At 48.1% G+C, this 66,525-nt stretch overlaps 15 protein-coding genes across 15 annotated transcripts; 7 read left to right on the forward strand and 8 right to left on the reverse strand.

Moving 5' to 3' along the window:
- Nucleotides 1–15,758: 15,758 nt before the first annotated feature.
- Nucleotides 15,759–16,676, forward strand: SETTUDRAFT_75612 (uncharacterized protein; the record flags this gene model as incomplete). The annotated part of the gene is made up of 2 exons (XM_008028243.1): nt 15,759–15,935; nt 16,095–16,676. Coding segments are annotated over 2 exons (759 nt in total), but the record flags the coding sequence as incomplete, so codon positions are not given.
- A 5,647-nt stretch (nt 16,677–22,323) lies between these two features.
- SETTUDRAFT_110863 (uncharacterized protein) lies at nt 22,324–23,682 on the forward strand (the record flags this gene model as incomplete). The annotated part of the gene is made up of 2 exons (XM_008028293.1): nt 22,324–22,736; nt 22,791–23,682. 2 exons carry the CDS (start codon nt 22,324–22,326, stop codon nt 23,680–23,682), a joined length of 1,305 nt encoding a protein of 434 aa, XP_008026484.1.
- A 1,276-nt stretch (nt 23,683–24,958) lies between these two features.
- On the reverse strand, nt 24,959–26,422 carry SETTUDRAFT_39941 (uncharacterized protein; the record flags this gene model as incomplete). The annotated part of the gene is made up of 1 exon (XM_008028219.1): nt 24,959–26,422. One exon carries the CDS (start codon nt 26,420–26,422, stop codon nt 24,959–24,961), a length of 1,464 nt encoding a protein of 487 aa, XP_008026410.1.
- Nucleotides 26,423–26,802: 380 nt separating this feature from the next.
- Nucleotides 26,803–27,306, reverse strand: SETTUDRAFT_39942 (uncharacterized protein; the record flags this gene model as incomplete). Its single annotated transcript, XM_008028220.1, has 1 exon — nt 26,803–27,306. One exon carries the CDS (start codon nt 27,304–27,306, stop codon nt 26,803–26,805), a length of 504 nt encoding a protein of 167 aa, XP_008026411.1.
- A 192-nt stretch (nt 27,307–27,498) lies between these two features.
- On the reverse strand, nt 27,499–28,737 carry SETTUDRAFT_110804 (uncharacterized protein; the record flags this gene model as incomplete). The annotated part of the gene is made up of 4 exons (XM_008028294.1): nt 27,499–27,745; nt 27,784–28,398; nt 28,446–28,520; nt 28,553–28,737. The coding sequence occupies 4 exons, from the start codon at nt 28,735–28,737 to the stop codon at nt 27,499–27,501; spliced, it is 1,122 nt and encodes a 373-aa protein (XP_008026485.1).
- Nucleotides 28,738–29,891: 1,154 nt separating this feature from the next.
- On the reverse strand, nt 29,892–31,152 carry SETTUDRAFT_39944 (uncharacterized protein; the record flags this gene model as incomplete). The annotated part of the gene is made up of 4 exons (XM_008028221.1): nt 29,892–30,260; nt 30,326–30,939; nt 31,004–31,058; nt 31,123–31,152. The coding sequence occupies 4 exons, from the start codon at nt 31,150–31,152 to the stop codon at nt 29,892–29,894; spliced, it is 1,068 nt and encodes a 355-aa protein (XP_008026412.1).
- Nucleotides 31,153–31,858: 706 nt separating this feature from the next.
- SETTUDRAFT_39945 (uncharacterized protein) lies at nt 31,859–33,478 on the forward strand (the record flags this gene model as incomplete). The annotated part of the gene is made up of 3 exons (XM_008028222.1): nt 31,859–31,930; nt 31,983–32,686; nt 32,734–33,478. 3 exons carry the CDS (start codon nt 31,859–31,861, stop codon nt 33,476–33,478), a joined length of 1,521 nt encoding a protein of 506 aa, XP_008026413.1.
- Nucleotides 33,479–38,560: 5,082 nt separating this feature from the next.
- Nucleotides 38,561–40,423, forward strand: SETTUDRAFT_110951 (uncharacterized protein; the record flags this gene model as incomplete). Its single annotated transcript, XM_008028295.1, has 4 exons — nt 38,561–39,088; nt 39,269–39,375; nt 39,526–40,082; nt 40,122–40,423. 4 exons carry the CDS (start codon nt 38,561–38,563, stop codon nt 40,421–40,423), a joined length of 1,494 nt encoding a protein of 497 aa, XP_008026486.1.
- An 897-nt stretch (nt 40,424–41,320) lies between these two features.
- Nucleotides 41,321–43,156, forward strand: SETTUDRAFT_161640 (uncharacterized protein; the record flags this gene model as incomplete). The annotated part of the gene is made up of 3 exons (XM_008028296.1): nt 41,321–41,687; nt 41,736–42,699; nt 43,063–43,156. The coding sequence occupies 3 exons, from the start codon at nt 41,321–41,323 to the stop codon at nt 43,154–43,156; spliced, it is 1,425 nt and encodes a 474-aa protein (XP_008026487.1).
- A 1,059-nt stretch (nt 43,157–44,215) lies between these two features.
- SETTUDRAFT_184890 (uncharacterized protein) lies at nt 44,216–45,780 on the reverse strand. The gene is made up of 4 exons (XM_008028297.1): nt 45,546–45,780; nt 45,293–45,472; nt 44,637–45,232; nt 44,216–44,610 (listed from the first exon to the last, which is right to left on the reverse strand). The coding sequence occupies exons 1-4, from the start codon at nt 45,763–45,765 to the stop codon at nt 44,605–44,607; spliced, it is 1,002 nt and encodes a 333-aa protein (XP_008026488.1). The 5' UTR covers nt 45,766–45,780; the 3' UTR covers nt 44,216–44,604.
- A 1,712-nt stretch (nt 45,781–47,492) lies between these two features.
- SETTUDRAFT_110770 (uncharacterized protein) lies at nt 47,493–48,440 on the forward strand (the record flags this gene model as incomplete). The annotated part of the gene is made up of 1 exon (XM_008028298.1): nt 47,493–48,440. The coding sequence occupies one exon, from the start codon at nt 47,493–47,495 to the stop codon at nt 48,438–48,440; it is 948 nt and encodes a 315-aa protein (XP_008026489.1).
- A 258-nt stretch (nt 48,441–48,698) lies between these two features.
- On the reverse strand, nt 48,699–49,428 carry SETTUDRAFT_161641 (uncharacterized protein; the record flags this gene model as incomplete). The annotated part of the gene is made up of 2 exons (XM_008028299.1): nt 48,699–48,839; nt 48,892–49,428. 2 exons carry the CDS (start codon nt 49,426–49,428, stop codon nt 48,699–48,701), a joined length of 678 nt encoding a protein of 225 aa, XP_008026490.1.
- A 624-nt stretch (nt 49,429–50,052) lies between these two features.
- SETTUDRAFT_169503 (uncharacterized protein) lies at nt 50,053–51,382 on the reverse strand. The gene is made up of 3 exons (XM_008028300.1): nt 51,088–51,382; nt 50,545–51,034; nt 50,053–50,491 (listed from the first exon to the last, which is right to left on the reverse strand). Exons 1-3 carry the CDS (start codon nt 51,357–51,359, stop codon nt 50,123–50,125), a joined length of 1,131 nt encoding a protein of 376 aa, XP_008026491.1. The 5' UTR covers nt 51,360–51,382; the 3' UTR covers nt 50,053–50,122.
- A 4,901-nt stretch (nt 51,383–56,283) lies between these two features.
- SETTUDRAFT_28881 (uncharacterized protein) lies at nt 56,284–58,878 on the forward strand (the record flags this gene model as incomplete). The annotated part of the gene is made up of 3 exons (XM_008028192.1): nt 56,284–56,695; nt 58,500–58,600; nt 58,669–58,878. The coding sequence occupies 3 exons, from the start codon at nt 56,284–56,286 to the stop codon at nt 58,876–58,878; spliced, it is 723 nt and encodes a 240-aa protein (XP_008026383.1).
- Nucleotides 58,879–63,158: 4,280 nt separating this feature from the next.
- Nucleotides 63,159–64,376, reverse strand: SETTUDRAFT_39955 (uncharacterized protein; the record flags this gene model as incomplete). The annotated part of the gene is made up of 1 exon (XM_008028223.1): nt 63,159–64,376. The coding sequence occupies one exon, from the start codon at nt 64,374–64,376 to the stop codon at nt 63,159–63,161; it is 1,218 nt and encodes a 405-aa protein (XP_008026414.1).
- Between the last annotated feature and the right edge of the window lie 2,149 nt (nt 64,377–66,525).

The following is a 66,525-nucleotide window of genomic DNA, read 5'->3' on the forward strand; positions in this document are numbered from 1 at the left end:
TCCGCAACCCTTTCATGGAAACCTGTTGAGAGGAATCCTTCCTGTTTGTTCGTAACATTAAGTTTATCACATTCTTTTATCACAGTGACCCAAAAAACAAGTCCTTGATTAGAAACCCCTCACAGTCTGACATGTTGTTAGTATAACAACTAAACCGCCTTAAGAAGAGAAGTATAAGCAAAAAGTTAAGAAGATTTAAAATTAAGTTTATTAAGAAAGAAATGCTAATTCAAATAGGCTAAGCTAGCACTTATTTAGGAAATGCTAAGCTAAAGAGGCTAATAATAAAGCATTTTACTAAGGAAATAGAAGAGAAGTAGAGACGTTAGTATAGGCGGGAGTAAGAGAAGCTCTAGCATGCCCTAGCTATCTAAGGAAGCTACGTCTCGTAGCATTACACTTAAAGAACAGGGAATTCTTGTTAGTTAGCGATCTATCTAAACAAGAGACTATATTAGTTGGTAAGTTTATCTAAGTATTGTTCCCTATATAAGGCAATAGTATTATAGTAAAGAAGTCACTTATTAGTTAGTAAGTTTATCTAAATAAGTGACTTTACTATTAGCAATACAACTTCTATAGAAGAAGTTACCCTAATAATTGTAACGATGTTACAACTTCGCCAAGTATTGAGCCAATCCCAGAGCCGGATCGGAGGAAGTACCTGCCGCCCTCTATCAGCTATTCGCCCGAGGTCGGATCCGAATTCGGACCTGACTAGGATAGGTATATATTGAGACACTCCCTGTAGCTAGCTCTGTAGACTTTTGATATCCTTTCGTACAAGGCCTATAGGTGGCTCTTCGAATCTAGGCCATTTGGATCCCACGCACTCCCATATGCCTCTGAGTGATCCTACGTCCGATACAGATCCGTCTAGTCTTACCTGTGCCGTTACACCAATCAGCGAAGAAAATGTTGCAGAGGAAGTTTATTCCCAGACAGGAGTAAAGCCGCGAACCTGCAAGCAATCTAGACACGGCCCAGACAGGTTTGGCACGATGACCTGGATAATATCCTTTGCCGAACGAGTACGACCATTCCGGATTTTTGGAACAAGTGAATGGGCAAAAGAGATAAAGAAAAACCCGCCAGTGGCCATCCACAACCCGGGATGTCAGGGTTACTGCAACACGTCTAGGTGCACACGTGCAGCACGCTGCGACAACTGCGGCCAGCTGGCAGCAGGGCATACCGGGCCCATAGGTACAGGTTGTACGCAGCGAGCCCGCTGTGCTAACTGCCATGGACCACACGCCGTGACGGATAAAAACTGTCCAGCGAAACCATACTACTACCAAGGCAAGCTTATCCGGCTAACAAGCAAGCAGCTGCAGAGTGTACGCAGAGCTGGACATCGTGCCTACCAAAGAACCGGCCAGAACCAGGACAAAGGAGACACGGCTGCCGAACCTATTGTCATCGCAGAAGAACAGCTAAGCCAAAACAGTCCACTTGCGCTCCAGCAGCCGCCACTGCGAGCTACGCAATCAAGACAAGCAAAAAGAGCCCAACAAGAAGAGACAATAATAGGAACGGATACCGCTACAGCCGCAATCGCGCCTATAGACACTGATACAATTATAGTCACAACTACAGCATCCCAGAACCCTCAGAGCCGTCGCCCACGCCGTGCTGCAGCCCCAAGAGAGAGTCTAAGTCTAGCAGCACTCTCAACAAGAAGCCTAAGGACAGAGCAGACAGTGTCTACACCGACAGAAGCCATGATACAGGCTGGCCTATCCTCTACCATAGAAGATACAGAAATGAGTGAAGACGCACTGCAATGGTAGGACGTCAACCGATACGATACAACGGGCAGCACTGCCCGGGCTGGAAGCAGCTACGAATAGCATGGGCGAACGTAGGCAAAGCCTCAGAATGCCACGACACTATACTGTGCCGCGCCTCAGATGAAAACATCGACGTGATATGCATCCAGGAGCCATGGACACTACCAGGAACCGTAACTAAAAACCATCCAGGGTACCACATGCACGCGCCTGTGATATCATGGGATAGCAAGGAGGAACGTGAGAACGAAAGACCACGGGTGCTTACCTACACCCGCAAGGGCGTTAATTTAAGGGCTAAAGTGCTACCTAGAGTCACGCGAGACATACTCTGGACAGAAGTGAACGGATACGCTATACTTAACGTGTATCAGAACCGAGAGGCACCAGAACCAGCAGTCACCTACATACAGGAACTGACACCACCAAGCAGATGCGTTATTGGAGGGGATATGAATGCAAGGCACGAGAGTTTCGAACCTGGCTCGGTGACCACGGGAGGCGGGTCAGAGCTCGCACGCTGGGCCCAGACTCACGCCATGGACTTCATCGGGCAGCCAGGAGTGCCAACTCATCGAGCTGGCCACGTAATAGACCTAACATTCTCAAACATTCCCTTTGCCGACACAGTGATACGGCTGGACATGCACTCTGGCTCAGACCACGCAACACAGGTCACGACATTACCAACCCGAGGACTAGCAGCAGAAGATTCAAAGAAGCACAAAGTACTAGAGAGACACCTAGAGAGGTTCACAAAACTAGTAGGCCTAAATATCACAGGTATTAGGGATCCGGCAAGAGCCAGCAACCAAAGCCAACTACAAACAATAATCCAGGACCTTACACAAGCGATAGAAGAGGCAATCCAGACAGCAGGGGTTAGAGAGAGGGAACAAATCCAAGTGGCGCCATGGTGGACGACAGAATGCCAGACAGCGTACCGTCGGCATCTGCGAGACCATACGGGAATAGGAACTCCACCAACAGAGGCAACCAGAGAGTTCCTAAAGACAGTGCGCCGAACAAAGAAGGCCTACTGGCGTGACAGGATAGACGGCATCAAGACAGATTCAGACCTCTACAGCCTGGCCAGATGGCATAAGCTGTTGCCAAACCAACAAGACTCCCCACTAGTAGTAAATGGTGAAACCATCACAGATACAGCAGAGAAGGCTGAGACTTTACGCAGAGAACTGCTAGACCGGTTCAACAACGCAGATGATCTGCCAGCACCACCAGGAGCAGAGAACTATACTCAAACCCCCCTACCGTGGGACACTAAGGTATCGACGGAAGAAGCAGAGCGCTATGCTATTGGCGTAGCTAGCACATCGCCAGGTGCGGACGGAATAACGGTACGGCTACTAAAGGCGTGCTGGGCAGATATCAGGAACCTCGTTCGCGCAATATATCAGAGATGCCTAGAGCTAGAGTTCTACCCAGGCTGCTGGCGCGTGGCAGAAGTAACAATGATACCAAAAGCCGGAAAGAAAGACCGTACGTCAGCACGGTCAATGCGGCCCATAGCCCTACTCTCATGCATTGGCAAGGGGTTAGAACGCCTAGTGGCAAGAAGAATCGCTATAACAGCAATGACGCACGATGTCATCAGCCCACAGCACGTAGGAGCTGTCCCAAAGCGGTCAGCTATGGACATTGTAGCGGCATTCACGCACGACGTAGAACAGGCTTTGGCAGTAGGCAAACGCGTTACTATGGTCACGATGGATGTGCAGGGAGCATTCGACGCGCTGCTCAAGAACCGGTTGCTACACCGGATGGCTCAGCAGGGCTGGCCACCAGCCTGTGTCCGGTTTATTGACTCTTTCCTATCAGAGCGCTATGTACAGGTGCGGCTAGGCAACGAGATCACACCACGCCACCTAGTAGCTTGCGGCACACCACAAGGATCTCCGCTATCGCCAGTTCTCTTCACCCTTTATCTAGCCGAGCTTCTGAATCAGGACAGAACGCTACGCTTCGGATACGCGGATGACATTAATATCTACAGAGCGTCAAAAACCCTAGACGAAAATGTCCAGTTACTAGCAGAAGATATACAGGCAATCAACCAGTGGGGTGCACAGAATAAGGTTACCTTTGCCCCAGAGAAGCTAGAAGCGATCCACATCACCCGCCAGCAAGACAGCTACTCCCCAAGCATACCTTTACCCGACGCAGCAACGCTAAAACCAATTGCGCCAGCTACAGACAGATCGCAGACAGCACTACGATGGCTCGGAGTGTGGTTTGACCGCCAGCTTAGCTTTAAGCACCACGTCGCCTATAGAGCAGCAGCCACCAAGAAGCTTGCTAGTCACCTAAGAGGCCTTGCGAACACAGCTTATGGCCCGCCCCCAGACGCTATGCGAAAATTAGTAACAACATGTGTATTACCTTCACTACTGTACGGAACAGAGGCCTGGTACGAAGGACGAACAAGAAACCCGAGATCAAGGAGGAAAGACAACCCTATCTCTGTCAGCACAAGAGTCGGACAACATATTACAGCTATCCAAACCATACTCATACAGGCTGTAAGAGCAGTACTGCCAGTATATAAAACAACACCCCTCCCAATTCTCTTCAGAGAAGCTGGGATACCGTCAGCAGAAGTCGCGCTTGAAGAGGCTAGGTGGCGTCTCGCGCTGCGACTTCAGACAATAGACCATCAGCACCCTCTCACCCACCGAGCAATTGTACCACACAATCAGTCTGGCACCAGGGTAGGGGAGAGGCAACAGCCAAGAACTAAGATCCAGAGGCTAGGCCTTCTTCTGCCAACTATCCCCCGGCCAGCTCTAATAGCGCCGCACTTCTCGCAAGGGTGCCGCACAGATCCAACGCTAGGAATAGAGAAGAAAACAGCTGCGAAAGAATTCAAAGAATGGTGGGCCTCTCTAGATAGCAGCACGATCACGATCTTCTCTGATGGATCGGAGCAGCGCTGTGAAGGGATAAAGAGAGTCACCTATGGGTATGCCATATACCGGGCCCAGGAAAAGATAGCCACAGGACGCGGGTCTCTCCACCCGCTCTCGCATGTTTTCGATGCCGAAGCGATTGGGGCATGCAGAGCACTTCAGCACGCGGCTCAGATAGCAAGACCAACAGATGCGGTTTATATGTGTATAGACAGCACGTCAGTAATCTGGTGCCTACGCGGAAAAGCCTCAGACTCCTCACAATGGGCGTTTCTTCAGGGTCAGGAGATAATGAATACAATGCCTAACGTTAAGGTGCGATGGGCACCAGGACACACTAACATCGAAGGCAACGAAGCAGCAGACGACCTCGCAGATGCGGAGGCGAAAGAACCTTCTACTCCATTTGGACTAGCAGCACAACCAACAGTATCAGGTATACGCACGATCAGGAAGGCACAAATAGCCACAGCTAGAGCAACTTGGTGGAATAGCGCCAAGAGCAAGCTTTCCAACTGGTACATGCAGTGGAAGCTACCGTACCAGCCCACCCGACCTCCCCAAGAGCTAGAGCTAACACGCCCAACCCTAGCAAGACTACTAGCAATCCGAACAAGCCATGGAGACTTTGCATGGTACCACCGGAAGTTCCACCATGACAACGCGACTCTAGAGTGCTCCTGCGGGCGCCCAAAGACCCCCTTGCATATCGCACTATGCCGGAAAACCACAACAGCAAACGTCTTCCGGCGATGGCCAAGACGGCCACCAGCGCCGCCTAGGACACCTAGCGAAGCAATCAAGTACCTCCAGGAGCTCTGGGAAGAGCCAGAGGACTTTGCCGCTTTCCTAGAAGTCACAGGTTTCTATAGCACCATATGTAGGCCTCACTAGAGCCTATACTTGCAAGACTTTTCCTATCTGCTTATCTTCTTTCTCTCTTTTCTCTCTTTTTTCTTCTCTTCTCTTTCCTATGTCATCTATACTACACACTCCTTAGTAAGCATCAGCTACAACAACTAAAGGCGGATACACGCCTACTGCACATTGTACTGGCGATCAACAGGCGGATCGACCACTACTAGACCACTGCAATCATGTAAACAAGAATAGGCATCCTAGGCATAGTACTGCAAACCATAGGCATAGCCCGTCTACATGCCCCAAGGGAGGCTTTATACATAGACGTTAAATACAACTCACTCACTCACTCACTCATCTTTGCAGGCAAGGTTCTAATCTCCACCTGGTTCACAGAGGATCTGCCACGCGACTGGGTGATTCAAGTCAGTCCTAATGGCTGGACGAACAACAAGCTAGCGCTTGACTGGCTCCATCACTTCGATTCCCATGCGCGTCCTGTAGGGACCCATAGGCTGCTCCTTATTGACGGCCATAAGAGCCACTGCTCAGTGGAATTCCGAGATCTCTGCGAAGAGAAGAAGATTATCCTCCTCTGTATGCCTCCACATTCGTCGCACCTCTTACAGCCGCTTGATGTAGGCTGCTTCTCGCCATTAAAGCGTGCGTATGGTGATGCTATCTCAGTCTTGGCACGCAATCGCATCCACCATATCAGCAAAGAAACCTTCCTACCAACGTTCAAAGAGGCCTATAGTAAGACAATTACAGCGGATAATATCCGTGCAGGCTTCCGAGGTGCAGGACTTGTGCCACACAACTCTCACGCTGTTTTATCACAGCTTGACGTCGTACTACGTACGCCAACTCCACCAGTACAAGAGACTACTACCTGGGTGCCAAAAACGCCGCGCAACGCGCGCGAAATGGAGGCGCATAGTACACTTGTTAAAAACCGCATGCAAATCCAGCAAGGGTCTCCTGCAGCATCTCTTAAGGAGCAGATGCGGCAGATGAGTAAAGGAGCTCAGCAGATCGCTCATCAAATGGTGTTGATGCAGGAGGAAATAGGTCGCCTACGAGAGACTATTGAAACGTCAACAAAGCGAAAAACTCGTAAGCGGCGCTACGTACAGGCAGAGGAGTCCCAGACAGTTGGTCAGATAGCTGATCAGATCGCTAAGGTAGAGGGTGGTGACTATAATGATGGTGCAACACCTGCGAAGAGGGTGCGCAGTGAACGGCGCTGCGGACGTTGTAGCCAAATTGGACACAACTCTCGCACCTGCCAAGTAGAATTAGAAGATGAAGATGATAGTGAAGAGTCTATAAAATAAGATTCTATTCTACTTAACTAGAATAATTATAGTGGTGTTATGAAAAATGGTTATAAAGGTGGGGTGCGGTACTCGAGTGCGCCGCTCGGTGGGGTGCGCCGCTCGGTGGTGAAACACGTTAGATTATATTACTTATTAGAATCTCTACTATCACTTATACTGTTTATTTCAACTGCGCAGGTGCGGGTGTTGTGTCTAGTCTACTTATTGTTACAAGTAACAGGAAGGATTCTCTCCTTGACGCGAGGTGACGAGGTTGAAGGCCAACCACGCCCACGTCAGAAGGTAATGACCATCGCGGGGCTAGGAGTCACGTGATATGCGCTCCCGCCAAGGCTCGCGCTCCCGCCAAGGAGGGGAGCACGGGAGGCCTTGGGAGAATTAAGCTCCCACTGCTCCCATAGGAGTATGCTTCCGAGGGAGCATAGGGAGCAGCAAGGTTACGACACGATAGGTATAAGAATATATTAGATTTCATTATTACACTCGTTATAGTCAACTCAGAATAGTTCTTCTCTTACACAGATTAATACTAGTTATTCTATCCTTATAGAATTAAAGGTTTTACTTTTAGTTAACTTCTATAACTCTTTTCCACATTATAATTGTCAAAACCCTCACGCGGATTTACGCTCCAGCTCATCTTACCCTAACCTAGATTGAGACTTAGAGAAGTATAGCTGTCAGATAAGTGGCAGAATCCGGGTGCTCAGTCGAGCACCTGGATTCTGTGATCCCAGCCAATCAGGGCTGATCGCCAAGGCCTACCCTAGGCGAGGCTGATACTCAGCCGCGTACCTGATGCAAAAAGCAATAGCGACAGCGCTCATAAGGCGGCGCGCCTGCGCGCCGCTAGAGGGGTGCGACAGAGAACAACATCAATTAATACTATCAGTTTCTTCCATCAATTATCACAGCTATTCATCACAGTGATCTGAATCTATCCTTAATCAGAAAACCTCTCACAGTCTGACACTAGGCTACGGGCGAGGTTATTCTATCTCTTATTATTATTAAAGCTGCTACTATTATAGAGCATTAGATTGTGGATCTACCTAATAGGTATCTTATAGGCGTGTCTAATAGTAGTTATAGTAACGACAAACTTGCGTACGCCTAGATTTAATACTTTAATAAGGTAATAAGCTGTATGTTACAGGTAACAAGAAGGATTCTCTCCTTGACAAGGACGACGAGGTTGGGAGCCAACCGCGTCCACGTCAGAAGGTCATGATCAACGCGGGGCGCTGATCACGTGATTGCCATCACGCCAAGGTTGCCATCAGACGCTGGGATGTGATGGCAGGACGCCTTGTGATGGCAGCCATCAGAAACATCACGCCAAGAGTTAGGAAGGCGTGATGGCAGTGATGGCAGGACCAAAGGCAATGGGTATAAGAATGGGTCGGATTTCATTATTACACTCGTTGTGGTCAACTCTCAGAATAGTTCGTCTCTTACACAGATTGATACTAGTTATTCTATCCTTTATAGAATTGAAGGTTTTACCTCTGGTTAACTTCCATAACTCTTTTCCTCATCGCAATCGCTAAACCCTCACGCGGACTTACGCTCAGACTCGCCTCGCCCTAACCCGGACCGAAGCTTAGAGAAGTATAGCCCAACCCCGTGTAACATATCAATCTGTGTAAGAGACGAACTATTCTGAGAGTTGACCACAACGAGTGTAATAATGAAATCCAACCCATTCTTATACCCATTGCTTCCAGTCCTGCCATCCCATCATGCACTGCCATCCCGGATGGCCAGCCTTGGCGGGATGGCACATCACGTGACTTCAAGCCCCGCGGTGCCATTTCCTTCTGACGCGGGCGTGGTTGGCCTTCAACCCCGTCGCCCCCCGTCAAGGAGAGAATCCTTCTTGTTACTTCTGTAACATTATCCCCCCTCTTAGGCGTATCGTCCCGATACCCTGGATTATCGTTTTTCCGTGCCGCTTCAAAGGCGTGGGTTACATATAAGGTCGGTAGGCCCTGGGCCATTGTATCCGTTCCTTCCCTCCAGCCTTCCTAACCATGCCCAAGGTCCCGTCCTCCCGTACTCGTGTTCGCGCTCAAACGTCGAACGAAGAGCGTTATTCTCGTGCTGATCGTATAGTAGGGCAGGGGTTTGAAATGACTTCTTATCGCTGCAAGCGCTGCGAGGATAAGAATCTTCGGTGTTTTCTTGACACTGCAACTGGCCGTTGCGCTGGTTGTATTGCTGTGAAAGCTGAGTGTAGTCTGTTTGTTTCAGAGGAAGAGTGGGAACAAGTTCAAGCGGAACGCGAGGAGAAGGAGTTGGAAGTTGCGCGTCTTGAGGCGCAGCTGTCTCAACAGAGACTCGAGCTTCTAGAGGTAAAGAAGCGTGAGCGCACCTTCGCTCGTCGCGATCTTGCGGTTCTTTCGTTCCAGGAGCGTGCGAAAGAGAAGACCGAGGGGAGCTCTGCCCCTGGTACGGTGTCCTCATCAGCTGGACCATCGCTATCCGGACCCTCGACTGACCCGGGCTGGTTACAGGCTGAATCTTCTTCTTTCGATCCTTTTGACTACTTCCTTTCCTACGAGAATCCGGTCCTCGTTTCTGTGGATGTTTCCGGTGGTACTCACGTACCAGTGACTTGCAGTTCGTCAGGTTTCCTTCAGGTTCCCAAGTGTTGTGGCTCTCGGGCCATCCTTCCCACTTGACCAAGTACTTCCACTGACCCTTGATTTTCCGTAGGTCCTTGACTTCTTCCACTACGTACTCGTCGTCTTCGAGTTCTACGTCCTGTAGCAACTCGGCTTCTTGTGGTGCTGGTTCCAATAGCTTCTTATGGAATACGGGGTGTATGCGCATGCCTGATGGTAACTGTAGCTTGTAATTTACCGGTCCTAGCTCCTCTAGGATTTCGAATGGTCCCAATCGAAGATTATCCAGTTTTCTGCTTGGCCGCTTAGTCTTCAGGTTTTGCCGTGACAAGAAGACTTTGTCCCCCTTCTTAAAGGTTGGTCCCTCAATCCTTTGCTTATTCGCAGCTTTGGACGTCGTGAGGTTCTTTTGAGCTATGTTTTTGCTCAATTCTTCGTGCAATTCTCGCATCAGGCGTGCTTTGTCTTCTGCGCCTGTCGAGATGCTTTCTACGTCTTTCGGGTCCCGATGAGCGACCGGCTCATACCCGTAGTTCGCGTAGTATGGAGAGTACTTTGTTGTTGCTGATTTCCTACTATTGTATGCCAACTGAGCCATCGGCAAGCATTCAACCCAGTTGTCTTGCTGCTTGTTGACATAGAATCGCAAGTACTCCTCCAGTGATTGGTTCGTTCTTTCCGTTTGGCCATCGGTCTCAGGGTGAAAGCTCGTCGAAAGCTTCTTCTTCACTCCTAGTTCTGCCAAGAACGTCGTCCAATACTTCGATGTAAACAGCTTATCTCTGTCGGTGATAAACTCTTCAGGCATCCCATGCTCTGACACCAGTGCCTTGGTCACCTCATACGCGCACTCCTCTGCCGTAATGGTTTCTTCCGTGGGCACGAACTTTGCTGCCTTAGTCAATCGGTCGACGATTACTAGGATGGTGTCGCAAAATCGAGCTGATCCTGGCTCGGGTGACCTCGGGAGCTTCACTATGAAGTCCATCGTCACGCTGGTCCATGGTCTCGTAGGTGGCTGTAAGGGTTGTAACAGGCCATAGGGCTTATGTCTCTTGGGCTTGTTTTGGTGACATGCCAGACAGTTACCTAGTACTTCCTGTACCTTTGCTCGCAAGCGTGGTATCGCAAACACCTTAGCTAGCCTCCTAACCATTTCTTCGATTCCTGCATGTCCATATTCCGGGGGCTCGTGCAGTTCCTGTATGAGACTCGATCTCATGTGCGGAGGTACATATGTTCGGTCCTTCGAAATCATATCCCGGTACTCCTTATCGTCTTGTAACAGTTCACCGGAGCCGCTGTCGTTGGGCTCGAACTGCCAGCTGGCTGCCTTCTGCTGCCATTGCTGTTGAAGCGTTTCTACCTGCGCGGCCACCTTGATTACTCGAATCAGTTCCGGCTGGTTATAACGTAAAGTGCCGTCAGGCATCTTCTTGAATACTGCATCGTGGGGTTCCTCGTGATCATCTTCCTTTAGGTCAGATCTTCGGCTTAGGGCATCCGCCGCTCCGTTGAGCGTCCCTGCTCGATGAGTGATCTTAAAGTCAAACTGAGCTAACATCTCAGCATATCGGACTTGTCGTCGATTGAGTTTTTTTGTTGTCATGAAACTCGTCAAATTCATGTGATCGGTAAACACCTCGATCGTGTCTGGGAGTCCCAACAGGTACACTTCCCATTGTTCAAAGGCATCGACTACTCCGAGTAGCTCCTTATCGTGAACATCGTAGTTTCGTTCCTCCTTCGAGAACTTCCGAGAATGGTAGAACACCGGTCTCCATTTCCCGTCTGGGCACTGCTGTGACAATACAGCTCCGAGTGCATAGTCTGACGCGTCGGTCTCGACCCGCGTCTTCCGTGTAGGATCGTACATTTCAAGCACCGGGTCTTCTAGGAACATCTGCTTGAGCGTATCGAACGCGTCCTGGCAGTCCTTAGCCCACTTGAACTTAACATCCTTTTTGGTAATCTCCGTGAGAGGTGTGGTAATCCGGGAGTAATTCCTGATGAACTTTCGATAGAAGTTCGCTAATCCTAGAAAGGATTGCACGTCCTTTACTGTCTTGGGGGTTTTCCAATCCCGCACCGCCTGGACTTTCTTTGGATTCATCTTAACACCTTCGGTTGAGATAATGTAGCCTAGGAATTCCGTTTCTTTCTTGTGGAATTCACATTTTCCTGGCTGCAGGTACAGCTTGTATTCTTTAAGCTTCCGTAGTACCTTTTTGACATGTTCAACATGTTCTTCAAGCGTCCCCTTGGAGTACACTAGTACATCGTCCAAGTACGCTGTTGCAAAGACACCCAAGTACTCGTGTAGTGCTTGGTTAATGACTGCTTGGAAAGTGGCGGGAGCGTTTGTCAGGCCCATTGGCATAACCTGAAACTCAAACAGTCCATACTTTGTCTTGAAAGCTGTCTTCCACTCGTGTCCTTTGGCAATTCGAATACGGTAAAATCCTTCCCGAAAGTCGAATTTCGTAAACCACTTTGCTCCCTGGAGTCGATCCATGAGCTCTGTTATCAGTGGTAAGGGATATCTGTTTTTTCTCGTGACCGCGTTCAACCTCCGGAAGTCGACACACAGTCGCCACTTCCCATTAGGCTTCTTTACGAACAATATTGGCGAGGCCATCGGGCCTTGTCCTGGTCGAATAAATCCCTTCTTCAGATTCTTCTGAAGGAATACCCTCAGCTCAGCGACGTGCTCGGGCGATATTGGGTACATTGGTCCTGGGCTCAACTTTGCTCCGTCCTCCAAGATGATCTCGTGATCCCATTCTTGGTGTTCTGCTAAGTCTGTTGCTTCATTTTCCTCAAACAGTTCCTTGAACTCGTTATCTTGGTATGGTGTTGGAATCGCCAACGTTGGTAAGGGTCCGTCCTTCGTGGTCGCGACTCGTCTTATCCACATGACTCCTACTTTCTGAGGGTCCTTCGCATAGATTCTCGCGATCTTATGCGGTGAGATCGTACCTATCCGCCCCGACCGGGGTGAGCTCTGGATAACCGGGCGCGTCTCGTATCGTACTCCAGCAATCTTGCGCGCAGATTCTCGGCTGAGTATAGTCTTCTTTTGCCAATCGATGGCTGGGTTATGGCGTCCTAGCCAATCGTAACCCATCAACATGTCTTCTTCTCCGAGATCCATGATGTTGATTCGTGCTGTGCTGTTGATATCTGCTACCTGCAGATCTATCGTTTCGGTCTCCAACCGTATCATGCCGTTACCATATTCCATGGGCTTTTCGTCGGCCAGCACTATCGGTATCGGCGTCTCGACCCGATATGGTATCCGATACTTCTCCACTGTCTTGGAGGAAATGATCGTGTAGGCCGCTCCGCTGTCTACGAGCGCCTTGATCCTGTGTCCATGTACAGTCACGGTCGCGTACAATGACATTGTGCGACTCTCGGTCTTCCGTACTTTCTTGAGGGCTTTGGTTGGACTGCCGTTGTCGGAGGGCCCTTGCCTCGGACGGCATCCTAGTTTTTTGGCTTAGAGAGTCGACCCTTTTCCGACCTCTTCTGTCCCTTGGGAAATCGTCCGGCTCTCTCTTTAGCATCCCGGTGGACTGGACAGGCGTCCCTGTAGCATAACTTCCAGTCTACATGCCTATGAGATATCGTGCCTTCATCGTCGATCTTCCTTTGGTGCGTCATCTTCCCTTTCCTGATGTGTGACTTCTGTGGGAAATGACCGCGGTCCGCTTTTGCATCGAAGTGCGTCATGCAGTCGTCGTCGGTGCAAAAGGACCAATGGATGTTTCCATGGGGTATCATTGCTTCCAGGGTATCCGGTACCCGAGCTTGATCCCTTGTCGTCCCATGTTTCCTACATCCCGCTGTCCGGCATTCGCTGGCCGCAACAGTCTTGTGCAGGTGGTGCTTTTCCTGCCTTGCCGCGATTCTCTGCTCTCGGTGGAATCGGCATTTGTTTATACAGTTTATCCATATCTCATGCTCATGCGCCATTCGGTGCGCTTCCTTATGCGTGTGACAATCGAGGATAGGGCACTCACTTGCCCATAGATGCTCGTGTCCGGGGGCGTCTTCGTCCATTCGACACTGTTCCTTAGCATCTGCGTGGTATATGCAAAAATCCATCTTGCATTCGTGCCAGGCGAGCGTGCAATGCTCGTCTTCCAGCTGTCCGGGTTCGTGGAGGTGGCAATTCCGAACCATACAGTCTGTCGTTTCCAGATATCCATGGCAACAGCTATCTTGCTCATACTGTGTGCGTAGCTTCTCGTCCTTGTGGTACTGGCAGTACTCAATACTGTCGCAGTCGACCCAGTGAAGTTTTCGGTGTTCCGTTTCGCGGTTGTCTTCCACTGTTGGTAGGCTGTCTGTAAAGTACGGCTGTGCCTGACTGGCTTGGTCCAATGCTTCCTTCGCATTTGGTCCTGTGACTGCTATCCGGCCTCCTCTAAGGTTACAGTCATTGGCGTGGTGTGTGGCGTCTCCACATACCCAACATTGGTTGTGGGCCATACGTCTTTTGGCGTCGTCGTCCTTAACGATCCAATCAGTTGGCCTGGGAACCTCCCATTTCATGGACTTATCCGCTCGTACGAGCTCCGGGATAACCACATATTCCGTGCTGTCAGCTAGGCGTGCCTCATCGTAGAGGTCCAGATCACTGAGGTTGTCGTCCTCCAGTGCACCGTCTGGTGCTAGTAAAGAGCGCTGAGCCTTCAGCATTCCAATCTTTACTGCTGCCTGCTTGACTTCGTTCTTCGGGCAATCTCTGCGGAAGTGTCCTACTTCGCCGCATCGGAGACATGCCTTACTGGCGTAACGCCTCTCGCGTTCTTCCTTGGAAAGGCCGTCGTAGCCTCTTCCTCGGGGTTTCCTGTCCTTGGTCTTCTCCTGTACTTTTCCCGTCATGATAGCGTCGCCGTCTTTGTCGTACTTGTTGCGGTATTTCTTCATGTTGGCAACATTGGGCTTGAACTGTCGCTTCTTTTGTTCGTTCCTTTCCCATAGGCGGTTGTCGATTCGTGTCGCTAGCTCTACCAGAGCGTGTAGCGATTCCGGCTTATCATGGTGTACAAGACCATCCTTGACATTTTCCTTCAGACCTGCTTCGAAAACCGTTCGAAGTGCTGCGTCGTCCCAGTCTATCCTGGCCTGGAGTTGCTTGAACTCTGCCGTGTACGTGGATACGGACGTGGTCTGCTTCAGGCGAGTTATCGCTTTCTCTGCCTGGTTCTTTGCGTCTACTTCCCCAAAGATGCGTCCCATTTCTTCCTTGAAGTGGCTCCAATCCTGGAATAGGTTTCGCGTCTCGATCCTAGTTCCGTAGGTTGCGGTTGATGCTAGGAAATCCTCGACATATGGCTGCATCCATGTGGCTGCCTTGCCCTTCATGTGCGTGCTTGCCATGAGAATCTTTTCCTGATCATTGGGTACGTTGTTGAATCCGCAATATAAGTCGATATTGGTAAGGAAGGTCCTGAGTTCGTTCCGACCTCCTTCATACTTCTCGGGTACGGCCATCTTGGGTTTCGGGGGTGGCTTCTCATTTGGCGTAGCCATGAACTGAGATGCCATCTGCGTCATCAACTCTTGCATGGCCGTCATCTGACGCGCCTGGATGAGCAGTTGTCGCTTAAGATCTCGTACCTCGGCGTTGGTGTTCCCTTCGTCTCCTGACGATTCCGAGTCACTGGCCTCCAGCATCTCGTCGTCGAGAGCTGGCGCCGGGCCTGGTGCTGGGGTAGGTACCGTGGGCTCCTGCTGCCCTTGGGTAGCCTGGGTTCCATTACTCGCCATTATGGTAATCTTATTCGAGCGACCTGTTGGTTAATTCCTCCACACCGAATCGATGGTGGTCAAAGTGTTACACGGGGTTGGGCTATACTTCTCTAAGCTTCGATCCGGGTTAGGGCGAGGCGAGTCCAAGCGTAAGTCCGCGTGAGGGTTTAGCGATTGCGATGAGGAAAAGAGTTATGGAAGTTAACCAGAGGTAAAACCTTCAATTCTATAAGGATAGAATAACTAGTATCAATCTGTAAGCCCAGAAGTACTATGTATAGTCACGTGGTTACTCACTGACTAATAACACTGTATTTAAACTTGCTGCTATGATGATACACACGAGAATACACAATACTTCTTACACCCTCAACTGCTTACAGTTATGAGCCCGGCCTAATCCGCATATTTTCTCAATCAATTGACTACCTACCCACCTATACTATCATGTCGACGCACACTGTTCGTTCGGATATCATCCTTCAAGGACAGAATAACTGGGAGCTTTGGATCTTCATCGTCAAGCGTATTGCCGAAGCAGGAGACGTATGGGAATACATTGATCCCAACAAACCAGCCAATCCTCTGCAAAAGCCTGTCCAGCCTACTAGGCCAGCGCCCACTGTCAATGCCGACGGATCTCCTGCAACTCTACCATCTCAGCAAGACTTACTGCAGTACAACCAGGATCGCAGTAGCTACTACAAAGAAATCAAAGAATACAGACGTCTTAGAGATAAGTTAGGCTAAGTTGAAGCTCACATTACTAAGACAATTCAACAGGAGCTGCTATATCATATCAAAGACAAGGCAACAGTCTACGACCAAATCAAGACGCTACAAGAACTCTACTCTCCTACCACCTCTGATATGGAGTATCGAGTGCAGAAAGACTATGAAGCAGCAAAGGTTCTTCATGCTAGACGGGCAAATGTCGAAGACTGGTGCAGCGAGTTCCTTACTGCATATAGTAGAGCAAAGCAACTTGACCTGCCTGAAGTACACGGATTCAGAGCACACAAAGATCTTCTTCGCGCCATTAAGCAAGTTGATGCCGCATACGCCGCCAGCGCGTCGCTCGACATATTCAAAGCTGAGGAGAACTGGAACTCAGATCGCAGCAAGCCAATACCCCATCAGTCTCAACTTCCTACTGTTATTGCCGAGTACCTGCGCTATTACCGTACCACCTACTCAAGAAAGGTGAATATCCATGGAGGTGCTTTTGGAGCGACGATAAGTGGCCAGCCGTCTCCATATGTCAACAAGAAACGATCAAGAGACGAAGCAACTAAGCCAACAAAGCCCTGCCTATGTGGCGACAGTCATTTCTGGGGCCAATGTCCATACATTGATACAGCACTCCAGCAACGAGGATTCGTCGTAGACCCTGAAAAAGCCAAGAAGATTGCTGACTTTGAGACTAAGGATAGTCGTGGGGTACTAAGCAAGATTCGGGAAAAGAATCGACGCTTTAAGAAGTATAAGGCCAGGGGCGGCAGCAAGTATAGCAAAGCGTCAGACTCCGATTCGATAGAAATTGACGCAGGAGACCCACTAGCTGGTAATTCCCCGCACGAAGCATATGCCGTCTTCTTTTCCGCGTTCAACAACCAGAGAGTAGCTCAACAATATCCACTCGCCCACTCATGGACGCTAGATCCAGCCACCGATATTCATATCTGCAACAACCTTGCAGAGTTTGAGTGGAAATCTCCAGCAGCTGACGACGACATCGTCCTCGCAGGAGGAACTGAGACGAAAATCGAGGCATGGGGTGAAGTCAAGCTGCCTCTATCAACACCAAGTGGCATCAAGACAACGACGCTGAAGCGCGTGGCTCTGATCCAATCCTTCTTCACCAGCCTTGTCTCGCTATCACGCCTATCCTCATCAGATATCCACTTCGACTCAGGAAGAAACGTCCTTTATAGAGCTGTCAACAACACTCGTGAAGACGCTGCAAGTCTTACTCGTCTAGGAGGCCATTGGCTAGTAGTGCATCGTACTCAGCCTCCACCAATCCAATCTACTCAACATGCAGCCTTCGCAACCAATCAACGCAGGCCTCAGTACTCAGCTCAACCCCTCAAACCTCGAGTACTCACCAAGCCTCAGCTCCATGTCCTTATGGCACATGCGGGCAGTGATGCTATCGACCACCTAGCAGAAAATGTTCGAGGCATCCACCAATCACCTGCTAGCCTCGCACCACGTACGATAGACTGCGAAGAGTGCTCACAGAATAAAGCCCATCAGATCATCTCTCGTCGCATGGGACATGAGATTGGCGCGTCTCGCCCATTTGAGACAGTTGCAATCGACATCATCAAGCTCGACGCTATAGGCTACAATGGACATCGATATATATTCCATGCCTTTGACCTATACACCAAGTTCAACTTCGTATACTCGATTCCAAAACGCGATAAAGAAACTCTGCTTGAAGTGATCACTCGATTAGATCGTACAATCAAACGGGAGTTCAATACTACTGTCACATTCATAATAGCCGACGACGAACGAGGCTATGGACTGACAGACGACTCAGCGCGAGCATACTGTCAGCAAGAAGGAATTAGATTCCAAATCAGGGCTCCACATACGAAAGAGCAGAACGGCTCTGCAGAAAGATCAGGCAAGACTCTAATTGACTGCTCACGATCCATGCTAAGCACGTCAAAACTACCACTCCATCTTGCTCCAGAGACGTACGTCACTGCAGGCTATCTACTTAACCGTACGCCTACGCGATCAATCAGCTGGAAAACACCATTTGAAATAGCGTACTGCAAGAAGCCTTCAATAGCTCATCTTAAAATATATGGCTGCCGAGCATACGCACTACGCACGCAGATACCGCGAGGTGATAAGCTCACTCCTCGTGCTTTGATAGGCTACCTTGTTGGCTATGATGCTTCAAATATCTACAGAATCTGGATACCAAAAGCAAAGAGCAAAGCACATCAAGGCAAGGTTATTCGTACACGTGATGTAACATTCAGAGAGGACATGTTCTACCAAGCTTTCGATAGTCAAGATCCACTACTACAAGGCGAAGAGATACAAGAGGTTATACATACAATCCATATGCCACCACTGCAGAATCCAGAAGAGTCTTCTGAAGAAGAGCACGAAGGCGCTACAACAGCAGCCAGCCAGGATATAGATATACCGACTTCGTCTACACAAAGAACTGAAAAACCTCATGAGGACCACGACACAGGACACCGATCTCTCCCTACACCAGCTGTAACAGTTACTCCAGATCCAGAAAATCACTTAGAATATCACCAAGCCTTACCAGCTGCAGCTAGCCACAGTTCTACACCTACTCCAGAAACACAGCCATCTACTCGCACTTCAAGAAAACGAAAGCGACGCGACTCAATAGAACAATCAGTGGACACAAATGCTGCGGCAAATCGCGAACTTATCGACGGCAATCTACGCCATTCACATATACTGCCAGAAGGAGCAGCAAGATCTAGGAAGCCCACACGCAAAAGCAGCAGCTTCTTCGTCCATAAGTACTGGTCCACGTTCGTGGCAGCATCTATCACAGCTCCAAAGACACGGTTTCACCACTCAACGCTACCTCCTGAGCCACGTTTCTACCAAGACGTTATGAAGCTCCCTGCCGTACATAAGCAAGGCTTTATAGCAGCAATGCAACGCGAGATCTTAGATATTAAGCGCAAGGACACGTATAAGACTATATCCTGGAAGGATTTCAACACTCAAGACACTGAAATCCTGCCGCTTATATGGGTGTTCAAATATAAGCTTGATAATGAGGGATACCTAGTCAAATATAAAGCCAGACTCTGTGTTCGAGGCGATCTTCAAGCCACAGCTGAAGACACGTACGCTGCAACTTTAGCTACACGCATCTTTCGAGGACTTATGGCTATTGCAGCATACTTCAACCTTGAAATACGCCAATACGACGCAGTCAACGCATTCACCAATGCTCAACTCAATACACCTGTTTACTGTCACCCACCAGAAGGCTTCTCTGATCCTGAGCATCTGTGGGAGCTACGCAGAGCCCTCTATGGTCTTAAAGCCTCGCCACTACTATGGTATAAAGAGCTCACAAAGACACTTAAAGAACTAGGTCTTCAAGAAGTCAAAGAGGCACCTTGTCTTTGGCGAAATGAAAAGCTAGTTGTCTTCTTTTATGTTGATGATATAGTTGTACTCGCGCGTCCAGCCCATACAGCAGCACTTGACGACTTTGAGCGTAAGCTACTACGTCGATATGAGATCCGATCGCTTGGAGAACTATCCACCTTCTGTGGAATACAAACACGCCGCGACAGATCAACTGGATCTATCTGGCTATCACAGTCAGCGTATCTCGACAAGCTCAGCGCCAAATATCCATCAACAAAGTCGTTCAAGCGGCCTCCAGCCACTCCTCTCCCTCTAGAGGAACTACTCCCTTCAGACCAGCCAAGAAATGACGCGAATATACACAGATACGCGCAGCTAGTTGGATCAATTGGCTACGTTGCAACTGCCACACGGCCTGATGTATCAAAAGCGCATTCAAAGCTGGCTGAATTTCTCACCAATCCTTCACAACAGCATATCAATGCTGCTTATCAAACGCTCAGCTATCTATACTCTACCAAGGATCGGGCACTGTACTATAATGCCTCCATCTCTACCGACACAGCACACATCGAAGATCATCAAGAACCAGACTTCTATGGTGCTACAGATGCTTCGTACGCCGACCACAAGGCCACAAGGAAGAGCTCGCAAGGCTACATCTTCTTCCTGTTTGGCGGCCCGATCGACTGGAAGGCGACACTACAACGATGTGTCACAAAATCAACCACTGAAGCTGAACTGATCGCCGCCTCGTCTGCAGGCACAGAGCTGCTATGGTGGTGGAGACTGTTCAAGGAGATTGAATTTGATCCAGGCAATAAGCAGATACTGTACTGCGACAACCAACAGACGATACGGCTGATTACAGCAGCTACACCACGACTTAAGACGTCGCTTAGGCACGTCGACATACACCATCACTGGCTCCGTCAAGAAGCACAAGCTCACAACTTCAACCTTACATATATACCAACCAACGTTCAACCCGCTGATGGACTTACCAAGCTACTGCCTCGTCAGAGACACGAAAATTCGGTATCACTTTTACATTTCAATATATTTCCCACTACACTAGCTATAGCTACATAGTGCAGTACTCTTCCTGGTTTTTCCTATATGGTTTTTACAGGTTTAACGAGGCTGTACGCTTACAAAGCTCTTTCTTTTAATATCAAGGCACACTACTGAACTCCACACAAGAACAAGAAGCAGTCAGGACCTCAGCGCTAGCTCTAGGAGACGTCCGACTACTGGGGACGCCCATAGTACAGAGCGAGATCCACCTACACCGCGACGGCGGACGATCCCCACCTGGCACTGCTCCAATACAAGCGGTTACCCACCGCACTCATGCAAGCAGCCCTACCCGTATACAGAGCAGGGGGTGGCCTACGATCACATCAGCTTCAACATGCGTTCGAATCTGAGGGAGGTGTGTAAGCCCAGAAGTACTATGTATAGTCACGTGGTTACTCACTGACTAATAACACTGTATTTAAACTTGCTGCTATGATGATACACACGAGAATACACAATACTTCTTACACCCTCAACTGCTTACACAATCTGTGTAAGAGACGAACTATTCTGAGTTGACCACAACGAGTGTAATAATGAAATCCAACCCATTCTTATACCCATTGCTTCATATCCTAGTGCTCCCCATTCTCCCCTGGAAGCCTGTTTCCATAGGAGCAGTGGGAGCACAATTCTCCCAAGGCCTCCCGTTCTCCCTTCCTTGGCGGGAGCACGGCTCTTGGCGGGAGCACTCATCACGTGACCTCGGGCCCCGCGATGTCATTACCTTCTGACGTGGACGTGGTTGGCTTCCAACCTCGCCGTCCCTTGTCAAGGAGAGAGTCCTTCTTGTTACCTGTAACAATACTCTTCGCTAAGAAGAAGAATAGCAGTATAAGGCTGTGCGTCGATTATAGGGGCCTGAATAAGATAACTATCAAGAACAGGCATCCCCTACCTCTAATTGTAGAGTCTTGTTACAAGTAACAAGAAGGATTCTCTCCTTGACAGGGACGACGAGGTTGAAGGCCAACCACGTCCACGTCAGAAGGTAATGACCAGCGCGGGGCGTTAGTCACGTGATCTGCCATCACAGGTGGAGCATGCCATCAGTGATGGCAGTGCAGAACACTGATGGCAGGACTGAAGGCAATGGGTATAAGAATGTGTTGGATCTCATTATTACACTCGTTGTGGTCAACTCAGAATAGTTCATCTTCTACACAGATTGATACTAGTTATTCTATCCTTATAGAATTGAAGGTTTCATCTTCGGTTAACTTCCATAACTCTTTTCCTTATCGCAATCGTCGAAACCCTCACGCGGACTTACGCTTGGACTCGCCTCGCCCTAACCCGGATCGAAGCTTAGAGAAGTATAGCCCAACCCCGTGTAACAAGTCTCTAGATAGATTAGCATAGGCTAAGTACTATACTAAACTTAATATGCGAGAAGCTTACTAACTTACGATAGGAAGCAACTAAACAAAACTCAAAGATTCTCCAGTAACTAGCTATTTCTTAGATCGACTTATCTCTGATAAGGATTGTCGTGGTATTGGGCTTAGCTGTTGATTGTCTCGTCGACGTTAATCGTCTCTTCAACAACACCCGCCTGTAGGCTTATGCATAATCCCACTCGAACGTGGTAGCGAGCATGCCGAGAGCCCTGCTTTCAAAACGCGTCTTGATTGACTCTTTCTTGGAAGGCGTCTATCCGGCGATAGCAGGGTTCAGCTACGCACATGACCTCGATCCACTTGTTCGCGTTGCCCCACTAACAGCAAATTTTGTTCGCGTCATCGCTCTATCATCGAACCAAACTTCTGAACGTCGTTTGAACTACATTTGCGCTATTTTCACTGTCTTTAAGATGGCGGATCCAATCAGCGCAGCATCGGGGATTATCACGCTAGTTACCTTCGGTGTTAAGTCGAGCTCTACGCTGTATCAGACCTTCAAAGAATTCAACAATCATCACAAACATGTGAGGGAACTGAAAGCAGAATTAGACGCGCTGAGTTTAGTGTTAGCGTCTTTACACCAGGTTATCCTAGATAATGAGGCAGACTTCACACTTCTAAGACTTCCTCTCTTCAGATGTGGAAGTGCTTGTCTAGAGTTCAATATGGTCGTCAAGGATGCCACTAAGCAATCTCATAGTTCTCTAGCAAGTTTTCGAGATTGGGCAAAACTGAAATATCTGGGCGACGACATCGAAGGGTTCAAAGCCCTACTGGCAGGATACAAGTCTACAATCACCATCGCTCTCTGTGATGCGAACTTGTAAGTAAACCTTACCATTTTGCGAATAACTAGGACTAATCTTTTACATAATAGGCGAAAAGCTACGATCACAGCCAAAGCACTGGACGAATATCAAGAGCTGATACAAAATACCGTGTCAGATCTCGAAGATAACCTACAAAGGATCAACGACAAGCTACAAACTCTTGTTGCTGGTAGTTCAAGCTCTTGTGAGACGAACTTGGACCAACAAGAGATCCAGCTCGAGCGTGATAGCATACAGAGATGTCTTGATATATGCGCCGAAATGTCATCGCATATTGAAAAAGGGCAGTCCACTGTGTCTCAAAGCATGCTCACATTTGCAGAAGAGTATGGCAGTCGGATCGACATTAACAGCTCTGTCAATTCAGCCCAACGAGCCACAATCACCGTCCTGGATGATTGTAAGGAGAGGCTTACCTATACGTCGTCGCAGCTTAGGGTGCATCTTATGGATGTTCTTCGCCGTTTAGACGCTTTCCAGGGGCAGACCTTTGTCCATCCAGACTCCAACGAACAAAACAAGTTGCGAGAAGAAATAAACAGCATCAAACGGAGCTTAGCAGTTTGTGCTAAGGCTTCTGAAGACGCATCCACAGAGCGAGTTGACATGTTCGATGAAGTGCCACCTAGAGAAGATAGTCTCCAAGTTATCGTGCCAACAGTTAGGAATTTGATGAATTCCCGACGAGTTTCGGCCGATTCAAGGTCTCAACTGCAGTCGAAGACTATTATACACGACCCGGTACTTTCTTTAAGTTTGCCATTGCTCGTGGACAAAATTTTGCGAAAATTGAATTTCCCAGTCCTGGTGCCCGTAGTGGGTGAAGGAAGAACTCGTGTCTATTGGACATCAGTATGCTACAATGTACTGTTCCTTGAACGACATACTGATATATATACTAGAGTGGCAAGTGCATGTTCGATGACTATGTTGAGCTAGATCCTGGCGCTGCATTCGAGCTTCAGACAGCACTGCAAAAGCGATATACACTTCCAGACCAGGCTGGACTTAGCAGAAAAGCAACGCCTGGATTTGTCCAGCGATTTCTCAACGTTTTGCGTCAGGAAAATGCAGGCCAACAGCAGCCACGCTCGAATCCTGAACTAGGAGAGCACGAGTCGCAGGTGCCTTCTTGTGAGCTTGCTCCAATTGCTAATGTTTGGGCATCTGGGAGAGGATGTGAAAATCCAGAACAAGTAGCTATTCGCTTGATGCTTTGTGTGGATGATAGAAGAGCAAAAACAACACTGAAGCAGGAAGTGCTCCGGAACATAAGCGATGATCGTGAGCTATTTATCTATCTGCGAAACCAATATTTCATGAAACGCAGTTGGTTTTCCCTGCGAAGCATCGGAACTCTGTCTTTAGCCCAGGTAGGCCTCCGAGAACAAATACATCTACGCAGAAATTGAATCCTTGCTAGTTTGAAGTTAATTACAGCAATGCCACCAATGTATACCGCCATGAAGACGTATGCGGAATCACTACTGATGAGCACCTCGATCGAGATCTTGGGTTCTACTGTCTCTGTATTCCACCAGAAGAAATAGTAGGGGATGATAAAGAGTATCTCTGCGCTCCAGCTCCAAAGTCATGGAAGCGACGTTTAGTGCCTGTATTAGGCCCTACGATGTTGAAGGGAGATTTTCTCAACCCTCACTTGATCGCGACTGGCCAAAGAACAACTCTTCATCAGCTACCAAAACGACAGCTCCAGGGAGAGCTCAAAGCGACTCCGGACCACTTAGCGACTGGATGGGGCCTCCACATTGAGGAAGACTGGCATTGGCCAACGATCTACTGTTGCTTCGTCATAATCATCTTTTTTAGCTTGATCTTTGGCATAGTCTGGTCAATAACAAGGAAGGACATCCAGGGTGCATTTGCTGTTTCGGGGTTTGCACTTACTCTAGGAGCCATCTTTTTGGGATACATGGGTATACCAAGATGTTGAGGTCTTGACTCGAAATCTGGGCGATGCGGTACCTGAAGCCAATGATGTAAATGAGAGAGGAACGAACTGGCGGCCAGAATATGGTTGAGGTAGGACACTCAAGTCCCAGCCTGTTGCAAGTGACTTAAATAGTTAGTCTGAGCTAGGTAAAGCCACGTTCTGACGCTTGATAACGATATCGTTCTATAAGCTTAGAGCGAACCAGAGGGCCTGCACCTCTGGTTATAAAAATTTGCACTGACTAACTAGTGAATGTGTGTACTAGACGTCAAGCTTCATCCTCTGCGCAGCCTCTCCCTCGAGCCTATGCTGCAACCCTCGCACATACCCAATGAAGCCATCTAACTCATCTGGCCTTGCTTCCTTTGGAGTCTGGCCTTGAAGATCTTCTATCAGTTCTTGTACCTCGGCACTATTTGACGCTACATTCGTGGTGTAGTCTTCGACCGTTTTGGATTGTTGCTCAAGATAGCCGATGATGCTGTGAATCGCCCATTTTGCTTTTTCCTTAGAATTGATATCTTTCAATTCTTGAAAAACATTATCAACAATTTTTATGGCAACTTCGAACTTGGTATGCGATAGGCTGACTAGCAGCGAGTGCTTTAGAGCCAGAGCATGTCCTTTGTAAGTAGCCACCTCCTTTGTTGCCTCATTTGCAATCTTCTTCTGCTCCTTCATCATCTCTAAAGCCTTAGTGGTAATCTCTTGTTGCTTTCGAATCTCGTCTCTGAGTCGCGCCTGGTTCGCAACAAGCTGCGCAATCTCAGCCTCGTGTTTGGCGATAGTTTTCGTGTATCCTTCGTCCCGCTCTGTCTTCTGTAAATTTGCTACCAGTCTTTTTAGACTAGAAATAGTTTGCGTCTGATTTGCATCCTCGCGCTTGTAGAAGTCATTCGAAATGCGGAGGTCCTCTGCTTCGGCAAGTGAAAGCTGGCATTCATGCTGAAGTTGCATTTCTCTCTTGATAGCCTCGTTCAGTTGCTTCTCTGTTTCTCGGCACTTTTGTAATTCCTCCTCAGCATCCTTGATCTTCTTTTGCAAGCCTCCTTTTTCCCTCTTAGCCATACTAAGAGCGCGCGCGTTCTTTCCCGCCTTCGAGCAAAGCACAATGTTTGTCTCGGCAAGTTTGCGATTCAAATCGTTCCGAGTCTCGATCATTGTAGAAGATCTGATGCAAATCTGCTTCAGACGAGCTCTGTGATCCTCAAGGGCATGCTTGAGGTTGTTGTTCTGGATCTCCTTCAACAAAACAGTCGACTTGATTTCCATAATCTTCTGTATGAGGTCCTTTTTCTGTTCATCACTTGTATTACTAGCCTTAAAGTTGTTCAAGGCATTGTGATGAAGATCCCTTGTGCTGGAGCTGAGGTTTGCCGCTTCCTGGCTCCATTGGTGACCCGACCAGCTTCCGGCGGCGATTTCCCGTTCATAATACTCGGTCGTCTGCCTACATGCTAGCTTTGCTTGCTCTGATTCTTGTTCGACACGAGCTATGTAACTTTGTAGAAAGTAGTTATAGTGGTGGAGGTTGTTAATCGTCTCAGTAGCTGAGCAGATCTCGATAGCTTGGGCTTGAAACGTATGTTGGAATATATTGTTCAGCGAACGCGCTTCAAAAAGTTGGTCCTGAGTTTCTTGTACCTGGCCGAGAAGTCTTTGATTTTGGTTCTTCAACTCAGCGTTCTCCCGGTTCACAGACGCTATGATTTCGGCGGGCTCCATGTTGAAGAATTCGCTCGTACTGGATCTGGTTGGATAATGTATAGTATATTGCTCGTTTGTGGGGGTTAGGATCAGTGGATTCCACAAAAGATGGAATAAGAATTTGTTAATTTATGTGGGATAAACCTTTATCTTGTGGTTTAGTAATTAGAAGCTTAGACCTAGGCCAGAGAAAATTAGGCAACTAAATTTGGCGTTGAGCCAGTGGTGAAAGGTCTGCATAGTACCCTGCCCAGTCAACGCCACAGCACTTGCTTCAGTGGCCGCCAAGGGGGCAAAGCCTGGACAGCCGTTGACGTGTTCATACTGCCCAGCTAACTAATGTGCATAGACGATAGTGGCATTTTCAACATTGAAAGTAGCTATTATACGCGCGTTCTCTAGCGTCGCGAGTTGATTGCGGACCTTCTTTTCTTTATACCTCTTACTAATGCTAAGAATACAGGAGTGCTTGAAATTACAGCCTTGCGTATATCATCTAACACCCCTTGTTCATCTGCGACGTTGAGTACACTGGTTCCTGCTAGTCTCCTCTGAACCCAGTACTGTGCAAGCCTCACAATGGCATTCTCTGGTCGGCCACGCCGAGAGTTGTACTGCTGCAGAGTCCCCTGGGACACGTCCTGCCATGTATTATCTCTCAAGATGGTTGGGGACTGAGCCTGAGAACTTGCAAGGTCAGTATCTTCTAGCGTCGCTAAGTCCTTAGCTGGAGTTTCGAGTTGCCCAGTTTCTTCGCAAAATTTTCGACTAAGAGATAAGAAAGCCTTTGCAATAGCGGCATTGGCTTCACATAGCTTCCAGATGTGTGGTACAAGCGACTCAGTAGATGCTTGGCTGATAGTCTGTAGCGCAGCTCTGATGTTAGAGGTGTTATTCGCCATACCAATAGATCAGAATGGGGGGCTGTGGAGTCTGCGTGTTCCTGATATGGGATGAATATATACTCTGGGACATTGCATTTAGATGCGTTATTATGAGGTGCAATCTCCATGCAGCAGACTAGAAAAAAAAGACCCTACATCGCAAGAAGTGGCTGAAAATATACTTGGATCTGACTTTCTATTCAGGACTACTTATGCCAGGTTACACACTCCAATTAGCTCCACTGATGAGACCTGGTTTTCCAGTAACCAGAGCTTATTCAAAGCCCGAAGATCCTGAGTTAAGGTTCGATGACCGGGCTGAAACTCGGATAATCTTTTGATAGTGCGGCGACGAAGGGTTTCCATAACCTCATCTGTAAGTTCTGTTCGCTTAGCAATCAATGGATAAATTGCAGAGGAACGAATAGCTCGAAAAATTAAGACTGTTTTGAATTGCCTAGAGATTATCAGTATCAGGAATAGCCTATGAGTGACGGAGTAACTTGCGTGTGCATTTTGCTTATAGGATTGCTCAGCATTACTGAGCTATCACTTGTGCTTTGGTATATCTCGTATGTGCTGTCAGAAGCTGCACCGACACGGTCAAAGGAAACAAAACTTGAGAGAGCGTATTTCTCCCAATAAAGAAGGACTCTGAGAATGCCTTGCTGGCCTTCCGACAACTCATTTTCGGTGGAGTGGACAGTGGAGTGCAGTGCATATCGCATAATGTCCAGGTATGGCCTCAATAACTCAGCCATACCCTCAGAGAATTCTGCTCGTAGCGAAGCTAAGAGAGGGTCAGTTGATGGGGGTTCTGTACCATTCCAGGTCAATTGTGAGGTCAGATTCTTTCTCCATACTTCCAGCATCGCAATCTGCCTGTTTGCGAGTTCCTCAAGCGCACACAGGTCCTTTTCATCTATTTCCCTCGTTGTTGGGAAATGTGGACGCGCGAAATCACGCAGAGCATTAAGTAGAATTCGGAGGGATACTCTCGTCCAGTAAACACTTTCAGAAAACTGTCCCTCACTTCCCTCTGGAAGTAATGTGTTCCAGTGATCGGGAAAAGGATTAGAGGAGATTAAACTGCAGCAATTATTGATACCGCTAGAAAGGGAATTAAAAGAGTACAAACACTTGTATCAGCAACTTACCATGCCAGATCCTGATAAATCCAGAAACTCCTTTTTGTTTCTTCAGAGATAGAGGTACTGCTTCGTTCTGTTAGCCTAAACTTGTATATAGTTATAACTACACTTACTTCCTGACAACGTCTCTGTATATGTCGCGAGCGATGCAAAGGTGCGCCAAGCTATCTTGAAGCATTCCGTTTTGATTCGTATATAGTGCGGCCAGGGTTAAGGCCTGCGCAACGGGGATATTACACTCTCCAAGTTTACACCTGAGGATGTCTTTCGCGTAAGAGTAATATACTTGGCCTGGCATGGTCCTTGAGTGTTCCGTATCGTCGGCAATCGGTTGACAGCTGCCCAATGCGAAAAGGAGGAGTACCTGGACATTCCTTACACACGAGTTGATAATCCCTTTTTGCACTGCTGGATCATCGATAAATTCGTTGCACATTTGCTGAGGTTTGTCAAAAACTGGATGCAGGGCATGCACATTCTCAACATAAGACTTGGAAAGCCGATGTAGTTCGTTGCGCGCGAACGCTTCTACTCCATATCCTTGTCTAGGGTCAAGTGGAATGGAATATGAGGGGGAATGCCCTCTGTTGAGCCCTTCCAATTCGCCGCGTATACCGCGAAGCTGCTCGACCACAGTAGCAACAGTATTATGCAACCTGTTTAAAGATCTTTGCTGTCTATAAAGGTTAAAAAGAAACGGTAAGTCCACTAATAGTGACATACTTGGATGGTTTTGTGTTCTGGTACACGCAGAATATGCCGTTATGATGGCATCCCTCGCATGGATCAGCTCCATCGCATCTTATCTTGCGACTGCGGCATTCATTGCAAGCTTTTGAAACTCGAGTCCTAGAAATTCTAGATGATTCCTCGTTGGCGGAACTTGTGTTCTGGTCTTGGGCGTCCGGAGCAGGAAGATAGTCCATCTCGCTGAGAAACTGAGGCTATGATAGAGCCAAACTGTGAAAGTTGTGAGGGGAAATACTTAGGGGGTAGCAACTGATGATGGCCAAGATTCCTAGAAACCTGGAGCAACTGCGACTTATAAAAGTGGAAGCTAATGTCAGCACGTATGCAAGGGCAGATAACCGGAGCTATCAAACAAAGTTCAGCACCAATCGGTTGAATGGAATAGCAATTGGCTCTGCATTCACTACCCACATCAGTAGGGATACGCCACCTTTCTCCACATCACATTCCTCTTGCCTCAACCATTTGTCACGCTAATGCTTCTCAACGGGATGCTTGGGACGAGATATGCCGGCATTTTGCCTCAATAGTTGCAATCACGACATAATGATGTTGATATTTAGGCATAATTTGCTTGCGGCGATTGAAAATATCCCCTTTCTAATGTAGTTGGAAGACACCCGCATAGGATGGCATTGACGAGATGATGATGAAAAGATGCGCTATGATGATGAGGAAACTACGATCGTATTACAGGGCGGTCTACATAGAGAGAAAGTTGTGAACTTGGGCTTGAAGCATAGGACAGCATTCATCCAACGGAAGCTCTTTGCCTACTTCAATTGGCAAGGAATCCGATAGGGTACCAGAATAAACTGGGAATGGAACCTCCATGCGCTTTTCCTCGAATTTCAACAACTCCTCGTAGGTATGTTCACCAACTATGTATCGTAGTTGGTTCACGACGCGCACGTGCAGCTGAAGCGCGCCAAGATCCACTCTCTGTAAGAGAATTATAGTGTCCGACCGGGTTGCGACAAGCACCCCGTGGCCACGAACACCTTCGGAAGTCGAGTAGAAAGACTCTACAGCTATAATTGCAGTGATATCTTCGGGAAGAACAGTATTTGTCTAAGAGAAGGCGCTGGCGTAAGTATGTGGCCGGAAGCAGCAAACTTAGTGGTAAGCTAACTTACTGTTGATGTTGAATCGTTAGCAACTGAATCATACCCGTTTTTAGTACTGATACCTTCTGTCGACGGATAGAGAGAGGTCGGTTTTGGGTTTGATGTGCTAGACTGACGACTGGACTTAGACTTTCTCAGGGTCGGAATACATGCAAAGATGTATGATCGCAGACGTTTTACGAAAGTTTCGGGGCTGGACTGTATAGAATCAGTTCTCAAATCCAAAGGTGAATGCCTTATAGTTCCTACCATGATTATACCCTGAATTGGCCTACAACATTTCGCATCAAGCTCTTCGATCCTTTTGACTGCATCTTTGTGTATTTCCGAAGAATCGAAATCTTCTTGGAGGAATTCTTCAGTGGTGTATATTACTTCTTCGTCTACTTCTCGTATTGTAGTGGTAGGTCCAAAGGGTTGCGAGATAGTTACATGGACACAGTGGATACCGCGATCACACCAAACGCGATGAATGGCTCTGATATCTAGCCTCAAGGCAGGCGGTTGCTTGTATTCGATGTAAATACGTTCGGGGGCGTCACCGTGCTTCTGCAAATGGAACACATATGGCTGATGGCAGGGGAACTGTCGTGGGCAATGTCTGCATTGGAAGACCCCCTCCGCTATAATATGTTAGCTTCTAAGTCTTCTCAGGTCGCGAGCATAGTTCAAAGAGAAAAAGCTTACGGCTAGCTGCGGCGTCAAGGCCCTTTATGGATGGCTGTTGGTACGAGATCTTAGGCTAGAAAGTTAGTTCCTTTCCTATTTTTTGAAGTTTAGACTAAGAATAATGATAAGCTACGTACCTGGGACACGCCTGCAGAAGCTTCAACCATTCTGACAACAAATCAGATTAGTAATAAGGCGTGGTTTGCACTCTTGCTGCAGGAAGGCAACCGGTCAGAATGCAAGGGCGGTAAGACAACGGATGAAGGACTTCTCAGCCTCGCAGGAAGGGTATATGATATATGCGTACTTCAGCCACTAGATCGTCGGCATACTTTCGGCAGTTAATTCACACGCGGAAAGGCCCTTCCAGAGGACTGGTTTCAACCTGGGTCGTTCGTGACAGAGCTGATGGAGAAGGGTGTGGATACGCAACATTCACGGCAGAATTCTGCTAGTCTAGCAAGGGCTTAACTGCATCCCGGGATTGGCACGACAAGTTAGCGGAAGTGGGGTCTATCACGGTTGATCTAAGGCGTCTACTGTATAAAAGCAATTCTTGTAGCGTTCAGACAGCACAGGGAACCCTGTTGGACAGCCCCTGATCGTTTCACGAGCAGATGCCCAATCAAGCAATTGGCTGCATTGACTAAGGCTTTGTAGATGGGGCGCGTACAGCGACTAAACCGGCAGTAGTGCAGCTCGCTTGGGGTGGATACGATCTACGAGATAATTATCCTTGCCGGATGTGAGGTACTAGACCCACCAGGTCCAAAAGTAATTTAGGTTTCAAGGGAAGAATCCCCTATTGAAACCCAAACTCCTCTGGTATCCTTTTTTGCCATTACACCAGCGACTCTGAGTGCTCTACCGGAGATGGCGCTCTGTAGAACAGACTTGATGAACCTCCTGGAGTTGTACACACCGTCTGATATCATCAAAGACTCAGTAAGTAGGAAGCTTGCGAAGAAGTGCTGCCAGTTAGCTTATTCAGAACCAGAACTTGCTTTCCTCTTTTCGTCGGTTCTTCCAACGAGGAACTCGTCTCGAGTGTTGTGAGCTTTTACCAGAAAGCTTCAGGCCTCAGAGCAAATTTACATGCGTTCAGGATCCCCTGACCCCGTGCCAAGCCTCCATTGGAGCTACGTCACAATCACACTCGCCATGTCATGCTCGCTTATCAGAGAAAGCCACCAAGCCTCGTAAGGTTGCCGACGTGCGTTTAAGCGATGGTACCAAACTGCGAAGATCTTCAAAACCCTCGAAGCTGTATTTCGAAGCTCTCAAAATATCCCAAAAGCGCAAAGACAGACTCTGTAGGGTCGCTGAACGTATTGCTAAAATCGAAGCACATAGAGACTATAGTGGAATCGAGCCATTTCGATCTCCTACCCCGAAAGATTCTTTTGAGACAGCAAAAAGAATGTACCAGGAACTAGCAGGTCCTTCGCGAGAAAACGTTGCCATATCGCATCGCATCTACTATCTCTACTTCGCTGATGCAGTGGATCGGTGTGAAATATCGCTTTCAGGTTCTTCTGTGGGACGAAGCATGAAATCGCTCGCTCTTGACAAGCTTGCCAAGGACCTCAATGTCGAGCGGCCAAGTGTAGCTAGCATGTACACAATAGGCTGCAAATACCTTACTTGCATGGAGGCAGGAGGTCCGGGTTCTTTGTTTTCTATTGATGGCGCCAAGTCTGAGTGAGTACAACTACAGGTAGTTCTCGGTGCACGCTAACATCGTATAGTATGGAAAAATGTAATGACGAAGATTTTAGAATGCTGTTCGAGTATCGAAAGAATATCACTCCAGATCTAGAACAGCAATCGAGGATCCTCGACTTTGGGATCGTACAAGATCTTATTTGCGGTCTTCAAGCTCAAGGTGTGGACAATGCCGATATTGCGGGAGGCCGTACAAGATTGATAAGGATGATTCACAAATACGTCAACACTGGAATCTTCCTCCGTCATGGCAAGATAGTCCCAAAAGAACACCGTGGAGACGGGGACTATAGTGACGTGGGCGATAACTCCATCCATGACAATCCGTCAAAATCACCGCCGACACAAGAACATACAGATACCGACAGACAGATGGGTACCTTTTCCAGTCTCACACCCAGTATGCATCAAGTAACCTATCATCAACTTGTCGAGATTAGTCCAGCAGATGTCGCTGTACCGATAGACGATTCTCAGATTATTGATCCAATCTATGTCAATCAATCTATGGAGGCGCATACATATGAAAAAAACATAGAGAGATCCATCAAACGCTGCAAACAAGACGAAACCCATCCAGGTCTTGAAATAACCAAAGCAGCTGTTGCTTTAAAATCTATGTCACCACCAACAGAATTCCAGCAAGGAAGTACTAGTTTGAACGATTCCGATTGTTCTACAGACATAGAAGAATGGTTACAAGAATTTGGAAACATAGATCCGTCGAATGGAATGCAATACGTCGTTCGATTGCTTGGGCAGTGGTAGCGATTTCGACACCCTCAGGCAAGCTCAGCAACCTGCGGCGGTGACAGAGGGAACACAAGCAGCTGGAACTCTACCGGGTCTGGCTCGAAGCAGACATCTGGCATTATCAGATGCATTCCTGACATGAACTTCGTTACAGTTCGAGAGCCTTCTACGTCTCTTGCCCAGGATATCAATTTCGCCTCCTTGAACGTCGAGGGATCTCCTATTGCTTTAAGAATGCCCACGTGATTAGCCTTCATACGAAGTGTGCCAGATGTACAGAGGAGAAATTCAGGCAACTTGACAGGAGTTTGCACGGTTGCCCATCCGACAGCAGCTTGGATTTCAGTTTTCTTGTAACATGTATCAGAATTTGTAAGATTCTCAGTCTATCAGGCACGTACTCTGGTATAGATCTCTTTGATCATCTCCGCACATTCGTCTCGTGGAAAATCGTGTGTGAACAAAATCGTACTCGTTTCAGGTACCGGCACACGCCTTTTGCCAAGTAGGACTAATGAAGCGGCAATCTCATCTAACCGGGGCGTCGAATCGAGAACGATGTGTGTAGGCATTTGATTGTAGACTAGGAGTGTAATTCATGAAGTGATTCTGTAAAATAAAGATCGAGAGAGGAGTGAGATTGTAGGTCAAATGTTATTGACAGGTGGGGCTTAAGAAACGGATGCATCACGCTATTCATATCACATGAGGAGCCAAGTAGGCATTTCTCGCTAGGCTGCTATCGGCAATTTCTTTCCATGTCGCTTACATAAGCCAACGCCTTTTTCTTCGTTACACCTGCTGCCAAAAATTGGATATTTTCTCTTTGGTCTCAACGGCTGTTGAAGTTATCCAACCCCAATGTACGTTTTTCTTCTGCAGTAGCGTCACGCAGAACACTATTGATATCTGTCGGGTTTGATTGGGGGTTATGCGTGCTGCCGTTTGTTGCAGCTTGGTCGTTGCGCGTGCCATTAGTTGGTGCAACGTTTTGGTGGCCTTGCTGATTAGCGAAATTCGTGTTATTTGATGGTGTAGACATGATGGTTTAATCCTAAAGGACTGTCAAAACTTAGCCGTGTACTCAAAAGGATGCAGTTGCTCTCTCTCACTTGAGCTATCACAAATAGAAACATGCGTACTAACAACCCCACTGCAATCAGGAATACGTTTAGAGAACGCGTACCTACAATGAATGTCGCAAAAACACGACACGTGAAGGATATCAGCACACGTTGTAGTACCGCGAAAAGAGACTACAAAGCAGGGACGCCGAAGGTATTGAAGATAATAAGGAGAAACAGGCTGAGCAAAGGAAATGCGCTAAGCAAGGTGAGGGATGATGGTTCTCACATATTGAGAAAACCGAGATCAACTGCAGTACTTTATACCAACATCTACGATCCTGTCGGTGTTTGATCTACAACTACGCGTCCTATGCTGTTACGGATCAGTCAGTCTGTGAAAGCACCATGTAATACACCGAGACCCACGCTTTGACCCGCCACAACAATACCTGTATACATATCTGCAAGAGCTGAGGGATCCATGTAGCTAATGCGATGTTCACCGTGCTCTGCATTAAAAGAGTAAAAGAATGAGTTTTAGTTGCGGGCAAACGATAGTAAGGTTAGGTATTCTCACTGCAGAGGTATATTCATGGTGAAATCGAGGCTGCAAATTGCAAGCGCGGAAGCTAGTGTATTTGAGTTTTGGAATGGCAAAATGCAGTTGTAGAAACCTTTGTGATGGAATATCGAGAACAGATACTCCGATAGAGCCCAGCAACCAATTTCTATAGAGCTTGTAGCGAACAAAGAATATACTTTGCAAGCGTGTATTACCTGCTATTACAAAGATTTCGCCATAGCTCACGTGCAATTTTTTGCGCAGTAAATGTTAAGGACACAGCCCAAAGCTCCACATACCGACTTTACAACTAAGTCTCTACATATTCATTAAGTGAAGAAAGGAACTGCTGGCAAAACATAGCTTTTCCCTAGTGGATGTTGGTTTTTGAGGTACAGAGGTTACATGTCCATGAGGCCTTAGAGGTCAGCTGGGCATTCACATTCCACTGAATACTCAAGTCTTAACATTAAAGCACATACGACATTAAATCCAATTTTGGTTCATTTCGATGAGTAAGAGAGCGTTCAACTTGTGTCTACCCTGAAATGTTGGCCAACAAAGAGGGAAACATGGACTTTACGCTCACGTGATAAGACCCCGCGCTAATGGTGGGGCAGGCGAGTCGACGGCGAAATGTGGGTAGCGTGGTACTGGGCTGAAATCGGGCTCCAAAACGACCACGACACCCAGTGGACATCGCACTGTGAGTACGTGCTCTGCCCAGCTCCATCCCGAGTCACTTCACTTATCATCTGTCAAAAAGCCACTCACCGCGTTCATGTAATCATTATCAAGTCACTCTGGCAACTTCCCTTCAAGCTGACACCCAGGCAGACAATTCCTCAATCTCGTCGGCGCATCGAGCACCTTTAACGAAACTATTAACAACAAGAAGCTCATCTTGTCGTTATTACGGATAACTTCACAGCTTACGATGGTCACGTTTTGTGAGGAGATCTCCTTGGACCTCGCGGAGGATGATGCAAAACTAAAAGCAATAGCCGAAGAGCGAGTGTGTTGCCCCATCTACACTGATCGAACATACATGAAGCTGATAGTGCGAGTAACAGTTGGGAGGTGATAAGTCTTCCTTCGAAATCACACCATGGATTGACTATTACACAAAAATCGTACCAAAACATTCTGAAGATCGTCTCATCGTGTTCAAGCCACCGAAAACATCCCCTCTGATCGGATGCATACGGGTTCGAGATAAGGACAACACAAAGAGAACATTATGGGATGTTGTAAGCAAAGACAGGCATTATATAGGGCTAGTACCCGCAGGGTGTCAATTCGAAGCTATGGTGGTGGACGCAAAGATAATCACACCGACGTAGGTAGGGGAAGTTTGCGCAGGTTATATCGCTCTCCCATCTCGATTGCGTCTTCGCGTGGTATTGTATGCAAGATCGAGCTGACACGATCTTCCGTTGGGATCGTCATGATGATTTCACCCAGAGTGTGGTTTTCCCAAATTACTTCGAATACTTCACGAGGTACCTCGAATGCAGTTTCTATCCCAAGACTCCGACTTACGTTTGTTTTCGTACCTGATGTATGCTTAACAAAACAACCATCCGTACAAATATCATATGCTTACCTGCTGACGTCCTAAGGCCGCTCTCTACCTGTCCTGAAGGAATGACGTTGCTGCTATCAAGGTGCGGAGCGTCGTTACAAGCTTTTGAATTAATGCCAGCCTCATGGATCGGCCACTCCAACATTTCTGTGCGAAGGCGCTTCGGGGCCTCGCCATACTCTAGCTCTTGGTACTCTGTATTAACGATGAGTCAACTTGTCAATGCATGGTGTAATGGGATATACTTCGTTTGAATTCGCTTCCTTTGCCTGCACCAGCTGTCACAGCAATCTGAAATTCAGTACGGTGGATCCATCCAGGTGGCAGCCAACTCTGCGCATACAAAGGGGCGATTTCCATAAGACAATCAAATGTGTTCTGATCCAGTCTCATGATGCCGAGGGGAGTATAAGATGCTGCAAGAAACAGAAACGTCTCTATATGGATATGAGACAAGCTTCTGAGTCGCTCCGAAACCGGTTCTGTTCCTGAGTTGTATATCGCTCTTGTCATCTTTTGTATCCTGCTTTTGAGAGGCGCAAAGCGCTTCGCGTTACCGTTTTCATTAGGGTCAGCACTCTGCAACAACTCCGCAGTTTTTGCGAGCACATGAAGTACTTCGAGCTCATGCGTTAACTGTGCAGTTTTCTCTTTCAGTTTTTGTAAATCCTTTGAGTGAATCTTGGTGGTCCGCACTTGCTGTCCAAGAAGGTCGAGGTTCGTATAGAGATGGTCGATTTGCATTGTGGCGAACAAGTGGGGATGGCGGCGTGAGTTGAAATGGGGTAATATCGATTGTTTATTGCTGAATATCTGCTGATCTGTGAGCACAAATTGCAATTTTAGGATGACAATGCGAATAGGAAATGCAATTGAATGAACCCATTTGCGGAAACAAACGATTTACGAATTGCAATCATAAAACTTGCAGCGCCAAGGTAACAAACTTGGAATTTGCAATATGGATTGAACCAATGAGATCCATAAGCCTACAAGCTAGGCTAACAGCCTTTATCCCTTTCTGTCCCGTCAAGCTCCGCGGAACCGCGAAACGCGATATTGTGGTGGGTCATACGTCGCATGTTGACCAATCCTTTCTTACTCCGGCGGATGATCATGCGCCGTGGCGGTATCGCGAAACAACACGTTTTGCCAAGGCATGTAGCACAGCATGCTTACATCAAGATAAACTAGGCACAGTATCAATCATCATTTGTACAGAGAGAAATGCCTCGCGCATTGCGTCGAACAAGGCTTTTCGGTATTTATTGATAAGGTTTCGGGCACTCCAATACGGAATATCCAGCGATTCCCGTCTTCGATCACACATGAGTTACTGCCACATACCTACCTCCAGCTACAAATGCTCCAATGCAAAAGTACCTTGTGTCTATAACCTTGATTGTATGCGTATATAGTTCTTGTTTAATAATGTACTAGCTTAATAGACATAGACGCAATCTGAAGACACGTCAGACAAATGTCAGCTAGCTCTGGAGCGACAGGGGTATGCAGCGTGTGCGAGCATGCCAACAACGAGCACAACTACTACACATGCGAAGCCTATGGCTGTCGAAAGAAATTTAAGGTTTGCCAAGCAGGCGGTCATCAAGGCTTGAGGAATGAATATGCGCTTTGCAAGTGGTGTATCGACCATCCATACGAGTGCTCCATGATCGATGCAAAGGGGATCACGCGTTTGGGGTGAAAGACAAATGTTGTGGGGTATGAGCGTTAGGAGGGGCGGACTTGATTAGGCAAGGTGCCTGTTGTTTTGTGGGGCTCCCATATCAATCCAAGGCTACTAGTACGCACAGACCTTGCGATATACAAGCGGGCTTCTTCCCTAATGTTTTCTGATGCTTTTTCATTTCTCGTCCACAATGGAGATTGATGAAATCCAGATAAGTGAAGAACGATTCCGGAATATCTATGCGGCTGGCTTCGAAACCTGGGCTCAACTACATTCTCTCGTTGTTAAAAATACGAAGCTTCCTACTCGCTGCTTTTTCACGAAGAATACATTTCCTCTCTTACCAGCCTTCCCACAAAATCTTAAGCTCGAAGAGCACCCTAATGGATTAAGCGCTTCTGGTTTCTCTACTTGGGCATCTTCACCTGCAACATGCGCCAGCTCCATTCCTTCTTTTCGGCGTCGAGTACAGTTAGAGGTCGCGGTGAAGGACCCAGTTCTACTTTCGATATCTGATTCGGCTCCGACTGATACTTATTCCACGTCATGGTTTCGTTCTCAGAACGATTATCTAGCAATCCTCGTGTTAGCGTGGGCATATGTCTTATCAGCTCGTTGGGTAGAAATCATGTCTCCAGCTTGCTCTCTCACCTATACCGACAACCTAGCAAAGCATTACGACGCAACAACAAAGTCCGATAACGCCCAACATTCCGCTGTTGTAGATATCGGACCCGCAAGCTCAAAAGAATCCCGATGGTGGACTGCTGTTTTGGCAAAAGGCCAGGGCTGGCAAGCCAGTATTCGATCCTCCCTTTCGTCACCGTGGTCGATTCGTGTCGAGTCGAACTCCCAATTCCTACTGGACCCAGAGCTAGATATATCAAATTGTCAAGAGTCTGCCGCAACATTCTCAGAAGCCTTTGGCTTTCTGAATAGGTTTTGTACACGTCACGACATCGTCGATCAAAGCCATGCCGCTTTGGCTGCCGTACTCCTACTCCCGTATATGGCTGGTGGAACACTGCGATTGCGGTCTCCTAATTTCAATGCACGAAAAGAATCGAGCGAGGGCCCGGCCCATATTCACAAAGATTGCTCACTGACCCAGGCAATACCTGAAGGGCAACACCTCGATAGACTGATCACGTTAAGTTGCAACATCAATGGCTTACGTCCTCTACTCCTCAGTGTCTTTTACGAAGCCAACATAGAATGCAACGCTGTAACACCCTGGTTGCAAGGAACAGTCGCTGCTATCGAATCACTGGTTGGAGAAAAGCTGTCGATTTTTGGGCGCATGTGCATGGAGAGAAGACCCGAGGTAGCGTGCATCTGGCTAGGCAGTGCCATCCTAGGCATTCAACAAAAACTCCTACAAGATATAAAATATGGACAGATACCGATCGACCTTGACTCCGCTGCGTGGACTGGGACAATCCAATCATTCATACAGCAACCTGTGTCTAGGCCACTTGCAGTTGACGGATACATACAGCGTGCGGACGAATGTCGTTTACTTTTCCTGTGCCAGTCCAGAAATCACACTCGAACCCCGATCTGCCAATGGAAACCTTTTGGAAAAACTCCTAAGGACGACGTCGATCTCGAAGTAAAGGTCCACGAGCATTGTGAAGGCCATGGACTCCAATATCAAGGGTTTGTTTGGGACTGCACAGAAGGGGAAATAAAACTCCTATCAATACAACAATGTCCATACAAAATTTTTGGTCAGCCTAGTATACAAGAAGGTCAATACACAGTCCCTATTGTGTGGAAAGGTTTAAACTGTGAACAAGAGGCCATTTCAGAGAATGCCACGCGTAACATCTTCAGCTGGTTGCGTTCTGATGGGTACCCACCATACGAAAAGGCGATATTCGAGCACGAATGGTTCATGACATATGATTCAGACGAAGAGCAAGAACGCATAGAGGAAGCAACCTCCATGAGTGACTCTAAAAATATTACAAAAATTGAGGAGTGGCTGTACTGCTCGAGGGAAGACCGGCACGCTAGCGTTCATGGCGATTGGGATACTTTACGACGATGAGCAGCATTCTTTCATGCACGAATTAAAATCCTTCTTCTAGGCGCTATTTTGGAAATGCCTTCACTACAACGGGTCGCAGGCAAGAGTAGTCCAACAGTTTGACAAATAGAATTATGCAAACACGGAGGAGCTAGCCAAGCTAAAGCTAGGCACAGTATAAGATGATGAGATTTTTCGTAAAACTATCCTCGAACACTTCATAGACTATTACCAGCCACTTGTACCTTGCATTGACAGATTACGGAGAAAGATATTCCCTGGAGGCGGAAGGTGGAGGGTACCGAATCCGAGGCTGTACTTGGATATGAAGGAGATCCTAAGGGCAGCACGGGATGACCTGAAGGAGTTAGAAGGATAAGGAGACCTATCGATCAGTATGTACCATGTAATCCAGTAGAAATAACCAATGACTGCTAGTATAGCTATGTAATTCCGTCTACCACTTTGTCGGTAATGTGGTGAGAATACCTTTCCAACCTCGCAAGTCAACCACGATCGGGAAGCGAATGACTCTGGCAGTCGACGTGGAATACTTCTAGCATCCTGAATTGAACAGTTTTCCTATAAACGGTACTCCTTTTGCTGATCTAGTCGCCATTGAGGACCCAAAGTATGTCGCGAAGATACGTCGCGAAGCTGAGAAGCAGGGTCGGCGTCATAGCCTGTTTGTCGCTCTACCCCGCTTACCCCGCCCACCCCGCCTACCCCAGTTCCAATCGACATTAGGCCATAGCCTGTAGCAGGTCTGATGTAGTGCGGAAGCGCGTTGTCCTTACCGATCGAGGAAGTGCACAAGGTATGCAGGTCGTGACCCCGGGCGACGTGAATGTTATTTCAACTAGCTCAGCGTACTGTCACATTTACAACATGTGGTGGTTAGATCGCGTCTCACCAAACATGCTCACCTACTCTCCACCGCCCGCAGTGATTTGCGCTGAGAATATCGCCCTACTCTATCTCCTCCATTCGGTCCCAGTCCCACCTTCCTGCAATGAGATCAAGAAGCCTCCATCTCGCCAAGGGGGCTATTCATCGTCATTTGTCCAGGAGCGAGACTTAGCTAGCACATTAGCCTTCCTCTCTTATACCGAAGATGACCCCAACCATATACCAGCCCTCTGCGTTGAGGAGAACCCTAAGTTGATGTCGCTAGATGTTGTAGTGGCTGTGAACAAGAAAAATGAGGCAGATGGTAACGAGGCCCTCCAAAATATAGAGCAGAATCTCGAGAAGATCTTCACAATTCTGTCGGAGATCTCACAAGGTATGTAATGTAAGCTCCTCTATTCTTGTCGATGATAACTGTTATAAGAGAGAGACAACAACCGAGCTATAGAACACCAAATCTTCAATGCAATCATTTCCATATATTCCCATCGCGTTCTAAGTCGTCTAAGATTCATGGCTAAAACACGGGGTACTCCTAGACAGCCCCTCAGGGTTGTTTTAGGCGAAGCTATCAATTCCCTCAAGCAAGTCAATCATCAAACTCTGAGCAGCCTACCCTTTAGCTTATTCATAGAAAGAGCCAAAGATGTCATTAGACTAGCTGACGCATGGGCTAAGCATCAGAAGTCGGCGGAGTTAGGAAATCTGGTGGAAGGCATCTACCAGTTGAAGCAGACTGGAGATGTTCAAGCCCTGCTAGGCTCGATACCAAATCGTGCAATGGGCCCAAGTTCAAGGCAAAACCTGTTCAACATTATTAAGAAAGTGTCGAGATATCGAGAAGCTGCACGATTTTTGTATCGTACAGCCAAAAAGATTCCCTTGCTGCGGCGAGCGAAAGTGGTTATCGCCAGTCTGCCCAAAGAGGCTTTCGATCGAATTTCGGACGAAAACTATACTCCACAGCTCACGTCGACGATCTCAAGAATGAACACGAATTGCCAAGGGCCAGTCGTCCGCCACCTCTGTCGTCTCCTGAACACGAGTGGTCCACAGCTGAATGATCAGTTTGCTGATCAAACAAGGAAAACGATGCGGGAGGCCAAGATACATGCAGAAATTCAGCTTGTCTTCCATTATGAGCTGAACTTTTCGAGGTTACCGCCACGTGTCGTTTGTTCCAGCAAGGATGCATGCTTTCTGTGTAATGCTTTCATTCTGATGCATGGGAAAATGCACACACCTCGATACCATGGGCGATTGTATCCTGGATGGAGATTGCCACTGATGTCTGATCTTAACGATTTGGATATACGACTCAATTCGGCATTAGAAGATCAGATTAAAGATAGCCTAAAGACACTGCTATCAAGACAGAAGAAGACCATGTACCCAGATCCAAACGAGAGTACATTGCTTACACTGCCTCTATCTACATCAACGTTGCGCACACCAGCTGTGGCAGAGGTAATCGAATGGGAGAAAACATCTGCGAAAAGCTCCTTAGTCAACGGCACAGCCAGACTCCGGGAACACACGATATTACCCAAAGACCAATCATCAGTCTCCCTCGCAGAGTGCATCAAAGCTGTTCCTTCCGCACTTAGTTCGAGAAGTATTATCACCGCAGAAGATGATGGACTTCCCAAATGAGCTTGTCAGACCAAGTTGCGACGCAACTATCCGCCCAATGCAGTCATCGAACAACTCTGCATAAGGTTATAACATGTGGAACTGAAGAATTGATTCAGGGTTTGTCACAGGCCAGTAGCGTTGTCGCGAGCGAAACGCAATTTCACACTGCAGATGAGCTTGAGATTCACATCGAGTACATCGCAGAAATGACACCACCAGGTGCAAATAGAAGTGATTCAGAGATTGCCTATAGCATCGAATGGCTTTCGGTGCAAAAGGCAAGGGAGATACTAGAACATAAGGCGGCCGCTGTCGCAGACATAGAGGCATTGCAATGCGGAACCTGGCATACGATAGATTGCCACAATGATATACTCATCATGGCCCGAGGAACTCTTGTCAGAATCACACCCCGAAAATGAAAAACAGAGAGAGAGAGGTGGGAGTAGAAGGGAAGACCCTCTGAGTCGTGTGATGTGGGATCTAATGCCGAAGAAGTACAGACTTTCCTTAGTTCGCATACCACTGGATCCTTGAATAAGTAGTTAGTAAGTTAATGTTAAGCTTTCTCACGCAGCTTCGTGTACCAGCGTACTTGCACAGCCCCATGAGATCTGTTTGAAAATTTACAATAGATTCAGCACCAAGTTTTGCAGAGCGTAAACAGGCAAGATTAATTTAATGTAACTACTGTAGATCATTTGCGCGCAGATACAGGACGTAACATCAGAAGTCAGGATCATCTGTTGAAGCACTTCAACCTATCTCTAACGATAATTCGCTCGTGCACCTCAGCATTGTGTCTTCCAGAACCAGCCAACACCAAGCGCGCCAAATCGATATATTTTCGATCAAGGCGAATTGGAGTGCTATACAAATCAAGTATCGAGGATGATAAAGTCGGCGAAAAGGTTATCTTCTTCTGAGAGTCAAATTCTTCATTCTTAGTCCTGCACAGTGTTCCGGAATGGACAGTGTAGGTCGGGTTCGAAAATTATTGAGAAGCCAGGGTTGATGTTGATGGCGTGCACCCAGGGGCTATGCAAGGTTCGTATAGTCAGTCGTGCTGTTTAGGCCGAAAGGGGCACGCTTCTACAACGATGGTCTGGTGGATAGGTTTAGCATGTATTGTAGTCTCATATCACCCTTCCTCAAATGAACTTAGAATTTTAAGTTGACATAAGCAACCTACGATTAGTGATAGTAAGGGAGGAAAACTCAACATTGCGCCAACGTAGTATTAAGGAAAAATAAGGAACTAGAACGATTCTAAGTCTTAAACGCCAGTCTGCCAATGGTATCCCATCTAGTTCGTCAGTTCTTCAGGCTTGTTATCGTCAGGATGATTGCTCGCATCTCTGTCCATCTCCCAGCACTGTACCCAGATCTCCAACCTTCTTGGAGGGCCTGGGTGTAAAGGGTTAGCCGCATGAAAATCCCGAAGTCTGTGCGGGCTATTCTTGAAGTTAGACGCATCATACCACTCCAGATCCTCCTCATATTCTAGCCATTTCACACGGTACTGTAGCTTCCTGCGATAGACACGGGCATCGAGAATCTTCTCTACCTCATATTCGTCGTCATCGTCGTTCAAAGTGTCCTGATAGCGCTTCCGCTTATACTTGCGCGAGTGATATTCACTGCTATCATCGCTGCTGTCATCGCTGTGGCAGATTTTAGCATCGTATACGCTGTGCGGTGGTTCTGAAGGAGGTTTCAGAGCCAAAGGACAGTTGGAGAACTGGCTGCTGCTAGATGGGGATGGCATTTGCTGCTTCGATGGGCCCACATTGTGCTTAAGGCGCTGCTTCGATGTCATGTTTGATAATCGAATGTGCTGCTTGGTTGGCGGGAAGCGTTTCCGCTTGCGGGTCAGCCACGCTATCTGATTATCGCAATCATTGTGATCGGTATCGGTATCGCTGCTGCTGCTGCCGCTGCTGCTGCTGCTGCTGCTACTGCTCCTGCTGCTACTGCTCGTGTTTTCGATCGAAGGAGGGCTGCCTCGCGTTGATTGTTCGATATTCATCTTCGACAAGCTTATTGGCGGAATTGATGGAAATTTGTGACATGGGAATCCACTCATTCGAGTCTTTGCTTTTCCAAATGCATCGTAGTCGATGTCATTTTCCGTGTCTATAGGATACTTCCCACTGCGAAGATTCAGAGCTGTGATGCTCGAAACTTCAAGCCGATTGTTTATCTGCGTACCCGCATCATTTTCGTGCGAGTCGCCCCCGTCTGTATCTACGCTAGGCTGATTGTCTTCGACAACGACCGTATTTTCTACGCAATGTCAGAAATGGTGTGCAAGAGCCACTATCACAATCGCACCCCAGCACTTACCTTGACTAACGTTTTCAGAAGGAGCTGGGTTATTTGAGCTCTCGTCGTTTGCGCCTTCTCGAACGTTCCGCTCAAATTCTTCGCCTTCACTTTCGTACTGGGGCGCAAAATCGTCGCAACTGTTGATATCACCATCTCCTCCACCTCTGCTACCGCTTATGTCGCTGTCACCTTCTCCAACTATGTTTGTGTTAGTCATCATAGAACGCTGGAATGAGCATAGTACGGCTACGCTGGCTGTAGGGATGCCCACCTAAGTATGTCAAATCAATGACTTCGACTTCGTCCGACGTTGGTACAGGATCCTCCTTATTCTCCAGTTTAGTGTTCGATCTTGTACTGTCTTTGCTTGACAAGGTCTTTGAAGGGTTCCGACGAGAGGTTTGCTTAGGCTTTGGAGGCCCACTGTACTGTATTATTTGAAGAGAGTCTTGTGCGTGAGGTATGGAAAAAGTGTCAAAGAACATTGCCATGGCTGCTGTTGCGGCTCGAGGACGTGCTGGTGCTGCGAGGAGAGAGGAGACGCAGAGGTTTAAATAGGCAAGATGCCACTCCTGAGGTCTCTCCTGTAATGTGAATCCTCTCGGAGAGCCATCTGGAATAACATTTAGCGCCCATCAGGCAGCAGTCCTTATGAGACCGTGCTCGAAACTTCGCACCCTTGCCAGCGGCATATTAGACTAGAGTCGAACCAGCTTCGCGTCGTGTACCCAAACATATCATACGGATGCGAGATATCGGCGGCGATAGAGTTTTCGCATGAAGCCCCTTTCTTCTTAGATAGAAACGTGTCTAAATCTCTCACTAATACTCGTACTAGAAATGAAGAAGTACAATGCATTCCTAGGCTTCAGGCTGTGGTATAGGTCCCGCCTCTTTTTCGCCAGAGCCCGTCTGCTGAACAGGGAGATTCCAAGACGTGTATTTTAGCTCGTCGGCCACTCCGAAACCCAGATACGGGCTCAGATTCGTGTTTAGACTCTAGACGTCAGGCTTTGGGCGGCTTGGGCCACACAGTGCAGAGAGGTTGGCGCCCAAGCTGTGCTGAACGCCCGCTCTAGTCTTCACTACCCCTGATATGTAACGCTGGAATAGGGCACTGCCATCATGCAGGCAGTCACATGGACCCAGATTCTACCAATCTGTGTTACGGCGCAGTCTCGGAAAGTACATCATGACCGCTACCTGCATGGCTGAGTAGCGGGTTGGACTCTAGCTGCGGCTTTTCTGGCGTGACTTTTTGGTGAAACTGGGCTTGCAGTGACACTTGGACAGTTCAAAACCAATCATTTCTCTAAGGCTACCTGCCAACGTAACCTCGCTAGGTCTGTAGCTGCAGTTATACCGGCTTAGTGCTTCGTGTTGAGGCGTGATCGGGGCATCCGAAGCCCCTTTGTTGCTGATCCGTGTGATGTATGACGTGGCAGATCGAGGATGAGCAGAATGGGAGGGACGTTCACTTCCGAGAGGGCGAAAGTTAAGGAACGATTGCAAACTGTTCATGAAAGCTTTGGCGCAAAGACTTCCCACCATGAGATAGGCGAGAGAGTTGGAATGGTGAAATTCCAAGTAGAAACAGAGCTGCTAGTAGTGTGTTCGAGAAAAACGTGTCGAGACGGTCTGACAAAGGATATAGCGTAGAGGCTTAACCGTGGATCCTGAAGGAGGGGGTAAAGTGGATAACATAGTCAGGCAGTGCAGCGATCGCATGATTTCCAAGGGTACGAAAATGCCTCACAGATTCAGTCCGAGCGACCAATAGGAGGAAGTGAAGTGGAGGGAGGAAAGGGACGATAGTGGGAGGTGAGTAGGACGGCGAGGGAAGCGTGATTATATGTGATGGGGTCAGCGCACAGGCCAAATAAAAGCAGCGAGTGGCCAAGCAAGCATCCATTTCCCGCTTCGGAAGCCTGCATTTCCTAATGCAGTTCCACTCTCACACATATACCTATAGTAATATCATGGCGCACTATTCGGTATGGTTGTGTTCTATGAAGGTGCAATCCCAGAGTATAGGCAATAAGTCACAAATAATAATTGAGTCCGTATACAAGTCACGTAGTTTGTTGTTATACTCACTAAATGATATCCAAATCAAATCATTGCTAGCGTACATCTATATAGACCTAGCAGCGTCATCTTGTTTGATCAGGAGACCTCCAGAAGCTCTATAAATTGTTCACTGTATACCTACTATCCGATGTACGTAGCGCGAACCCTCCTAGTATTCTTAGCGACTACAGCTCGAGCCCATATGTCGTTATGGTATCCGCCCCCTCTCGGTGGTAGTAAAGAAGCGAATTCTTTCACAACACAGGTGGATAAGGAATTCAACTTTCCAATTGGATGCTGCGATTCTCAGGGCGAGCCAACACTGCCTTCTCCTGGCGATTGTCGTGGTCATCTTGACCTTCTAGATACCGAAGAAGGCACACCGCAAGTCACATGGGAACCTGGCCAGGACGCTTACTTCAAGTTATCCGACCACATGTATAGTATCGGTGTTCCAGGATCAACTCACTATGGTGGAAGCTGCCAAGTCGGCTTCTCCGTGGACAAAGGTCAGACATGGAAAGTCGCAGCTTCATACCATGGGAACTGCCCTCATAGGGATAAAGACACGCCGCAAGTCTTTGAGTTCAAAGTCCCTTTAAACATACCAACTGGTATAGCAGTATTTGCTTGGGTTTGGCTGAACCGTGAGCACGAATTCTTCATGAACTGTGCAGCCGTTCAGATTGGCTCGAGCTATAGCAGTATCACCACGCGCACTTACACAAGTGCTAAAACTGATCCTAATACATATTATACTGCACCACTAGATGCTCCTAGCAAATCACTAAGGTGGAGATACATCAAACATCGTCACAGTGGGAAGCATTCCAGGCATAACTATCATATTTACAAACCCAATGTCTTACCATCGCCTGAGGAGCCCCGCCGCAGGTCAGGAAAACCGGCTTCCGATGCTTGCGATTGGAACACCGCACCCAGGATGGAAACTAGCTACTATTCTGTAGATGCAAGATGTGCACCTAACGCTAAGCTGAAGAATCCAAAGAGTGATGACTTTGAGATTGGCTGGGGCAACGCGTGCGGCGTCGTAGAGGGAGACAAAGAGTATGCTATTCACAACATCGAGTGTTAGGCTTGGAGTTCTAGCAGGCTTGCGCAGATGTCGCACTAGGACTTCTTGTCTCTATATTACATAGTATTCGGATAGTACAAGTCAGCTAATATAGCAATTAACCCACCAAAACTATCAACACACGCATCAGTTGAGTCCCGCTTTCGCCTCCTGGCTTCGATGTTTTTCGAAGATCTTATAATATCTTTCCAATCAAATCGATGTATATGAAATATACCTGATCACCTATATTCGTTCACATAAGCAAAGAGAATATAGTCAATATACAACAACCCTGGACGAGGAGCAGTCGCAACAATTTCCAGTGACGAGCACATCGCTGAGAAAGATGGCTATTAAAGACGGCTGTTGTACTTCTCGTGAACATATCCGAGACTTTGTGCGGATGATATGAGGCTTCTAACTCTGTCGCGGTGAATGTTGATGGAGGTGATTGACATGCTGCAGCTGCAATGACACCAAACCGGTCAAGTACATAACCAACTGGCAGATCGGACTCAGTAATTGTTTCATACTTCAACGTGTATACTCGGCGGCCTTTCTTTTCAAAGTCGGTTTTTCCTGTCCAAGCAATAAGGTGTTCCAAGTCGAGCAAGTAGATAGGGTTCGCTGTCTTTCTTAAAGAACGCCCTTCTGTAATCCTTCTCAACAGCAGCTGGTTGAGCTTGACCCGGGCGTCTTCCCAGACAGGATTTCGGGAAGCAGCAGTTGCAAGCACATCACAGTACTTGATTCCCATTGAAGCCCACTCATAGTATTGAACCTTATTCATGCCCCAATACTCGGCTGTCTTAACAAGTGGAGCGAGACACTGCTTACTCATCCTGATCTTAGATTGTGCCGTGTTGACAAATTGCTCCCATTGCTTTGCATCAAAGAGAACATCTAGCTGCGGCTGCTCGTTCTTCCTATAGTGGTAGCACTCTTCAATCATAACTTCGTTGAGTTTTACAAAAAGCCAATCAGCTTGTCTTCGTTGCGAAAGCATTTCGTTCCGTATGGCTATGCATGCTTGAAATCTTTCATCTTCAGATAATATAGAGCGTAATGAGGTCTGAAGCGCCCGAATATTTGGAGAAGCAGGGTTAAAATCGAGTATATCGGTACTTGAGAACCTTAGCTCTAAACATATACCTCCTTGTTAGACCTACTTGTGCGTTGTTCGTTCCATCTTCTGCAAAGTTAAAGGCTGGATAATAGACTATTGTGCCCCAAAAGAGTTTATATACCTTAGAGGCCATTGCTTGCGAAAGGTCACTAACTAACCCTGACGTATATTGTGTACGGGGATCATTTACTTTTGGTAACGCTACGCACGTGCCTTTGCATCATCTTATCGTGACGCTAGGAACGCGATAGCTGGCTAACCTTCTTGCCCATACGTTATCAACGTACAACTATACATGACATCACAGTACACCCAATGTGTACTCCTTCTCTCAATTTCGTTTTACTCACGCGTTCAAGAGTGGATGCACAGGAGAGAAGTGTACACTCCTCAAAATCGTCCGCTTACCTCTTCAACGTGGTTGCTTTGCCGATCATCCTCCATAGCTTCTAGGTGCGTGTAATCACGTACAATCATCTTTATCCCATAGATTTACCAACATAAGTACTACCGAATTTAATTTCAAATGCAGCTATTCGAAACGGTTATTACGAAACGATCATTATGCTGTCTTCTATTCTGAAAAGCTGCCGCTTGATGCATGTTCGTAATCCAAGTCGTTCACTGCTGCCCGCTTCGCCTCCCTCTCCTCTTCCTTAACGTATCTCGCTTCATCACCAGGAACCATCACATCTGTGGGTGTTTCTGATCGTTTGCGCTTTTTAACGCCCGCAGGAATGGAATGCCGAACAAGTGATGTTTCCCGGCGCATCTTACCTTCCGCTGCAGAGAGATAATTGCAAAGCTCTTGAGTAGACACTATGATCTCCCTCCTTCCCTCCGTAACCACCACATCCTTTGTAAGTTCCTCGCATGCAAAGTCGGACAGTTGAAGCCGTAGGCCTGGGTGAGTAGTAGAATTTCCTTGCTCGTCACGAAATGCCTGCAATGAGACGTTAGGTAGGAAAACCAGCTTTTACCTGAAACAAGACATACCTCATCCGCAACTTCCTCAACTACTCGTAGTTCAACGCCATCGTTGGTGTGAAGAAATTGAGGCCGCCATACCGACAAGGTCGCTTCACGCGACTCGTTCACGCCATATCCGATGTTGAAACCCACAACAACTCGCACACTAGCATCTGAGTCCAGGAGATAGTTTTCGGCCAACCGGCGCAGTCTCTTTTTCTTCTGTGAATATGCCACTTCGACGATAACCCCAGGGTATTCCGCGTCATCGTGCCAGAAAGATGCGTCCGGCTCATATTTCGATTTCTTGCCGGAGGAATCATCTGTAACTGGAAAATGTAGCTCGGTAGACCGAGCAGAATCAACCTTCTGGGCGAAAGCCGCCGCGTCATCAGATCCTTCACGAATCGATTTCAGTTGGCTGAGCACAGCATCCTCAACACGGGCAATGAACAATTCATGCACGGCTGTAGGCATGCGAACGACAAGCCGGTGCTTTTCCACGTCGTAATCATACCTGTTTACCTCTCTTGTCAACCGCTATGCCTATCATGTTTTGAGCATACTCACCGTATCTTGTCTTTCACAAACCCTAGCAGCCTCTCCTCTTGTTTGAAGAGACGCTGCAATTTATCGTACTCCCCGGGTTGAAGCGAAAACTCTGTCCACGGGTCTCGATTGCTATGCTTTCCTGCTTGAATTTCGTGGAAAAGTGCGATAATTCGAGGGGCTTGCGCGTACGGCTTCTCGTCGGTTGGCGGCGGGGTTAACGGTGGCTCTACAAAACTCGAGGGCGGTGTGGTTTGCTGCTTGGGTCCTCGGCGTTTTTGTTTCGAAGGCATAGCAGTATGTCGCACGGCATCGCGGCGTTGCACAAGGGCTGTCACGACGACTGCTCGTGGTTTAGGAGTACAGACGCTTTGGCCGCTTTGGTTGACTTAGAAACAGTGCCAAGAGGACATGCTTACTAATCACGATGAGCCTGATGGCGCAACAACACCAGGAACCAATTCCGCCCTTTATCACCCCGCCCTGGCGACACGGCCCAAAGACCCACATAGACAAGAGCGCCGACAAAGCACGTAGTCGACACGACAGAGAGCACGAGAAGGATCAGAGCCTTAGCATCCACACCGACGGCAGCGGCATAGATGGCGAGATTGGTGCTGCAGCAACATGCCCACTCACACAGCAGACCCGCACAGTGCACATGGGGCCAGACACAACCTCGACAGTCTACGCCGCCGAGCTACAAGGCATCAGCCTCGCACTACAAATAGCACAAGAGTACGCTGAGCGAGGAGGTGAGAGGCGGAAGGTAGCCATCTACACAGACAACCAGGCAGCCATTTGGTTAGTGGCCAAGGCTGAAGGTCGATCAGGAGCATACATTCTTGCAGACATTGCAGAACAGGTCAAGACGCTCCAGGACATGGACCGGCCAGTGACAATAAGGTGGATCCCAGCCCACACCGGTATCCCAGGAAACGAAGCTGTCGACAGGGCCGCCAAGGGGGCCACGGGATGGAGAGAGGACGGCCGCAGACACCCGCCAGCAGAAGCGCCGCCTAGGCTCTATCCAATCAGGTCGACCGTCAGGCGCTGGTGCAGGACTCAAACAGAGCGAGCATGGGCGGCCAAGTGGCGCGCAGAGGCCAAAGGTCGAGCAACCTACAGACACACACCGTGGCCTACTAAGAAAGTACTTCAGACACATGAGGGCCTCACTAAACGACAGAGTGCGCTGCTAGTGCAGCTGCGTACTGAGAAGATAGGCCTGCGCGACTTTCTCTTCACCCAAAGAGTGCCAGGTGTTACCAGCTCCCGCTGCCAGTGCGGGGAGAGACGACAGACTGTTGCCCACATCTTGCTCCACTGCAGGATGCTCAAGGACCTCCGGAACCAGGTATTCGACAACCTCGAGGGACGACACAACCTCCGGGCCATCCTAAGCAGGCCACAGCTAGCCACTAAAGCCATCCAGTTTATAGAACAAGCGCAGATCCTTGGGCATGTTGGGATCGAAGACGCGTAGACGACAGCCGAGCGCTGGGGGGAGACTGTAGGTATCGCGGCCGCAAAACACGAGGCAGTACGCCTCTACGAGCCTATAAGCACAGTATACTGTTGGTAGAGCTATTATCTAGATAAGGTTGCAGCCAGATTGTAGATAGTGGTGGAGGGGAAACGGCAGGCCTCTAGGAACAGCTGGCTCCCATAAGGGAGTGACGTGGGGCGGCGCGGATTAACGACTGCGCGGCGTCGGCTGTTGGCTACGCCAGCCATGCCGGGCATAGCTGCGGAGAAAACGCGGCTGAAACCGAGTAGGACTCAATCAATCAATCAATCAATCAATCAACAACACCAAGCCCAGAAAACCTATCCTTATGGCCTATTGCTAAGTTCGCTGTGTTAGCGAGTGTCTTGATATAATGTCTCGTCACAAAGGGTATCTCTCTAAGCAGGGATGGAAATTGTATGATTTACGCACGTCAGAAGAAATTCTCTATGCTAAAAGTTGCCTTATCTTTTCCTTGATATTTGCTACAGGCGTGGGTGCGATCAAATCGATATGTATTGTGTCTGCTATCTACCATCTTCATTTATGTGTGGTGTATAGCTATTGCCTTTTCTTGTTGAGACGGTGCATTCTTGCTGCCGTTACAGTGGCTTGTTGCTTCAGTTCAGCTGAAGTCATTGCTTCTGCAGCCTTGCCTCGGCTGCGACAATATTTTATTAGTAGCCCTCTACAATGTAGGTAATGCCTGGTCGCTTGAAGGCGTCGTAAGACATTGCAACAACAAAAGGTTCATTCTAATTGGCTCTTAGACCAATGACATGCGCCATGTTTATTTTTGGGCATCTAAAATAGGGCAGTGGGGGGTAGCGCGGGAATATGTTACGGCACTATTTCATCGTTTCAACACGATTGTACGCATCTCGCTTCCCTGTAAGGCTTTCTACGGCTCCTTCTCCGCACGGCAAAGCTCCTGGAATTTATAATGTTGACAACTAAGTAGTAATAAATTCTAAAATAACTAGATTTGACACGTAAACTTCTTGTAAGTATAGTTATCCGAGTCTTTAAAGGAGGTGTAAAGTTGCGTTTAGATGAGGACGAAACTGTTAAGACGCTATCAATAGTCTGAGAAAATATTAACGATATACCTAATCTTGTAGATATCTAGAAGCTTTGTTACTGTTAAGGCATATTGTAGGCGTAGCGAGTCTAGCTCCAGCACTCGATTCTAGAGTTGTTAGCCGAATAGCCTACTATAGAGCAGTTAATTCTAGATCTGGCGCAGCAGTATTGATCTGGTTCTCAACTCTTAGACACGGCTTCCGCTAACTTTCTCCTTGTCTCTTCTCTTTGCTAGTTGGATAGCGGTAGGGCCTATAGTACTTTGAGATGAGTGTTTTGTGGAATCAAGTCGATATAAGTTATAGGACAAAGATTAGGGAGAGTTAATTGAGAGTAAAGAGTTGTGATACAGTAATTATTGACATCATAGTGGCACTTCAGAGTATGAGGATATGCGTCAACAAACTGAACCTGGTAGAAAACGAACGCATAGACCCTAAACAACCTATCTGTTCTTGATATGTACAAAACTGGCTTTGCTGAAGTCTAGACTGCTTGGTTGGCCATGCAGGACAGCCTACAGATGAATAGATGCGGTTCAATTAGGACCCGCCTGCATAAATCAAGTCCCTCTCAAAATTCATTCAGCAATAAAAGAGACCTCCGAGTATCGATTTTCGAATATATAATGCGAATTGAAATATCATCTTTGCTAGTCACATCTACAGCTTGAAATTAAACTTTCACTTAGTTAACCTCAATATGCGGTATCAACATTTATGCTTTTCGAGCGCGTTTTTAGGCAATGTTCTCGCCCAATCAACAATGATGGTTGATCTTCAGCATAACCGGGTTGAGCAAGCTGATTGCCCACGAAGGGTAGGTAAAAAATTAAGCACTCATAAACAGACCTAACGGCCAGGCGAAGTTGCACTTTTGCTCAAAGACAGCATGGAGCGAATGTGCTGCACCAATCATATCGTCCAACCGCTGTGTAGCCGCCGATAGGCTTAATGATGTCGCTTCCATTGCAATCGACTTGGGCTTGTGCTGCCAGTTCTTTAGGTATATCTAGTATCACATCAAGTCTATAGTCGGATCTCTAATTATTCAGTGACGATAAATGCGATACGGTATACAAAGAGGAAGGAGGGGAAGGGGAAGGGCAATGGTACCCCGGCCTCAAGGAAGTGTCTAGTACATTCAAAGAACAGGTGGGCAGCTACATGTGCAGGAATGGGACCACTTCATCAATTTGCCCAGGGAAAGGCGCTGGAAACTTAGTTGCTTCCACGAATGCGGCTACTTCTAGTGCTTATTAGTGTATTATCTGAATAGCGTTTTCTAGCCTATTTCAAGCATAGTGCCGCGGAATTTCCTGTTAGTATTTGAACATAGCTGATAGGTCTAGCTGTAGCGGTCGGCTGCGGTAGTATTCGTTTTGCCCGGTGGTGTTCCTTGCGCGCCTCTTCAGTGGTGCTGGTAGCTCGGTTGGCCGGGATGTCGCTTCGCGGTCGCGGTCGCGGTCGCGTTCAGGGGTCGAGATTGCCATCTCTCCCACGCGTCCAGATCGCAAACTCCTGGGCATCTACAGTAGCGTACTTGCTTCTATCGGTTCTAGGTAGATTCTGATGATAATACAGTCGCGACGATTTTGTATACACTCGCTTTATTAGTGCTAGTGCAGGTACACTCGCTTGCACAATCGGCTTCCGGTCTGCGTATTACACGAAACGCTTAGCCTACAAGGGCCCCTGTATCGCTTAATTCAGACTTGCTTTTATTAGGATTAGCTGCTACAAGGATGCTTACAGCATTCCGCAAAGGCGAAAACTCTCTACCAAATGCATCGATGTGGCATACAGGGACTCGTTATCAGTCCTGGCACATTGAGATCTGAGGGTGACCCGGCGACTGCCGCCGTGACTTCAGAGTTCCATTAACTTAGGCAGCAGTTCCTGGGCTACTAGCCTACCAAATACGTTACTACTTAGCGATGACTTGGTGGCGTTTTGCAGCCAAGATGGCTATTAGTAGAGTTGGCTGATCGCTGACTGTTGTAGGACGAGCTGAAAAGAACAAATCCACTAGCTTAGGATCGCCCTTCACTTGAACGCGCCACAGGTTTAAGTTTAGCGAATTCAATAAACTTAGCAAACCTTCCATGCTAAACCAGGATGCCTCCGTTCTTTTTTGTGAATTTCATTGGAACCCTAGAGGCCGCGACATCTCTCCTTTATAATATAAATTCCTCTACACGAAGTTCTAGCACTTTTTACAACTCATCCGAGAAGTTTTATGTATCAAATTGATCCTTCATAGCCAGGACCGACCTTATCATTCCTATCACAGTGGCCGTAATTGGCTTGCTAGGCTCTGTCCTCAGTCTTTTCCTGAGTTGGCGCACTGAACGGCGCACCCACAAACGAGAAATAGCCAATCTGACAGAAAAATACGCCCAGCTATTTCTCGTTGCGGCATTTAACTTGCAGCTGCGAATATACGAACTGGTCGAATATCCTATTAGCCGGCAGCATCTTTCAACAGACGAAGGGCTCGATGACTTGAAAATCTATACGTGCTATCTACTCGCGCAGTATCTGGCTTATGCTCACATCCTCCGCACGAAGACGGGGTACTTATCGTTCACCGAGGACCGCAGGCTGCAAAAGCTGCGGATCATTATGTACATAATAGACGAGGAGCTGGACCGGCGTCGCAATCTTGACGGGATGAATGTCGGTGTTTGGCCTGCCGCTCGTGTCCGGGTAGCTGAGCGAATGATTGCCAAGCTCGAGAAAGACGACCCGAAAGACGACGTGAACGATGCGGTTGAAGGAGGATCAGGCATTCAGGTCAAAGGGTTTGATCAGTTCCACCGGGAATGGGATACGAAATTCAGGCAACCGATGGGATATTTCTGCGAATGGATTGACCTGCTCCTGACAGGACGGGTGAAAAGATTAACGGGCAATGACGCTCCTATGCGTTGCTTGCAGCATTCAGTCGTCGATCTCGTCGAGAATCTGGACCGCAAACACGCGTACATCCCAAAAACCGGAGAAAGCCTGAAGTGTCGCAAGTCGACTGTTTACTGTGACTGCACTGACTGCCGAGGGAACAAGGATTGGAATAAGGCTTACAGGTTTCGTCAAACAAGTCGATTGAATGATGCCGGTCTATGGCCTGTTGTCGCGCTTAACTTCGACCGAAGGGAAGGATATCAGTCCGCTTGGGATGATGAAACTAGCTTCGCAAAAGCTAAGGAGATGACATATACTATTAATCTAGCTTAGGCAATGTAAACTTAGCTATATGCAGACCCTTTCTATCTTGGTATGCCCTTGCGGCGACGACGTTCTTCTGGTAATACTCACTTCTCTTGCTAACGCCTAGATTTGGACCTTAGTATACTATATTATGTTAGTTGGTCTCTATCTCTGGCCATGCCCGCTAGGTGAGACCTGCCCGCCCTTCCTTAGACGCTAGCTAACTCATAGTGTTGCCCTTTAACGAGCTAAAGCGATATTCAGCTACTATTTGGTATATATATATTGGTTGCGATGTGCTTGAGAAGGACGAGGACGTGGTTAGGTCGGACGGGGGATTAACAGCGGGGCTACGGAGCCGGAGGGCGGCGCGACGGTTTATCTCTAACTATGGCATGCAAGCGTTCGCCTTAGCTATGGTCGTCTACTAGTTACACTGCGTCTCGAAGTTGCACGATAGCTGTATTGGAAACTGATTGCAGCTTAGTTGCTGGGTGTGTTTGTTGATACAAGCTATACGCTATAGCTTTCAAATATAGCCTTGCTTCTAACCTGAGCCGGTTCTCGGGTGCCCTAGAGCACTTGGCAAAGGCACCGTGCGGCCACATAGCCACATAGCCACTCAGCCACAGATCTAGTGTCAGCAGCGATAGGTTATAGCTAAGCTGCTTTAAGCTAGATGTGCGGGTCATCCTTATCTGGCACTTCTAGCAGGTGGACTTAGAACTAGCACAGAAGCACAACAACCTCTCGAGCTTAAGCGCAGTACTTAGGATAGGATAATGATATAAGAAGCTGCAAGCTAACGACCTTTCAATAAAATGTATAAGCCTTTAACGCATTTACTGCCAGCTAAAGCGAGGCGGTCGTATAACGCTCTAATAAGATCCTGGGATAACTACCTAAGTAGCTAAGACAGGTCAAGCGGTTGGTTTTCGCGGATGAGAGGCAGGTGTTAGACCACTTGTTAGGGATAAGCACGGTACAAGCAAGAGCAGATCAAGTAGGCAGCAAGTGGTAGTATATTCACGAGACGAATCCTTAGCCTCCTAAGAAAGGTAGGCTTGGGACTTATAACTATACCTAGAGCTGACTAAGGAGGGTTTTTGGTAAGCCGGAAAGGCAGACAGAGAGGCTGTTCCTGACATTATCCCCCCTCTTAGGGCGTTGCTGTCCCAGCTAACGTGGTAGAAGGCATGGCAGCGCGCCTCGCGGTGCCTTGGGGTTATTTGGGCTGAATCACCCCTATGTGGGCTGTGTTGTGCTAGGGCAGCCCTTCCTGAGTTACGGCTGAGTGGGGCAAAAATTTCTCTTTTACTTGCTCCGCTGGTTGCGCAATGACGTCACTAGGCAACCGCAGCGTTGCCTTTACTAGTGAAGGTAAGAATTCCTGCAATAGCTGTTTTGGGCTGTTTTGGGCTGTTTTGGGCTGATTTGGCCCTCTATTGCTCCGATGAGGATGTTCAGAAGGTCTTTGGGACCTATGTGGTGGTTCCTGAGGATGGTGGTGCTCCTCAGCAGACCTTCAAGTGTTTGCGCTGCGTCTTCCTTGGTCGAGACTGCTTTGCGGTAAGTTGCCCCGACTTGGGCTGGATTGGCCCTCTTTGGGCCAAATTGGGCTGACTTGGTAGATTCCGGCCGAGCTCGAGGTGCCTTGGAACGACTTCAAGAAGAGAAAGTCAACCATATCATGAAGAAGCACAAGACCCAAAATGGCACCCCAAGGAAGAGGGTATGTGATTCCCTTAGCCCTGATCGGGGCTATCGCGCCCGGATTGGACTGTACTGACCAATTTCAAGGCTGTTCAGGTCGACATGGTCCTGGCCTCCCTCAAGAAGACCGTCGATGATCTCACTGCTGAGGTTGCTACCATGGAGGCTGAGAAAGAGGGCCTTTCTGGCAATCCTAGGGGTGTCAAGACCCGTCAGATCAATGGCAAGAAGAAGGCCTTGTCTGATGCTAAGGATCGCCTGGCTGAGTATGTTCAGTCCAAGGGTGCTGGAAACTAGTTTGTTTATTCGGGTTCGGGTTTGATTGGATCTAGATGGTTCGGGACAGGCCAGTTTGGGCCGACTTGGGTCGGATTGGGCCTTCCCGGAGTAGATCGTGGTGGTGGAGGGTTTTCCTTTCTCAAGTGATACCCCGTTTTCTGATAGTCAATTAATGAGAGTTTTGACTTATTGTCTTTCCTCTTTTTTTTTTCTTTTAAATTTTTTTTTGAAAGGTTTTCTAAGTCCCTAACCCCAAATTCAGGAGTGCACTTTGAGTTGTGGTGAGTCTGGGTGGGTCGATTTGGGTCAGATTGGCCCACGTTAGCCCAGCTCAATTTATACTAGGTAGTCATGCCATTAAACACCCCCAAAACCGACAGATTCGGGAAAAGTGGGGTGAAGGTACATGTTCTCTCTCTAGTTCGTGCGCTTGGACCTGGCGTAGCGTGTTGTTCCTCCTGTTGCCCCATCATGCCATTAAACACCCCAAAAACCGATAGAATCGGGCAAAATTGGGTGAAGGTACATGTCTCTTGTTGGTAAGGGTCACTTTGGGCCTTTTTAGGCCGATTTGGCCTTCTTCGGGCCTTTTCCACGCTTTGCCATTTGGTTCGACTTCTTCCAGAATTCATTAAGTGATTTTTGGGTTATGTTGGCTGCTGGTTCCCATGTGTTCTCGGAGTCCGGGTAACCAGTCCATTTTACCAAGTATTCCCACTGATCGTCGCTATTCTTCCTGTGGTCAAGTATCTTGTCCACATAGTATACGTCATCGCCGTATTCACCTACTTGGTGCTGGGATGCTACCTTTGGGTGAGGAATTGACTCGTTCTGTCGATAGGGCTCAAGTAATGATGCATGGAAGACTGGGTGTACGCTTTTCAGACCTGGGAGGTCCACTTTGAACGCAGTTGGCCCGATTTGGGCTACTATGGTCCCAGGACCTACGTATCTCCAGTCTAGCTTCTTTTTCGGGCGTAGAGATTTGATATGTTTGTTAGATACTAGAACTTGATCCCCGACCTTGAAAGGTATAGGTAGGCGTTTTTTGTCTGCATATTGCTTCTGGTACTCCTGGGCTTTTCTAATCTTTTCTTTGCACTCCCGTTGCAATTCAAGGATCCTTGTAGCGGTTCGGTATGCTATAGGGGTTTCGCCCCCGGATTGGGCCTGTTTAGGCCAATCTGCGCTTCTTGGGTGCATTCCGTAGTAAGCCTGGAAGGGGGTGACCCCTGTGGTCGCGTGAATGCTATCATTGTATGCGTATTCCCCAACTGAGATCCATAAAGCCCAGTCGTCTTGTTCCAGGGTGCAGTAGCATCTCAGGTACTGTTCTAGTGTTTGGTTCTGACGTTCGGTCTGACCGTCCGTCTGTGGGTGGTAAGCGGAGGTAAGAACTCTTCTTGAGTTGAGGTAGTGTAGGAAGGTCTTCCAATGGGAGGAATTCATCAGGGGACCGCGATCGGAAATAATCCGGCGTGGTACGCCGTGTAGTCGTATGACTTCGCGTATCCAGGCCTGGGCTAAGTCAACTCCGTCCCAATTGGCCCTCGCTGGCACGTGATGGGCCATTTTGGTGAGTCTGCACACTATTACTAGTATTGCGTCGTAGACTACGCCTGAGAGCTTGCTTGGGGGAAGCTCCGTGATGAAATCCATCGTTACCTCTTCCCATGGGCGATCGGGTATTGGCAAAGGAGCTAGGGGTCCAAAGGGTAGGTGTCTGCGGGGCGTCGCCTTTTGGCAGGTTGGGCAAGCCCGGCAGTACTCTTCCACGTCCTTTCTCATTCCTTTCCACTTGTATCGCCTTGAGAGTTTCTCTAATGTTCTTCTTGCACCAAAATGTCCTGCTAACGGGCTGTCGTGGCATTCTTCGAGTGCTTTTGCTTTTTCTTCCGCTGTCATGGGTTGGGTTGCGCCTTCTTGGCCCGATCTGGGCCGTTCTGGCTTGTGTGATGTTTCTTTGGGCTCGCTCGCTTCTGAGGAGTCCGAGGAATCTTCCTCTGTCTCGGTCCGTTCTTCAATTGTCCCTGGTTCCCTAGGTTGGTGTCGTTCCACACACTGGAACTCTTTCCTTGCTTTCTGCAGGGAAGTGGGGAAGTTCGTTTTTGCCTGGCTTCGGGTGGTTGCCGCTACTACTGGTGTTTCTGCAGGAGTTACCCTAGACAGGATATTTTTTAGTTCTGGGGCAAAAGCCATGTTGTATTTTTGAACTGGCTCCTTTGCGGCCTCCATGTAGTCAGGTCGCCTAGATGGCTTGTCGGCGGGGTTATTCCTGCCGGGTTGGTGCGTAATGGTGAAATCGAACCCGGATAGGGCCAAATAGGACCGAACTTGGCGGTGATTGAGCGTTTTGGTGGTCATGAACCATTGAAGGTTCTGATGGTCTGTAAATAACTCAAAATGGATTCCCTCTAGGTATCTCCGCCGATGTTGGATGCTTTTAACAATAGCTAGCAGTTCTTGGTCATGGGTGTCGTAATTGTACTCGGCGTCGATCAGTTTGCGCGAGTAGAAGTCGACTGGTCGCCAACGTTGTTCTTCTTTTACGTATTGGCTGAGGATACCAGCAATAGCGCCTCCTGAGGCGTCTACTTGCACCTTTGTGCGTCTTTCTGGTTTAAAGTGTGCTAGTATTGGGATTTCTATAAAAGATTTCTTTAGTTTCTGGAACGCGTGCTTCGCGCGCTCCCCTAGCTGGAGGGGTACGCTTTCTTCCTTTCGCTGCGCATGGCCTCCCTTCGCGGAGTTTGAGCTTTTCCGAGTTAGCTCGGTGAGTGGTAAGGCTACTTTAGAGAAGTCAGCAATGAATCGTCTGTAATAGTTCATAAAGCCTAGAAAGACTCTAATGTCGCGCACTGTGCGCGGTTCTGGCCATTCTTGGGCCGTTTTGGCCCGCTTTGGGTCGATACTTATCCCTTCGGGGCTAACTATGTAGCCTAGGAATTCTGTGCGTCGAGTGTGCCACTCGCACTTTGAATTCTTCAGATATAGCTTTGCTTGCTTTAATCTAGTTAGGACTTCCCTCACGTGCTTCACGTGGTCCTCTTCTGTGTCAGAGAAGATTAGGATATCGTCCAAGTACACAATACAGGTTACATCTACTAGTCCTGCTAGGACATAGTGGATATACGCCTGAAACTGCGCAGGAGCATTTGTAAGGCCAAAAGGCATTACTGTATACTCAAAATGACCGTACCTTGTGCGAAAGGCGGTCTTCCACTCGTCTCCCTCCTTAATCCGTACCCTATGATATGCTTCTCGGACATCTAACTTAGTATAGATTTTAGCTTGCGCTAATCTATCTAAGGACTCCGTAATCAGGGGTAAGGGGTGACGGTTTTTGATAGTTATCTTGTTTAGACCTCGATAGTCCACACATAACCTCATACTACCGTCTTTCTTCTTAGCGAAGAGGATAGGAGCGCCTGCTGGCGACTTTGAGTGTCTTATCCATCCCCTTGCGAGATACTCGTCCAAGTACTCGCGAAGCAACGCCAATTCAGCCTTTGAGAGGCTGTACAAGGGTTGATGGGGTAGCATGGTGCCTTCTTGCAAGGTTATCACCAAATCCTGGGGACCATGCTCGGCAAGGGTTCGCGAGTCCTCTTCAGAGCCAAGTCCCGCAAAATCCGCATACTCTGGTGGCATACGAGGTTCATTGGTCCCTTCCGGGCCAATCCGGGCACCTCCAGCCCAATTTTGGCCATCTTGGCCTTCGTCGTCCTCTCCAGGGTCGACACTGCTCACCGCGGATACTAAGAGCGCGTAGACGTCCGTCATGGGCGTCCTCAGCGTCTTCTCGAATTCCTCAGCCTCTTCTAAGGCTAACTTCTGGAATCCCGCCCATGCTTGGGCCTTTTCGCCTCTAAAGAGCATACGCCTGCTTGCGTAGCTAATCTTAGGCTGGCATGAATCGATCCAAGGTAGTCCTAGACATATTTGGAATCTTTTGATCTCAGCCACTACAAAGGGCACTTCCTGCTCCTTTGTACGTCCTCTCGAGTCAGTAATAAGAAGCTTCGCAACTGTAAGTCCATACAGTTTTATTTCTGACCCGCCTAGCCCCTCTGCTACTAGAGATGGTAGAGGCTCGACTGTTAGGTCGTGCTCCTTGGCTAGGTTTGCTGACAGGAGGTTCAATTGGGATCCCCCGTCTATCAAGGCGTCGATTGGGTCAGAGTCCCCAACCTTGGCCTTCACCGTCAACAATGGGGTTGACTTAGATTGAAGAGCCTCCCTTAGTGGACCTAAGTCCCTTGTTGACTGTAGCCTGGCAATATGGGCAGAAAGGGCGGCTACTTGCCCTTCGAGCCCTTGCCTTTTTCCGAATTATCGTCGGGTGCTCCGGAGTTGCTTACGTTGGACTCCCTACAGCCCCTTGCGATGTGTCCGGGTTTCCCGCACTTGAAACAGTTTTCGTTGGAGGGTTTCTCTCTGTTTCCGGCCTTATTACCCCAATTTGGGCCTTTGTGGTCCGGTCCATCCCGCCTTGGTTTTTTCCAGGTCTTTTGAACACCCCTTTCGTTCGTGAGGGTTCTACTGTGGGTGGATTTACCTTCTCCAGGCCTTTGGGGTTTCTCGCGCCTATATCGATTCCATATAAGGCGCGCACGGCTATTGACGTCTGTGATAGAGCTCCTCTGTTCTGGTTCTAGCAGGAGGAGGTCCTTTTGTACCGTAGGGAGCAAAGCCCCTACAAAGTCCATAATTCTTTGCTCTTCTGGGTAGGATTGGCCCAATTCAGTCCAAAGTGTGTCTAGTTTGGATAGAAGGTCGTTGGGATCCTGATTCCAGTCTTGTTTGATGGACTTTAGGGCTTGGTGAGCTGCAAGCTTCCTTTGTTCTTGCGGTCCTAGCGCATTAAGCATTACCGTCTTAAATTCTGTCCACGTTGGTTGCCATCGATCACTTTTCCGTTGATTATCATGGGAGTAGGCATCCCATAGGGTTCTTAGCGTATTTGAGATGTATCTTATCCCAAAATCGATCTTAGTAGCTTCCGAGTAGAAGTTCTTAGGGCTTCCACGGAAGGTTGCCTCGCATTCGCGCTCCCAGCGGTTATATTCGGCGCGGTCGCGGTTTGCGAACTGAGTTGGTTTCTCAGGGCGTGGAGTCTTATTGTTTGGTTCAGCTGGTGCGGTGTATGGCTGTGGCGCACTGGGTTGTCCTTCCTGGAGCGCAGATGTGTCGCCTTGTTCCACTCTGCGTTTAATTTCCAGAAGGCGGTGCAATTCTTGTTCCTCCTGCACCTTTTGGAACCAAGCTCTTAGTTCCTGCAGGCGTTGGGTCGTTGAGAGCCCCGTTGGCTCGTCTCCCGCCACGTCTGGCTGGGTTGGCTCAGATTGGGCCTCTGCGGTGCCTTCAGGATCAATTAGGTCCACAGAGGTCCTCTCTGGGGTCGCAACGCGCAGATCCGCCCCATTTCGGTTGGATTGGTTTGGTGGGGTCCGCTCTTCTGCAGGTGGCGCCGTTCGCTGTCGGCTTCGCGTCATGCGGGCGTTGTCGCTGCTCATCTTGCAGGTTTCTCGCTTAGTAGCGTGCCGAAGGGTGAAGGATTCGAATGTTAGACCACTTGTTAGGGATAAGCACGGTACAAGCAAGAGCAGATCAAGTAGGCAGCAAGTGGTAGTATATTCACGAGACGAATCCTTAGCCTCCTAAGAAAGGTAGGCTTGGGACTTATAACTATACCTAGAGCTGACTAAGGAGGGTTTTTGGTAAGCCGGAAAGGCAGACAGAGAGGCTGTTCCTGACAGCAGGGTGCTGTGAACGAGTAGTCACTGATCAGAAGTGCGTTACTGAGGAGTGGCTAGAAGGTAACTGCTTGATTGAATATCTAAAGTTGAACACAATGAACCATAAGAGCTCATTGCCTATTGCTATATACTATTGGTGCTCGTAGCCCTCGGTCAGAGGAGTCCGAGGAATACTCGGTGGCTTAGGTACGAGGCGTATTCCTCTATGGCGTATGTACGAGGAGTGCGCCAAGACCTTTCCTCGTGCATGAAGCGCCGAGGAGGTCACGTGATCTATGCCCCCGCGTTACATATGGGTGGGTTGGTTGGCCGCCGTGATTCCTTAACTTAACCGCCGTGCCTCTCCATTCAGGTTCGTAACACGCTCGTAGCAAATTGTCGTATTATATAGTAAGCTAAACATGTTTCTTAAAGATATTAGGGTAGAATAGACTTTGTAGCGTAAGGCTACTGTTCCGAGAATGTCTAACTACTGTTATAACCTGTTGTTGAGTTTGCCATGTTGGGGAGTGGCTGTGGAGTCTCGTTACGCAGTGTGTCTCGCTACGCAGTGACCGACGTTACATAGATACTTATAAGCTGTATTAGCTTACACGTCTTATATAGCCTTCGGGCTGACACAGGACGTTAATCAATAATAATAATAATAATAATAATAATAATACAGCAGGCCATAGAGCTAGCCCAAGCCAGTATGGCAGTCGCCCAGCAAGAACAAGAGAGACAAGCAAACAAGACCCGGAGAGAAGCTCAGAGCTTTCGGGTAGGCGATAAAGTATGGCTAAAACTTGATCAGCAATACAGCACCGGGCGGAGCTCTAAGAAACTTGACTAGAAGAACGCCAAGTATACTATGGTCAGGGTAATCAATAGTCATTCAGTCAAGCTAGATACACCTCTAGGGCCGCACCCTATTTTCCACGTTGATAGGTTAAAACTCGCCAGTAGTGACCCGCTTCCGAGCCAAGTTCAGGATGATGAGCAGCCACAGCCATTACAGGTAGACGGAGGAGAAGAATGGGAAGTAGAGGACACTGTAGCAGAAGAAGTACGACGACGAGGCAGAGGACAGAAGCTCTACTACGAGGTGAAGTGGAAAGGATTCCACCGGCCAACTCTCGAACCAGCAGAGCTCCTAGAGGACACCCAGCACTAGACAGGTGGGAAGCATTCACAGAAGCAATTCAAGACAGTAACGGACGACTTCCAGAAGGATTTAGGAGAGGTGATGGGGCTCAGCCCTAAGAAGGGGGGTATTGTAACGGGCTGAACGCCCTTCGAGCCAGCTCCTCGATGGAATCTCAGCTTGGTATAGAACCTTCTAGCAAACTCCTAAGCCGCTGGCCTGATAGTTGCTCAGGCAACCGCACCATATATATACAACCACGCGGCTTAGGAGCTAGCTCTCCATCGAAGACAATCCTTGTATACCCAAGCGTTTGCTCCACGGAGCGCAGCCCCTTACAACGACTAGGATTCTACTTCCGTGACGTGCCGTGGCTGCTAGATTGGTATTGGAATCTCCAACTTAAATTACACTAACGTCCGTCACTGTGTGCCGAAAACCCTATAAGCCGAGAATGACCAATCGGATCGCAACGGCTAGACAGAAGTTCATGATCCTTGACATCCGATTGGTCGTTTTCGGCACCTAGGGTTTTTCGGCACGCAGGGACAGACCTTAGAGAACTGTTAGAGGAGAGAGACTAAATTTAATTAATAAGCTTACTAAGATCTGAAATAAGACTAGAGCTGATTAACGTCTCGTATTTTCTTATAAATAGAAGTTTTCAATATTTTTAGTAAAAATTATAACCAGTTATAGTTAAACTACTTATAAACTCTATCTAAGGTCCGTCCCTGCGTGCCGAAAACCCTATAAGCCGAGAATGACCAATCGGATCGC

The sequence above is a fragment of the Exserohilum turcica genome (genome assembly GCF_000359705.1).
Source record: "Exserohilum turcica Et28A unplaced genomic scaffold SETTUscaffold_23, whole genome shotgun sequence".
NCBI lineage: Eukaryota > Fungi > Ascomycota > Dothideomycetes > Pleosporales > Pleosporaceae > Exserohilum > Exserohilum turcicum.

Bases quoted from the DNA above. Each gene is read 5' to 3' on its own strand.
- SETTUDRAFT_184890 (XM_008028297.1), bottom strand. From the start codon at position 45,765: ATGGCAATGTTCTTTGACACTTTTTCCATACCTCACGCACAAGACTCT. The intron at 45,473-45,545 runs GTGGGCATCCCT...ACACAAACATAG, and splicing joins CATTGATTTGACATACTTAG to TTGGAGAAGGTGACAGCGAC. The intron at 45,233-45,292 runs GTAAGTGCTGGG...GACATTGCGTAG, and splicing joins TTCTGAAAACGTTAGTCAAG to AAAATACGGTCGTTGTCGAA.
- SETTUDRAFT_169503 (XM_008028300.1), bottom strand. From the start codon at position 51,359: ATGCCTTCGAAACAAAAACGCCGAGGACCCAAGCAGCAAACCACACCG. The intron at 51,035-51,087 runs GTGAGTATGCTC...AGAGGTAAACAG, and splicing joins TTTGTGAAAGACAAGATACG to GTATGATTACGACGTGGAAA. The intron at 50,492-50,544 runs GTATGTCTTGTT...GTCTCATTGCAG, and splicing joins TTGAGGAAGTTGCGGATGAG to GCATTTCGTGACGAGCAAGG.